This window comes from Thunnus thynnus, chromosome 1, assembly GCF_963924715.1.
Source record: "Thunnus thynnus chromosome 1, fThuThy2.1, whole genome shotgun sequence".
Lineage (NCBI taxonomy): Eukaryota > Metazoa > Chordata > Actinopteri > Scombriformes > Scombridae > Thunnus > Thunnus thynnus.
The window spans coordinates 1,848,657-1,920,745 of record NC_089517.1 but is presented as its reverse complement, the minus strand read 5'-3'; the positions used below and the strand labels follow the sequence as shown (position 1 = coordinate 1,920,745).

Below are 72,089 nucleotides of genomic sequence, written 5' to 3'. Positions count from 1 at the left end.
AAAACTAAATTTAATGTATAAACTGAGAAATAAGTTTTAAATATCAAGACTCATCTCACATTTAGTTGTTTAAATTTCATTCAGTTTTTTTGTTGTATGGTAATAATATGCAAAAATAAGATGGATGTACATAATAAATAATGTCTGCGATGTAGATGTAGCAATAATCCTGCTTTTCTCTTGTCTCGTTAACAACATGAGAGAATTTGCAATCAAATTTAAAGCCATAAAATCACGTTTGCATGTAAAAACACGTTTTTCTTCTTGTTCCTTCAGTTGGATGTTGTTCTCTTCTCTCTGCAGAATGATTTATGTGCAGAGTTTCATCTGCTGGAGGATAAAAGTTTCTGTTTCGTCACCTTAAATCTCAGTTTAACACATTTACCTGTGAGCACGATTTGTGTTGTGACATCACAACTAGTTTTGGAGCCAATCGTGTCCCAGTATGCAACTTACACAAGTGTGATGTGGAAACTTGAAGCCTGCAGAGCACAAACACTGAGAATGAATTAATTATTTACAGTGAAAGAGGAGACATCTGATGTCCAACAGGAAAACTTCTGACATGAAACATATTTGCATATTCATGGTGGAAGAAACATATCAGAGAATTATTCCAAGCAGATTATTTTTAAATGCTTTAACACATGTCTGGATGGGATCTTTAAGTATAAAACAAGATTAAATGTAGAAAATGTGTGTGTAATATTTTGCTGTGGTGTTTTAGGCTCCGTCTCCCGGCCACGTGGAGCCACCAGCAGCAGCAGCAGCAGCAGCAGCAGCAGCAGCAGCAGCAGCTTTGAACACAGTTTCCTGTCGTTGGACGGCCCCACCCACCACCTGCCACAGACAGGTAACATCTTAACCTGGATTTATACTGTGCTGTTCTGTAGCTGACTGCTGCTGAAGTGCCGGTTTGGTCTTTTCTGGCAAGAAGAAAAATATAGAATAACACCGGACTGATCCTTTGAAACAGGGATGGTAATATGGGTAATAAAAACTGTGCAGAAGACTCTGAAAACTGACCAGAAATGATGCAGATTTCTGTACTTTCACTCATGCAGACTGAAACTCTGCAGACCCCTGATTGTTTGGATAGTTCTGGACTTTCCCTGCAAATATTAAGTTAGATTCTACATTTTCTAATCACTGTGGATCCTTTTAACACCAACAAGAGCAGCACACTTCTCTGATTGAGTTCCTGTTTTTTCTCAGTCTGAATCCTGTACAGCAGTCTATTGTTTATTTCCTGCAGCAGCCCCGAGGAGCCTGTTAAAACTGGTTTTATACTGGAGGGGGGCGAAGTGTGTGTGTGAGTGTGTGTGTGTGTGTGTGTGTGTGTGTGTGTGTGTGTGTGCTCCTCCCTGATGGTTTTCATTCAGCAGGAAAATCCCCCTCGGATGGTTGCAGTCACATTTTCCATCAGTCTGCCTCAGTGCAGCGCTGCCACCTGCAGGCCGACTGAGGCAACTGCAGAATGTTTTTACACCACAAAGAGCTTTAAAGGACAAAGTCACAATTTTTCAAGTGTGTCTTAAACCAACAGTCAAGAGCGCGAATGAACATTAAAGCTGTTTATCTTGCTGTAATCATTCCTCCTGTTCATACTGACCATTAGAAGATCCCTTCATAACGACCTTACAATGGAAGTGATGGGGGACAAAATCCACAGTCCTCCTTCTGTGCGAAAATATTTAAAAGTTTATCTGAAGCTAATATGAAGCTTCAGCGTCCAAATGAGTCAAATCAAGTAGATATCTTTCAACGTTACAGTCTTTTTAGTGCCAAAGTCCCTCTTTTTGTTACTATACTTCCACCTGCAGCTCAACAGGGAAACACTGTCCGAGGAAACACAAAGAGGGAATTTGATGCTAAAAAGACTGTAAATGTGTCAGATATCCACTTGATATGACTAACTCAGACTGATGAAGATGAATAGAAGCTTCACACAGACTTTTAAATGACTGTGTGGACATTGAAAGCACATTTGAAGGATCTTTTAATATCCAGTATGAACAGGAGGAATGATTACAGCGAGGAAAACCTCTTTCACTGCTGTTTAAGACAGACTGGAAACATTGTGATATCATACAAAATGATAAAACTTTTGCTCCACAGGAAGGACTGTTAGTCTCTGAGAGGAAACAACAAAGAGCTGAAATAAACATGTTTCTCCTCCTCAGGGTTTGTCGTTTCGGGTGCGTTCGGTCAGCGTAGGAGAGCAGTGGCTGCAGCAGCAGAGCGCCCCCTGCAGGTCAGTATCTACAGAGGCTTAATGACATAATGCTGCATTCATGTCACATCAGAGCTGTCACATAATTAGTTTTTAAAATAGCATTCACATCAACATCCAAGTCATAATTACAACTCTGAAATGTGTTTGAAAAATTATAAACTTTATTTGTATAGAGCCTTTTAAATTAAGGGTGACAAACAAAACATTATTTTATCTTTCCATCTCTACAATCCATCCCACAGAAAGCTAATTTTGCTCATCTCTCTCTCTCTCTCTGTGTGTGTCAGGAGGATTCGTGGTGAAGCCAAGAAATGTCGCAAAGTCTACGGCATCGAGCACAGAGACCAGTGGTGCACGGCCTGCCGCTGGAAGAAAGCCTGCCAACGCTTCCTCGACTGAACAGAGCAGAGGAAGAAAGAAAGAGAAGAAGAGGAAGAAGAGGAGGAAACAGAAAGGAAGAGAGAAGGACTGTGAGTGAGGAGCTGGACCAAGACTCTCAGCTTCACCTGGTGGATGTTTTATACTTTCTTATATCTGAAACCAGAAATATTTCCTTTTTGTACTCTTTCTACATTTTGCTAGAAGTGTTTTTATTATTTTTATTCTAAATGTGTATTTTGTAGATGTTGTCATCTTAAAGAACCTGTGTCCTGGGGCAGCTATGTATGTGTATGTGACCTTTGACCCGGTCACCTGCTGACTTTGAAGCAGCTGAGTGAGCTTTAACGTCCCAGCCGACTCTCCTCAGCCTCTGTGTCAGGAGATATGTGTACTCTCTATATATATGTTTATCAGCAGATTCATATACATCTCAGTCGCCATGGAAACAGAGGGAGGAAGATGAGAGGGGGTTAGGGTTCACCCTGAATCTTAGTTCTCAGGTTCATGGATCAAAACGTTACGAGTCACCACTTCTACAGGATCCCAACATGGACAAAAAACACACCGACACGCACATTTTAGAAGTCGAGCACAGACAGAATGAGTTAAAGAAGAAACATCTGTGAAGTTCTTAAAACATTCGTCTCCTTTTCCTACTTCATGTAAAAAAAATCCAGACTTTGTGAATATTGTTCATATTGTTCAAAGTCATCTACAGTCTCGTTGGTGCTACTTCAGGCCGCTGATTAATCTGCATTTTGTACACTGAAGTGAGTCAGGAGCAGTTTCGGACTCTGACACACCAAACCGCCCCCGTTTTCAGGATTATCTCAGTTTTATAACAGCAGTTTTGTCCTTCAGCTCCAACTTTATGTGATTCAGTGTTTAGGAATTTGCATCTCTGAGATACATTTATAAAACTTACTAAAACTGATCCTTTATTCTCTAATCTTGTGGCTCTGGTCTTGTATTTAATCCTGATGACAAAAATTTAAGTTTTAAGACTGTAATATACTGTATTTTAGTTCATGTTGCAGTCACATGGTGCATATTCCTGTTGTGTTTTTTATCAGATTGCTTCACACACAGAAAAAACTGGAAAGTATTGTTTTTTCTGGGTGTCTGTAGCCACCTAGAACTTTAATCCAGGCTTTTAAAGATGTGTGTTGATCAGGGAGTTTCCAAATGAAAAACACTACCCTAGTGCATTATGGGAAATGTAGGATGTAATGTGTGACCCATACAGTCAGTATATCTGGACCGTTATAGTCCCCGGGCTTCATGGAGGGTCGACTATGAGTCACTGCAGATGTTCTCAGTTTTTTTTTTTTTTTACAAGACCGTTTGTTTTGTTGAATTAAAGTTTGTTTGATTATTTCAAAATGTTTTTTTTGGGAATTCAGACAGCAGCGGAGGGTTTGTGTATATCGGTATTATCCTCTTATTCTGCTCTCAGCTCCGTTACAGAGACTCAGGATGTAGATCTCTATGTAGTTAGCCATAATGTGCGTTCCAGGCAGCTACTTTCAGTGTTTACTTTTGTTGAGACTCAGAGACAAACATCGATGATTAATGTGAAATCATATTTATTTGGAGTCTTCATTTCTCTCGATCTCTATAACGGAGCTGAAGAGTGTTAGCGTGAACCGTAGAGCCACGACGGACACGTTTATATATCAGGTTGAAATAAACCGGGGTTAATTATTCCTTTAAGGGTTTCATACTTTCCTCCAGTTGTTGCTTTATTTTTTTTGTGAATTACTGGGCAGGTTTTCCTCCTCAGGTCCAAATAAAACAAGAAACACTAATAATAATAATAATAATAATAATACATTTTATTAATACAGCACTTTTAAATCGCACTCAAGCAGAAGAGACGCTCTGTTAAAAATAGTAAAACAAATGTGTCACACAACGGTTAACGTCCATGAGGAGAGTTCAGGAACAAATAAACAGCTGACAAATGCAAACAGTGACGAATCTTTACAGTCACAAGCCAACAGCTTCGGGAACCAATCATGTTAACTCTCTGTGGTGTGTTCAAGTGCAACTTTATGGGTGCAACATGTGACATTCAGCCCCACTAGATGTTGCACCGGAGCAGCAGCATCTCAGACTAAAACACATTTTGCTCTTTGACACATTGCTGTGCAGAAGTGAAGCCAAAGTATCTCGTTACCTGCTGTCCTGCTTGTGTGACATCATTTGGAGCAAGTCTGCGCCCCCTTTTTATATCAAATAACTAATTAAAAACAAACATCGGAAAAATGAGCAAACATCAGCGGGATAATAACAACCTAAAATGACAGAAACCAACTTTCGGATATTTTAGTTTGGCTCATGTCCCATCTGGTAACATGGAGGGGGCGGGACTTATGACCTATACTGTATCCAGCCACCAGGGGGCGATCCAGATGTTTTATTCTTTTGGGGAGCTGTCATGACGTCCATGTTTATATATACGCTGATCAAATATGGATCAAGATTCTGTTACTGCGTTGACTATTTATCACCTTTTCAGAAACATATTCTAGTGTTCACTGTTTCACTGTAATATGTGAAAGTTTGTGACCCGGCCGCCATGTTGAAAATGGCGGCGAGGAAGGACAGCAGGGACTCACATGCATGTAAGGCCAGACCGGCTATCAATACAAAAAACAGAGATGATCTGATTAGAACACACAGAGTGACTTTATTCTCTGCTCAGGACGCCATTACTCCACTATAGATGTTTGCTGACATCTAGTGGAGCTGAATGTCGTTTATTGGACCTTTAAGGTGCTGGTTGTTTGTGGTGGTGTCGGTTGGTGTGTGAGGGCTTTTTAACTTCTCCCACAAACACTGAACTCAGCAATAATCTGTTTTATTTGAAAGATGTGAATCATTTCATCACATCAGTGTCCAAAATCTTCAAATCTCTTGATTCTCACACTGCTCCTCTCGCTTTATTTCACCATCAGTCCTTTCTCCCAGGAGAAGTTTTATTATTTGGAAACAGAAGCCATTTCCACTCCTCTCTGTGGAAACCACATGCAGTATTGATCAAATTACAAATATATAATACAGAAAAACACAATGTTTTACACTGAATTACATATATTTTATTCTATCTTTCCTTCCTTGGTGTATATGTATTTATATACCAGACCCATATATGATATCTAATATCTTCCTGAAGCCTTTTAAACATTCAGATTTCAGACGTTAAATGTCGTTAAATAAATATTTGTTGCTTTAAACTGAGACAGAAATTCTCTATTTATATTCTGTATGTCCTGTTTGTATATGAGCAAAAGATTAAAAAAAAAAAAAAAAAAAAAAGTAAATGTTGATTGTTGTAATGATGTCATTTTTTTAAATGCACTCTTTTATACGAGGTGTGAAATCCTGATGTTGTTCTAATAAACTGGAAAAACTGATTCTTGGTTTGTTTACTGGTGACAGAGGCAACGTTACTGCTACAGATTCATTATTATGTTTAGATTAGAGCTGAAACTAATGATTATATTCATTATTGAGTAATCTGCCAATTTATCAATTAGTTGTTTGGTCCATAAAATGTCAGAAAATGTCAATCAGTGTTTCCCAAAACTCAACACGACGTCCTCAAATGTCTTGTTTTGTCCAAAACCCAAAAATATTCAGTTTACTGTCACAGAGACTAAAGAAACTAGAAAATATTCACATTTAAGAAGCTGAATCAGAGAATTTTCTTCTTAAAAATGACTAGAAACAACTAATCCATTATAAAAGTAGTTGCAGATTAATTTAATAGTTTGCAGCTAATCAATTAATTGACTAATTGTTAAAGTTTTGGCCACTTTAGATATTTAGTTTCTTCTCCATAATGCAGCAGCATCAGGAGGCGTCTGATCATCTGCAGCCATAAAGAAGCTCGACATCATGGAGTCAGTCTGGGATCAACATGAAGACACAGAAACAGCAGAAGAAGAAGACGCAGGAACAACCGACCTGCTGAGAACTGCTGCTGCTTTAAAGACGAAGCTGCTCACAACAAATATTTATTAAGTTTCTGCTGTTTAGTGAACTTTGTATTAACTTAACTGATAAATAAAAACTATTCATGACATTATTTATGAAAGCATCCTCACTTTACTCTTAGTGACTAAAACTTTTGCAAAATACTGTATAAAATGATGTTACTGTTGTAAAACATATATAACTTATAACTTCATATATGAAGCTTCCAAAAGTGCTTCTTTTATTTTCACAACAAATAAATCAAATCACCTTTGAAAACAAGAACTATAGAAACATATTTTACATTTTTCATCCACAAATTAAAACTAAACAAATGAACTAATGTCTGTTTCGATGTCAGTGTAATGTACAGACCCTGACCCCTGACCCCTGACCTTAAATGATTCTTCAAACTGCTTGTTTAGTTTAAACAAACAGATTCAGATCAAGTGCAGACATTCAGATAATATCCAGTTTTTACAGCTGAATATAAGTCGACTCGGAGCCTCCGTGTGTTTTAAATAAAGTTTTTTATTAAAGATGATCCAGCTCAATAATTACAGCAAACTGAACACAAACCTGTAAACTGATAATAAAAAAAAAAAAAACTGCTGCAGGTACAGTGACTGGTCCACTCTGACACACACACACACACACACACACACACACACACACACACACACACACACACACTCTCAGCTGTGACTCTGCTGTAATAAATTATATGTACAGTCCAGGTCCATCTGTGACTCCGTCTGACACCCAAAACACACAGAGAGACGTCACTCTGCAGCGTTGGAGCCCGAATCTACAGAGACAGAACAAAATAAACGAGTGTTATCAACGAGAAAACCAGACGGAGACAAAGCAACACAGACTGAAGGCAGAGTGATGGATCATTAATCAATGAGATCATTACAGGAACCATCAATACAAAAACACATCTGCACAAGTATGAACATGTTTTAACTTATCCTGATAAAAAGGAGCAAAAACTGGAAGAAAATGACTTAAAGAACTGGAGTTACTGGTCAGTTCAGACATTCAGAGGCTCAGACAGGCTGGGAGATCGATCAATTCAACTGATTAATTCGTCTAAGAGCTAAGTTAAGAGTCCAACAAGAATGAGACACAAATTAATTTAACTTTGAATACAGAAGTTTTTGGTTATTTATGAGGATTCTGGATGGGAAACGTTCGTTAATATAATCTGAACTTTCTGAACTGGAAACAGAACAAATTGTGTGTTTTCTGGGACTGAATGAGAAACTTTATGGACTCTCTCTTATTTAACTGAACTGACTGGAAAAACATGGATAGAAAATATGATGTCTGTTTTTTTATTATAGGTACTTTCTAGCAGGTGTTGAACTGCTCGGACTCTCGGTGAATTTAACGTCTACGAGAGGAAACTAAACTGAAAATGACTCCGACACTGATCTGAGATCTGTTTGTGTTTGTATCATCTCTGGTTGGGAGATTCAGAGTGACGAATCTGAAACTGAATATGAGGCTACAACTAACGATTATTTTCATTATTGTTTAATCTGTGGATTGTTTTCTCAATAAATTGATTCGTTGTTTGGTCTATTAAACGTCAGAAAATGGTGAAACATGTCAAGTCAGTGTTTCCCAAAGCACAAGACGACGTCCTCAAATGTCTTGTTTTGTCCACAACACAAAGATGTTCAGTTTACTGTCATAGACACTAAAGAAACCAGAAAATATTTACATTTAACGAGCTGGAAACAGAGAACGATTATTCCATTATGAAAATAGCTGCCGGTTAATTTTCTGCCCATCGACTCATCGTTGGAGATCATCTTACTGTCATGTACGACAGAAAAAAAGCTTCAAATCCTAAAATCTGAGAAGCTGCAACCAGCAAATTTGTGACATTTCTGCTTTAATGTTTTATATAATAATAGTTTCAGACATTCCTTGTCGTTAGTGACACCGGCGGACGTTAAGTGAGCTGCAGTCAGCTCACTTAACGTCGCTTACACTTCTAATGATAATATAAAAGATCTCTACGGTTGTGTTTTGCGCCGTGTTTCAGCAAAGCATCTCTCACTCTCAGACAGCCCCCCCCCCTCCCCAAAAAAATTAAAAATAAATATGTAAGAGTTGTTGAGAGCTGCTGTTTGTTTATAACCCAACAACAAAGGTATTAAAGGGTTATAAACACACCTGGATAAAAACTAGTAGAAGTTTTTATTTAAACACTTTTAAAGAGGTGTTGATTTATCTTCACGTCGGACCTCATTTATATGAATTACGATTCATATAAGAAGAAAATAACAGAAACACCTCTCAGTACAACCCAAACACTTCAACAGCAGCACAAACGTCACCCTCCAACCTGACCAGAAAATAAACCACCACCTCTTTAAAAAAGATCAAATAAAAACTGAACAAATACCTGCGATTTCATCGTCTTGCACAACATAAAATCAGGCGATCGTTGATGTCGACTCACTCTTTCCGTCACAGGCGACGATCTTCACCTTGTCGACCTTCACCAGGTCGGTGACCTCTCTGAACTCCACATCGTTCAGGACAAATGTCCACACGTTGTCACAGAACCTGTAGGTGTTCAGAGAACCCTGGAGGACAGAAAGAGAACAACAACCGGTGACGCACAGAACAGAGACACAGTCTGACACAACCTGAACATGTTGCAGAACATCCTGTCAGACAGTCAGTGTGTCGATGCCTCAGTCGATAAACTCCTGAGTCGACTGATGCATGTTGCCTTCATTAAACTACGTCATCATACATAAAATAACGCATCGTGACAGCATGACAGGCTTTAAACTTCTACACATTCTTATCTCTAAATGACCCAAATACATAAAACACATAACTGTGGTGGAAACAGAGATGATGCACAGGAAGTAGTAAAACCTGGTTTCTGTAAATCTGTGTATCCATGCAGCACATCATTAACCACATTTCTCTCCCACACTGATCTTATTTTGGAAGCGTGGCTCACTGATTTTAACTGTATTAAAGCCAGTTAATGGTTTCCATGTTCCCAGAGCTGTAAACTCCAGTCTGTGAGTATTACAAACCGCTGTGCAGTGGTTTTCCTGATCAGCCTTTAAATACAATTATCTGTTGCACCAGCTGTACTGCTGCATATTTCATTGTCTCCACAGCACTTTAAAACAACACGCCCACACCAACACTTTGCTTTTCTAGCAGATGCACAGCTGGCGTGTTTTCAGGGCGTACGGTCTGCGCGCTGTGTCAAATCTTGGGCTGCCTCTCTGCAGACGTCTGCATGGACCCTCACAGACATGAGCAGAAAGCATGAACTGACCAGACGTTGCTTTCTGACTTCTCCCCGTGGACTCACCCTAAAGTTGACTCTGTTGCGGACTCTGTTGGCGAGCGCCGTGTTGATGGCTTTATCGAACTGAAGGAGGACCTGGAGAGCCAGCTGAGGAGTGATCTGCTGAGTCTGAACACACACACGATTTAATTTAACATCTAACAGCAGGAACCTGACACACACACACACTCACAGTGTTGCAGAATTCATTAACATCGTTTTCAGAAAAGAAGGAAATCAGCATGAACATAGAATGATTATTTGATAATCGAAATAGTTGCAAATTAATCAATCATTAATCAATCGATTAACTGTTGCAGCTCTTCTCTACATGTCTTTTTATTTATTCAGAAAATTTATCTGCAAACATATTGATAATCGAATCATCGTTTTAATCATTTTTTAAGCAAGAATGCCAAAAAGTTTCTGGTTGCAGCCTCTCAAGTGTTACAATTTGAAGCTTTTACATGATGGTTAACTGAATATCTTTAGACAAAACATTTGTAAACGTCCCAGTGGCCTTTAAGAAGTTATAAAAGGCAGTTTTCACTGTTTTCTGAAATCTTACAGTCAATCAATTAGTGCTACTAGAGATCATTTCATAAGAATAAAGACCTCAAGGAGGCTGCACTTCAATCAATTCACTTTTTTTCCAAATGTTTTACTGAATTTTACTGACTTTGGAACTTTTTTTGCAACCTTATCACAAACAAAGGACGTAATTTTATATTGTCTAAGTTGCTTTTTCCTCAAAGAAATCATTAAGACATCAAAACATTGACTTATGTTAATATGTTGTACATGTTTGGTTATATTCGTTTGTACAGTTAAGTGATACTTGATGGTTTTTATGTCTTACATATAAAACAATAAAAACTGGACTAAACTGCGTGTCTTTCAGGGGGACCTCTGAGGATCTTGTGTCATTTCTAATTCAGCTTTTTGTTTATTTTATACTTCAATAATCACGGAGGTTATGAGATACATCACAACAAAACTCTGTAAAACAACACGGTCACGTATCTTATAATAAAAATATCAACATGAGGTCGCAAACATAAAGCTGACTGATGAAAACGTTAAATTCACTGGTTCATTTGTCACCATCAAATATCAGTTTAAACCAACTAACAGAACTAAACAGAACTTTTGTTAACGGTTTACCTACATGACCTCACGGCCAAAACGATGCTAACTACCTACAGTAGCTGATATCCACAGTTTTAAACACTACAGACGGAAAATAAACATGAGAATATTTCTGTTTACTTCAGACTGAAATCAGAGCTAAAAGCTAAAGTTAGCAGCTAACAGCCGACCAGCGTCTCTGACCGCCGCTGTTGTCGTTAGCGGGATGCTAAGCTAGGCTAACTGTGAGCTAGCAGCTGGTATCACCTGTATGAGCTCGTCCAGACTCTCCTGCAGGCTGTTTCCCAGAGTGGTGTTCCTGTACAGCTGATAAGCCATGATGGAAACCACCAGAGGAACAAATAACTGGTTACTGTAAAAAGCTATCCGACAAACACAAAGCTAACGGAGTCGCTTCCCTCTTCTTCTATTTCTTCTTTTTAGTTTTAAACGACGGTTGGCGACCAGCGTATCAGGTGCATTACCGCCACCTTCTGCTCCGGAGTGAGGACCAGAGATTAAATCCTACCAGCGGATCCCACCGGGCGCGTCTGCTTCGCGTCCCGGCTCCGACACGGTTTTTGTTCCGTCCTCCACACGGCGTCATTCATACACCACCGGCAGCGTTTCAGAAGCAAAGCGCTTTGACTGCGGTCAAGTGAGCCGCTGTTTGCAAAACCACTGAAAGCCAGCCGCCTTTTAAATTCAGTTGCCCTGCTCCTACAGTAATTACGGCAGCCTAGTCAAAGCCAGCGCCTTTATCTACCGTAATAACCTGATTTTATTAACTTGCTCAGATTTTATTGATTTGGTCATTTTTCCTTATTTTTGTGCTTCTTTTATGGATAATTAGGCTATGGAGTTAAATGGTTTATTTACTTGTCTGTTTAAATTGTGTTTATTGTTGATATATGATTGGCAGTCTGCACGGGATGTTTTGAAAATTGACCGGACGCAGCTCTGATGCAGCCTCCATCCAAAATAGACTAGATTTTTAGAAAAAGAATCGGAGCAGATTAAAGTGTTTCCTGGTTTATTCTCCTCTACTCACTGTAGAGCCGAGAGTACTGCCAGCACCTCCTCTGAGTAGACTCCCAGATCATTTGGAGTTCACTTTATTCTAACTGGAACTGAAAAAGCAGCCCCAGTTGTCTGATGTTCTGGATCTTTTCACCCATCTGTATATACTTGTATGTACTGGGAGTAGCTGCTTTCTTGAGCCCCATCAGGTACAAATCTGCGGTGTTGTGTGTGTCCATGGTTCAATCTCCGAAATAACTACTGTTGGGCTTGTCTTGATATTATTAACCCCCATATCCTCTGCATACACTTTGCCAGCCTTGGTCTTTGTCCTCTGCCTTGTTCCCAGCACTCCTGTATGACCACTTTTGTTTGGTGTTGCTCTTTATGCCCTTTGAGGTTAGCCCAGTAATTAGTCATTAACTGCTTCCTCTTAATATCTAGTGGCATCTCCCCTGCCAGGACTTGCAGGGCTGGGATGGGGGTTGACTTTACTGCTCCACAACACTGTCTAAGAGCTTGAGTTTATGAGGCTAATCACACCATCATAATCAAGCACAGACTAGATCATTTCCACATAGGTAAGTTTTTAATGAAGAGAAGTTTGCCCCCCCCATTCCACCCCACTTAGAAATCTTATGATATTGAAAACCTTCTGACATTTTCCAACTATTCAATTAATATGATCAGCCCATGTTAACTTTGAATCAAAAAGAATTCCTAATAATCTAAAAACATTCATCCTCTTCAATGCTCTTCCATACATCTGCAGGCTCGTTTCAGGGAGAAGTGGAGAACTCTTTGCAGTAAGTTGTGTTTGTTGATAGAGAAGAAAAGTAAATTAGAAGCACCTTCTGCTATCCTGTTTCAGCAGTGAATACGTAATAAAAATCATTCAGCATTCTGGAGTATTTTGAAGAAATAATATAGTTGAGTGAAAAACTGTTTCTTTTTTTTTTTTAGCGGCATGGTTGTTGATGGAGGAAAAAAAAAAAAAAAGAGAAAAAAGGAGAGAAAAAAGGAGAAAAAAATCCTTCTGTATGGCTCTCTGTTAACGTCCCTTCACCACGGCCGGCGAGGGAGGATGATCTTCCCGCCGAAGTCCCTTCTTTACAGCCGGTGACGGAGGAGAATCTCCCGGAGGATGAGCATCGTCCTCCCGCATCACCCAACGTAGTACTCCCTTCATCACAGCCGGTGACAGAGGAGGATCTTCCCGCTGAAGTCCCTTCTTTACAGTCGGTGTCGGAGGGGGAGGATCCCCCGGAGGATGAGCATCACCCTCCCGCATCACCCGACGTAGTACTCCCTTCTTTCCAGCCCCCGACGGAGACGGATCTCCCGGAGGAGCGTCATCCGCCGGCCTCACCCGACGCAGAACATCCCGGTTTTCAGCCCGAGACTGAGGACAACCGGCCGGGGAGCGTGCATCGTCTGAATGAATCGGGTAAGAGTTTGAAATCCGGCGGCTTACCACAGCTTCCTGTGACGTATTGGTAGACGATAAGAGGGGAGGGTTTAGGAGGATAATTTCCGGCAGGGGTGCGGTGTAAGCTAAAAAAAAAGACAGCGCCGTTTGTGGCTATGGGTAGTAATAACATTTTCAATACAGTGTATGACTTAAATGTTGATTTTTTTTTTTTTAATTTATATCTCCGATTGATAGATGACTCTGAGAGAAGAAGAGGAGGTGAAAGACTCATCAGACGTGTGAGGATGGTGGAACGGAGAAGAAAGTGGAATCAGGACCGTCGACGGCAAGCTGTAATTGGAAGAAAAAGCCTACAACACAGACGTTTGACTCTGACAAGAGAGCTTATTTCCTTCTGTCGGTATGTTATAGCGATGAAGTGAAATGATATAACTTTTTTTTTTGTTTTTGTTTTTTTTTTTTGTAAACTGTAGTAAGAGAGTATGGATGAAGAAATAGATTTAGAGACTTTTTTTAATCTTTGTCAACCCTCTGTTATACCATATGAATTAGAGACGACGGTTAGAGAATTAAATCAGACCCTAGGGACTTTAGAGCTAGAATTAGACGAAGTAGCGGTCGTAGGTGAGAACTTTACGGACGCTTTAACAGAGCTTGAACAAATTTGCCGTCAGGAAAACTATTTTCAACCCTTACACAGCGCTCTTTACTGCTTAAATCAGACCCCCTCCACTGACCCCGCACAGCAGAATGAATTGGAGGTACAATTGGAAGGTCAGGAAGACCCCTCAGAGCAACGAGGAGGAGGAGGGGGAAATCCGACTCATGAAGCTGAGTCGATTCCAGATCCCCCTCCCCCAGCTACCCCTCCTTCTCCTCTCCCTCCCACCCTTCCTTCTTCTCCCCCTGCCACCCCTCCAGATCAGAGAGATCCTGTAGACGCTATAAACGTTGAAACCATACGGCGTGACCGCTTCAATAATCTAGAGTTGAGAAGTCTTCTAAACTTTCCTCAGATTGGGCGGGTAATAGATTATGCTACATTTTACCGCGAAGTCATGAGAAGCCTTGAAAACCTGTTAGAGAGAGTGATCCCAGAGCTTAGACCTAATGATATGTTACAGTTGGAATTGATAGGTGAAAATGTGCAGAGACACACCTCAGTCAACTATCAAAATGACGACGAAGCGGTTATGGCGGCTTTTCAATCCTTAGTGGATCAATTAGTACAATCAAACGCAGCGATTATGGAAGATGGGGGGTTAGAATTAGTTGTGCAGGTGGTACATAATCACAGAGGGGGTGCCAAGAGAAAGTTGGAAAACACTTTAGACTGTGAAATCCTCTCCAAGAAAGCTCCACATCTGTATGTGACAAACAACTCGAACAACCAACTCTGTTTCGCCGTCAGTTTAGCTCATCTGATCGATTCTAATCTTACAGATAGCCAGGCTGTAAACTTTGGGAGAGAGTTACAACGTTTGGTTGGTTTAGACGAACATACCCCCGTCACCTTCAGCGACATATCCAAGTTTGAAAAGATTGTGAAGCGTAAAATCATGGTGTTGTACAGAGACGAGGGCCAGCGCCCCCTCTCTCGATTTGAGACGGACTCACCCCAATCAGACAAACCCCTGTATCTGTATCTGTCTCAGGAGCATTACTACGGTATTAAAAACATCAAAGGATTTACAGGGAGGAGATACATATGCAGTTACTGCCACATTGGATACAACAACCCTCACAAGCACACCTGTGCCGGTCACTGCTTGGTCTGCATCGATCCTACATGTAGTAAGGAAAAGAGAGAGCCCGTCTTTTGCAAAGATTGCAACAAAATGTGTCGCTCCCCCTCCTGTATGGTCAGGCATAAAAAGAGACGAATGAAAGATGGAAAACGAGTCAGCCTTTGTGATCTGCAGAAAAAATGCCCTAAATGCAAACTGTTTTACTGTATACCCACATCTACGGGCTTTAATAAGCACAAGTGTCCCCGGGCAAGATGTAAAATCTGCGGGGAAGCGCTACCCTCTGACTCTAAGGCAGCCGTCGAGAATCATCTCTGCTACATTCAGCCTCTCCCCCGCGATTCAGAACATACAGACAAATTAATCTTCTATGATTTTGAGACATTTGTTGATGATAGACACGTGCACGTCCCCTTCCTGGTATGCACAAAAACGTTAAAAGGGTTAGAGTGGATGGCCTATGGTCAGGACTGTGTCACAGCCTTTCTCATGCACTTCAGGAGACCCCTTTATAGGGGCTCTACATTCATAGCGCATAATTCCAGAGGATTTGACGGCTACCTGCTCCTTAATGGTATGGTAGAGTTAGGTTTACAACCCTCTATCATCATGCAGGGAAGCAAAGTCCTATGCTTCGAAGATCCAGATTTTAATCTGAAATACATAGACTCCCTATCCTTTCTCACCATGCGTCTCAGCGCTATGCCAAAAGCGCTGGGTTTCGATGATCAGACCAAGGGGTATTTTCCTCACAAGTTTAGCTCTGAGAAGCGACTAAACTACAAAGGGCCCTACCCCCCACCCAGTGATTATGGCATAGAGCGCATGACGGGCGGTGAGCAAGAAAAGTTCTACGGCTGGTATAAAGAGGCTAGTCGGAGGGTCTTTGATTTCAAAAAGCAGGCGATACATTACTGCAAAAATGACGTCGACATCCTCTCTACAGGCTGCATCAAATTTAGAGAGGAGTTTCTGAGTGAGACAGGCGTTGACCCTTTTAGCCGCATCACTATAGCCTCAGCTTGCATGAAGGTGTTTGTCACAAATTTTCTGCCTCCCCGTAGCTTAGCCATACCTTCGCCCGATAACTACAGGCACCAATGTAAAACTTACTCCAGAGCCAGCATTCAATGGTTAGAATGGGTTTCTTACACCCAGGGGGTTTTCATCCAACACGCTCTAAACAGAGGAGAGAAACAAATTGGCAAGTACTATGTAGATGGTTATGCAGAGGTGGGGGGTGTGAGGTACGCCTGGGAGTTTCAGGGATGCTTTTATCATGGGTGCCCGACCTGCTATGACCCTAGCGCTACTTGCCCAATGACAAACACTCCCTACGAGGAGCTACACCTGGCTACTGAGGAGAAAATACAGACGTTAAAGTCTGTTTACGGCGTACACACCTATGTCATGAGAGAGCACGAGTGGGTCGAGATGAAAAAATCACACCCCGGGGTAGTAAAGTTTCTCAAAACCTCTGATTTTCCCGAACCTCTCTCCCCCCGACAGGCTCTTTTTGGCGGTAGGACGAGTGCCTTCAGGTTAAGGTACACGGCGGGGGAGGACGAGCGTGTATTATACGCGGACGTCACTTCTCTGTACCCGTACGTCAACAGCGTCTATCCTTACCCTCTAGGTCATCCCGTCATTATCCACAGAGACTTTGATAACCCTGAAAACTACTACGGTCTAATCAGGGCAGTCGTATACCCACCTCGAGGGCTCTATTTACCCTTGTTACCCTACAAAACGTCTAAAGGTAAACTAGTGTTTACTCTCTGTCGCACCTGTGCAGAAATCAACAATCAGCAGGGCGCATGCAGACACGATGAGGAGGACAGGGCATTGACGGGGGTCTGGGTCACGGTTGAATTTAACAAGGCCCTTCAGCTAGGGTACAGAGTAGGTAAGATTACAGAGGTGTGGCACTTTGAGGAGCGTAGCGACACTATCTTCTCAGGCTATGTGCAGACCTTTTTGAAAGGCAAGCAGGAAGCTTCGGGGTATCCTCCCGAGGCCGTAGATCAGGAGAGCAGGGAAAAGTACATCAGGGAGTATCGTGATAATCAGGGTATCCAGCTGAACTTCGGTAAAATTGAGGTAAATCCTGCCAAGAGACAGATGTCAAAACTATGCCTAAACAGCCTCTGGGGAAAGTTTGCTCAGAAAAACAATTTGACTCAGACCACTCTGGTAAAGAGTGAGGAAGAATTTTTTGACCTAGTGTTTTCAGGAAAGTACGAGGTCAAATACTTCTCCTTTCTCAGCGACAAAACCGCTATGGTGCAATGGAACTACAGCAAGGGGTGTGTGGTACCTCCTAGTAAGGTAAATAATGTATTTATAGCCGCATTTACCACCGCATATGCCCGCTTGAAAATGTACGGTTACCTGGAGAGGTTGCAGGAGAGAGTTCTTTACACAGATACAGACAGCCTGGTTTATGTGGTGAAAGAGGGAGAGACTCCTCTGGAGCTGGGGGCCTATTTAGGTCAACTGACGGATGAGTTAGGGGGAGACAGCATACAAGAATTTGCCTCCGCAGGTCCAAAGAGCTACGCGTACCAAACCCGTCAAGAGAAAAAAACTGTGCTTCGTGCTAAGGGGATCACTCAGACTCAGGAGTGTTGTGACCGAATCAACTTTGATAGCGTTAAAGAGCTGGTGGAGGGCTACCTGGAGCGTTCGGAGGAGGGTGTCATTGACACCCCTCACCAACAAGTGGTACGCGATAAAAGGGGGTTTCTCTTGAGAAACCCCCTTTTATCACTTTTCTATAAAATATGTCAACCATTCAGTAACCATTCTCTCCATGATCTTACAAACATTCGATGTAAGGGTTGTTGGCCTATAATTAGAGGGCTTAGATGGATCTTTCTCAGGTTTTCTTATAGGAATTATTAGAGCCTCTTTCCAAGCCTTTGGCAGTGTTCCTCCTTCACGCACTATGGAGGTGTATTGCCTGATTTACAAATAGATCTTTTCATTTCATCTAAAGTGAATGAACAATTGATCGGTTGATCTACTCCTTTCCAATTCTCCTAAATGTTGTCTGTCAGTTATTTTTGTTCTTCTTCCTTCTTCAGTCAAATTTCCTGAACCACGTATTTGAACAAATGCTTACACCATAATTTCCGATTTGCCCCTGTCTGTAACTGCTACTTCACCTTCAGATTAAGGATGGATACTCCCATTCCTTTCTGTTACCCCTACATTCTCTTAATCATACTCCACACTTCTCCTATTGGAGTTGCTCTTCTAATCCCATGACAAAATCTTTGCCAACTTCCTCTCTTTGCTTGTCTTATTGTTCTCCTCACTACAGCCTTGGCTCTCTGGTATGCAACAAAATGGTCATAATTATGCATCCTATTTAAAAGTCTAAAGGCCCTGTTCCTGTATTTTGCAGCCCTACTACACTTGTCTTTCCACCACGGAGCTGCTTTCTTTATCATCTTCCCTCTACTTTTTGGAATTGACTGATGCTGCCTCAACCATTCTTCCAAAAAGACTCTCATTTAAGTTGTCAATATCCTGACTTTCATCAACTACTGCTACTCTTTCTTCATTGATTTCCTCAAACTTATCCCACTCCACCTTTTCAAACCACCATCCCCCTATTTGTGCTGATACCTGTACCCTTTCTGCCTTAATATCCACTGTTGTGTCAATTGGATAGTAATTACTCCCAGTGCAAGACTCTTCCCATAAATCCCAGTTACATTTCCCAGCCGAAGTATTAGTCACCAGTGTCAAGTCCAGTAAAGATTCCTGTCCTGTAAATGGGCTGCATTTATATAGTGCCTTTCTAGTCTTTCTAGTCAAAGTGCTTTACACTGCATGCCACATTCACCCATTCACACACACATTCATACACTGATGGCAGAGGCTGCCAGACAATGGCATCAGGAGTTTCTAATCATTCACACACACTGAGGGCACAGGCTTTGGGAGCAATGAGGGGCTAAGTATCTTGCCCAAGGACACTTCGGCATGCGGACTGGAGGAGCCGGGGATCGAACCAGAGATCCCTAAATTAGTGGACAACACGCTCTACCTCCTGAGCCACAGCTGTCCTGTGTGTACATGACAGCTATCATTCAGACATACCAACTCTTTTTCCTCAAAGAGAGCCTCTACTATTTGACCATTAAAGTCTAAGTGCCCCCCACCCCAGGGTGGTTCGGTCAAACGGCATGGGGTTTGTTTTGATGATGAGAGGAGAGACTGAAGAGCCTTGTAAATGAGAAGTTATTTTTGTTGACAAAGCTAGTTTTTCCTTCAGGAGAACTCCTGATGGACTCTTCGCAATTGTCTTTTAATCTCATCACAAGGTATGGACATTAAATTTACGAAGATAATGCAAAGAAATGACAGGAATTTTGCAAAATTGCGAGCTTGACCTGAACTACAAATCTCCTTTTTCCAACTTTACCCGATTAAGACATGGATTATTTTTTATTTGTTTTATGGAAAGGAAAATTGCGTGAAGGCATGAGGTAAGCTGACAACTAGTGATTTTAACATATGATGACTGATTGCAGAATTCATGGAGGCTAATTTTGGGTTAGCTAGATGTGGTGAACATATAACATTAAGTGCAATCCTTTACTCAGATCCTTCACTAAAGTAAAAGTACCAATACAGCAATGTAAAAATACTCCATTACAAATAAAAGTCCTGCTTGGTAAATCCTACGACAGTAAAAGTACATAAGTATTATGATCTTGATGTAGTTAAAGTATTGCAGTCAAAGTACATAAGTATTATTATGAGCTTGATGTAGTTAAAGTATTGCAGTAAAAGTACATAAGTATTATGATCTTGATGTAGTTAAAGTATTGCAGTCAAAGTGCATGAGTATTATGAGCTTGATGTAGTTAAAGTATTGCAGTAAAAGTAGTGGTTTGGTCCCTCTGACTGATATATTATTATATATGACATATAATATATAATATATAGTGGGGTACAAAAAGCTTTAAAAGGGGAGATCTTCACTGTCACAGAACACATGCTAAATTTATGAGCCAACATGTTTGCTTGTGCGTACAACTTTCAACACTGTCTGTAAATGTCCCTATCATCTGATAAATCATTGGTTATATACTGGCCCAAATATTTAACCTCATCACACTCATTAAGGGCAATGCCAGACAGGAAGAAATCAGGAAATACTAATTTTCTGTCTTCTCTACTTCTGACTATCATAATATTACTCTTCGTTGCATTATATTTGATGTCAAAATCTATACCATATTGTGAACATACCCTCAACAACTGCTGAAGACCAGCACTACATGGACCAAATCATCTGCGTACATAAGGTGGTTAATGAGAGAATTACCAACTATACACCCTGTTCCACATCTTTTCAACTGCAGTGACAGATCATCCATATAGATGTTAAAAAGGAAAGGAGACAAAATACTGCCTTGTTTAACTTCATTATTCACATGGAACGGAGAAGATACAGAATTTTCCCATCTAATTTGCATCGTCTGATGAGCGTGCCAAAAAAACAGGATTCTAACTAAAAATCTAGGAACACTTCTTTCATGTAATTTATTAAATAGTTTTTCATGATTTATATGGCCAAAGGCTTTAGAAGCATCAATAAAACATATAAAAAATGTGGAATTTTTGTATTTATCTAAACTCTCCTTAAAAGCAAAAATGCACATATCAGTGCCATGTTTATGTTTAAAGCCAAACTGGTTGTCAGAAGTCAGGATGTACTGTTCCAGCCTATTTAATAGAGTTCTCTCCAGCACTTTGGACAGAATACTGGCTAAGGCTATAGGCCTGTAATTCTCCGAGCTGTTTAGTTTACTAGCTTTATCTTTAATGACAGGCACTAGTATAACAGATAAAATAGAGTCAGGTAGAATACCATGGACTAATAACCCAGTAAAACAAATAGAAAGCAAAGGGTAGAGTTTTTTATGTTATCCATACCAGATGCCTTATTATCTCCTAGCTTCATGACAGCGTCTTGGACTTCTTGTGGGGTGACAATCACATCTCCATTATTGTCTATGTTGCCCACAATAAACGAGTTGCTTTTAACACAGTTGAACAGATCATAGTAATGTTTCTGCCACAACCAAGAATTTTTTTTCTGAGCCACTTACTCCGTCAATATTCAATAGTAGCGAAGTTTTACAATTATTCATTATTATGACTTCTTTCCAGAAATTTTTAGGACTATTATTTTGCAACTTCCTCGCAAGTGAGTCAGATCTCATTGTATTCTCATTCCTTTTAATAAATCGAAGGGCATATTTAAAATTTGCATTTGCACGTTTCTTATGTTCAAATAAGGGACCATGTTTATTTCTACCCAATTCTACCCACGCTTTAAAAGCCCTTCTAGCCTCAGCATGAAGCTCTTTTACATAGTCATTCCAACCTGGCTTAGCATGGTACACATTAGACTTATGTTTATAAAAAGGCCTGCTTGAGATAAGGAGAGACTCCACAATGGAATCATACATACAACATAACTCATTACTAAGTTGCGGATTCTTACAATTCATATCACAACAAACAGTTTAGATTTAGTCCACTTTAGTGGTTCCCAACCTATGGGTCCTACCCCTCAAAAGGGTCACCAGATAAATCTGAGGGGTGGTGAGATGATTAATGGGAGAGGAAAGCAGAAAAAACAAAGTTCTGATACACAAATCTGTTTTCAGTTTTTGGACTTTTTCTCTAATCTTTGATTTTTGCTGAAATATTGAATCATTTGAACATTCATTGAAATGAAAGCATGTGAGAAGTTTAGAGGGAAAAATCACTATTTGATGGAGCTGTTAACAACGCATAGACATCTGAAATGTGACCCCAACTACACACTGCTTTTAGTAAGATGTCAAAAGCCAAAAACGTTGGAAACCACCGGTTTCATCTTTAACAATGTGTTGTATTTTAAAAGCTTGTTATATTGTCCATTGTGTCTGTAAAGTGAGGACGCTTTCAAAGATAATGCCAATTTTTATTGATGATGGTGTGATAAAATACATGAGAGAACCATAAAAACACTCTGGGCTTCCACAGCTGGACAGATGTTATTTTATTAAAACATGAATAGAGCTGCATGCTGCTCATTGGATCCTGACAGTAACAACAGCAGAGTCAACTGAGACAAATCAATGAATCATGTAGAAGGAAAAATAAGTGAGTGTTTGAGTCTGAGACAGATCTGCTTCACAGTGCAGAGTGTGTGTGATGTTTGATTTCAGCAGCTGATCTTCAGTCAGATGGATGTACACAGGAGAGACTCTCCCTCCTACAGAGGACACAGAGATACTGAGGAACCAGACAAGACTCCAAACCCAGCATACAGAGGCTGAGTGAATGTGGTGTTGAAGGTGTAGAGGTGGTTCAGTGTTTCAGAGGAGACTCTGTAGAAGGACAAAGTGCCAGCAGGACAGTCCACATACACTGCTACTCTGTTAGAGACAGAGGAGGAAGAGGAGGAGGAGGAGGAGGAGGAGATGGATGTTGTTTTCTTATTGTGACAGACAGAGTAACGACCATCATCAGGGCAGTACAGACTCCAAGACTGATCATTCCATCCGAGCACACAGTCATAACTGCCCCCTTTCCTTCTGATTCCTCTGTAAGTCACTGATATATTAACTTTTCCTCTCCACTCGACCTCCCAGTAACAGCGACCAGTCAGGACATTTCCACACAGCAGCTGAGGCCACTCATCAAATCTGTCTGGATGGTCAGGATATGACTGATGCTTCTCCACACGTGTCACCTTCCTGTTGTTGTCAGACAGTTTGAGTTTTCTGTTTGTTGTGTTTGTGTCCAGTTCCAGTTCACAGGCATCTGATGGAGAGAACAAGACAAAATACAGCTGCAGTTTATCATCTGTTGATTAATTAACAATTTTAGTGTCAATCACTGAAATTAAACCATTCAAACTGAAACCATCTCCATGACAACTGAGACACTCCATCCACTGCTGAAGGCCATGAGATGTGACTGATGGCTTTTGAGATATAGAGTAAGTGGACTTTCTGAAGAGAATTTTTTTGCCAAATTCAAACTTAAACTTCATTCCAGCTGCGTCTGTTGTTTGTCTAAATGTCAATTCAACAGCTCAGTTGGAACACTAACAGTCAATATGACAGTGGAGATGTCAGTAATATTCATGTTCTTTTCAATGAAGTTTGGTGTAAAGTGAAGGTCTTTGCACATCTGTTTTCATCTCAAACTGTCATCTGCTAGAAACAGATTTTTGTCCAAATGTTCCAAACAGCTGAAGTCAGTATGAATGAATGAACTTTATCTGCAGGTGAGACATGACTGGCATTTTGGAGCAGGTAGCGCCACCATGTGGCCATTTATAAAACATTTCTCTTTTAACTCCTGAACTTTGACCAACAGATAGAAATTTCTGTTTCATGGACTCATTGGTTCAAGATAAATGTCAGTTTCGGCCAAAACAGATTTTGCATTATTTTTTAACATTTTTCACTTATTTTACATGTCATCCAGTTTTTATCCAAATTCTCATGAATCAAACTGAAAACACACGCACACTTCCTCAGACCAGGTTTCAGTCTCTGCAGTCCACCATAGTTCACCCTGGAAGAAGAGACAAAGTCACAATCAACTTCATGAACCTTCACTCATATCCACCATTAAAAATGAACCAGAGGCCTTCAGTTAGTCAGAGTGTCTGTCCATCTGTCCATACCTGAGAGTGTCCACCTTTCTGTCCATACCTGAAAGTGTCCAGTCTCCAATGTGGATCCTCCCGTCCAGCAGACAGCAGCTTCTCTCCTGAGCCACCTGGATGATTGTAGCTCAGCTCAAGTTCTCTCAGATGGGAAGGATTGGAGCTCAGAGCTGAGGCCAGAGAAGCACAGCCTTCCTCTGTGATCAGACATCCTGACAGACTGAACACAAACAACAGTTGCCCTAAGAGCTTAAAAACATTCTCAACTCAATAAACATTATTTTGTCCTTCAGGCCTTTATGTTTGTGGTGTGCGTTACACTCAGCACCCCCTACTGTATGCAGATACATGTTAGGTTAGAAGTATGAGAGAATATATTAAAAATGTAACATATTTTTCATTCCAATTATGTTCACTGTATGATTGCAGTAATTTAATTAGCAACCGTAGTGTCTTGAATCATATTTGTAATTTGATTTCATTCGGTGTTTAAACATTTAATTTGCAGTATTTTCCAAAAAAATGTTAAATGTAAAGGAAATCATGTGGAACATTTCCTGAGCAACAGATCTGCTCTGTATGTTCACCTGCATGTAGAGGACATGACAGTAATTCTGTGTTGTATATTTTGTTATTCTTTCCATTATACTAGATTCTCATGACTTTATGCACATTGAGTCGTCATTGAAGATTAAATAACAGAAACATATATCCTGACTCTCATGTTGGCAAGAAAGGAGTTTGACTTACTGTAAACTTGATATTACAACACTTCAACTCAGACAGTACACAAAGTCTTTTTAGTATCAAAAACTCTTCATGTAAATTAGAAACTGGAGGGAAGCCAAAACATACTTAAAATACATAGTAATAAAAATGACCTGAGAGTTTCCAGTCTGCAGTGTTGATTCTCCAGTCCAGCAGACAGCAGCTTCACTCCTGAATCTCGAAGGTCATTGTTACTCAGATCAAGCTCTCTCAGACTAGAGGACTGGGAGCTGAGAACTGAGGACAGAGCTGCACAGCTTCTCTCTGAGAGGTTACAGTCACTCAGCCTGAAGAAGTATCAGCAGAACAAAAGGTTATGATTTAGTAACAAACATTAATTTTCTTCCTTGAGAAAAGAATAAACTACATTTATCTGGATAGTTCTGTGTGCACGTACAGAGCTTTGCTGGAAGCTTTGACCACTGGAAGCAGCCTCAGAAGAGCCTCCTCTGAAGCAGAGTAATTCTTCAGGTCAAACACGTTCAGGTCCTTTTCTGATGACAGTAAGATAAAGACCAGAGCAGACCACTGAGCAGGAGACAGTTTATCTGTGGAGAGACTTCCTGATCTCAGGTACTGTTGGATTTTTTTCACTAGAGAATGATCATTCAGTTCATTCAGACAGTGGAACAGATTGATGCTTCTCTCGGCAGACAGATTCTCATTGATCTTCTTCCTGATGTACTTGACTGTTGTCAGATTGGTCTGTGAGCTACTTCCTGTCTGTGTCAGCAGACCTCGTAGGAGAGTCTGATTGGTCTGCAGTGAAAGACCCAGGAGAAAGCGGAGGAACAAGTCCAGGTGACCATTTGGACTCTTTAAGGCCTCGTCCACAGCACTCTGGTAAAAGCCTGTTGGTTCCGGTTTGTCTTTAAATAGTTTAGACCACCAGAATGTTGTTTGTTCTTCTGACAGCAGATTGACTCCAGAGTTGATGAATTTCAGATGGACATGAAGAGCAGCCAGAAACTCCTGAATGCTTAGATGGACGAAGCAGAACACCTTGTCCTGGTACAGCCCTCTCTCCTCTTTAAAGATCTGTGTGAACAGTCCTGAATACATTGAGGCTGCTCTGATATTGATGCCACACTCTTTCAGGTCTGATTCATAAAAGATCAGGTTGCCTTTCTGCAGCTGCTCAAAAGCCAATTTTCCGAGAGCCTCAATCATCTTCCTGCTCTTTTTATTCCAGTGTGGATCTGCCTCAGCTCCTCCATCATACTTGACGTTCTTCAGTTTGGACTGAAGCACCAGGAAGTGGATGTACATCTCAGTCAGGGTCTTGGGCAGCTCTCCTCCCTCTCTGCTTTTCAACACATCCTCCAGAACTGTAGCAGTGATCAAGCAGAAGACTGGGATGTGGCACATGATGTGGAGGCTTCGTGATGTCTTGATGTGGGAGATGATGCTGCTGGACTGCTTCTTATCTCTGAATCTCTTCCTGAAGTACTCCTCTTTCTGTGGGTCAGTGAACCCTCTGACCTCTGTCACCAAGTCGACACACCAATGAGGGATCTGATTGGCTGCTGTAGGCCGTGTGGTTATCCAGAGGCGAGCAGAAGGAAGCAGTGTCCCCTTGATTAGGTTTGTCAGCAGCACATCCACTGAGGTGGACTCTGTAACATCAGTCAGGGTCTCACTGTTGTGGAAGTCCAAAGGAAGTCGACACTCATCCAGACCGTCAAAGATGAACACAACCTGGAACTCTTCAAACCTGCAGATTCCTGCTTCTTTGGTTTCAGTAAAGAAGTGATGAACAAGTTCCACCAAGCTGTACTTTTTCTCTTTCAGCACATTCAGCTCTCTGAAAGTGAATGGAAATGTGAACTGTATGTCCTGGTTGGCCTTGTCTTCAGCCCAGTCCAGAGTGAACTTCTGTGTTAAGACTGTTTTCCCAATGCCAGCCACTCCCTTTGTCATTACTGTTCTGATTGGTTCATCTCTCCCAGGTGAGTCTTTAAAGATGTCTTCTTGTCTGATTGCTGTTTCTGGTCTGTCTGGTTTCCTGGATGCTGTTTCAATCTGTCTGACCTCATGTTCATCATTGACCTCTGTAGTCTCTCCCTCTGTGATGTAGAGCTCTGTGTAGATTTTATTCAGAAGGGTTGGGTTTCCTGCTTTAGCAATCCCCTCAAACACACACTGGAACTTCTTCTTCAGGTTAGACTTGTGTTTACGTTGACACTCTGCAGCAGGGGTTTCTGAATGAACAAACAACAAATTAAATCAGTGAGTGGCTCCTACAGAAAGTCTAGAATTCTGAACATGTAACTGTGTCTGTATAGTTTTTCCTCCATCAATTTTATTCAGCTCAGTGCATCAGTGGAGGACAACAGCCTCTGATCTGATACAGATGTGTGCAGCATATTTACAGTAGAATTTGAAATATAAACCTCTCCCACGATGCTTCAATTTCCTCTCCATCATGTTAAATCTTTTGAAATCCTCTTACTGCTCTGCAGACAGTCAGCCAGCTCCTCCTGCTTCATTTTCCTCAGGAAGTGCAGTGTGATCTTCAGAAATGCCTCTCTGCTGCACCTCATCTGCTCTTCCTCCTCACTGTTCAACACCTCCTCATCCTCACTCTGACTCTCTAAGCCTTCTGTGTAATCTGGACTCAGACCCCTCTGGACTCTCTTCAGCTCCTTCTTCACAAAAGTGACTATGTTCTCCTCCAGCAGCTGGAACAGAAAGATACACTGAACATTTAATTTAAACTGGTAAAACACAACATATGATTCATCTGTAAGTCTGAAGGCCTTCTGGTCTTAATAGAGCAGCATGGACACTGTTAGGACCTGAATGGTACTTTAGTATTTAATCTGTGGTTGATGGAGTTAATAGTAAAACGTGTGTTTGTGCAGGTACATGCCATAAAGATGGAGTCCAGGTGTGTTTTATTCTGTTGTGCAGACTGATCACTGGGAACTTGTGAGCTCTGCTGCTGAACTCTGTGGAGAAAACATTTAAGGACATTACTCAAATCTGCACACAGCTTATTAAAGATGTTCAGTCATGATGACAAAATGAACTCCTGTAAATGCTGGATACTGGATTTCAAGTTCTTACCTTCCATCAGCAGGTTCTCCAACTTTAAAAGTAATAGGAGGATCCATAGAGCCGTCACTCTTCATGGACATACAGCTGGGTTCAGGAGAGTCTGCTCTCTGCTGCTGCATCCTTATACAAATAAAACGGTGACATAATCATGCAGTTAAAATCAAAAAATGAGTGATTAATCATTAGTTTAAATCCCATATGATCTTTCAGAACTGAGAGACTGATGAGTCCAAATTTCTCCAGTGATGAAAAGAGGATGGCAGGCGACTTGGTCATGAGTCAACAGAAGAAGAAGGAAGTGAGGATGTTCCACAGGAATTCAATGGTTTAGTAACAATCTGTGCCAACCTCAGTAACTAAAGATGGAACTATAAACATCCCAGTTCATCCTTCAGATGGATGAACACAATGTCAAGGAGCTTTACTCTGTACAGACTCTGTTAGAGGAAGTAAAATGTGATCCATGCATCTTTTTAAAAACAGGCCCTGGTGCTTTATGTGTTTTCAGAGATCTTATGGCATCAGCTTCCTCTTTTTGTGTAATGTCTTCATCCATCCATTGTTTATTACCTTCTTTGAATTTTGTCAGAGTAAGATTTCCTGTAAATTATGAGAATAATCTCCTGTCCATTTCCCCATCTGATCCATACAGATCCTGATAATAATTTTCAAAACATTTCTGATTTGAATGGGGTCATTTAACATACTGCCCTCTTGATCTGTGAGAGAAAAAAAGAAAAAATCCTTTTTTCTTCTTTTTCTCCTTCTTGTTTTGTGTTGTTTGTTTGTTTATTTAGAAGAGAGGAGGGAGAAGAAGAAGAAAAAAAGGTATGAAAGCTGTGGACTGTGACTGCGGGGATGCCGTGGTCCTGCTTGATGCCCTCACTTGCTATTATTTCTGTAAATTAAAGAGTATGGTCTAGACCTGATCTATATGAAAAGTGCCCTGAGATAACTTTGTGATTTGGCGTTATATAAATAAAACTGAACTGAATTGAATTGAAATTAAACTGGATATAAACTGTGCCTATTGGAGCCAGTAGCCTACATGATTGTGAGCTACAAAGGGGTCTGGATTAGGTAAATTAATATTGTAATTATATCAATGTATTGTCTGTTAAAATGAATAAGATGAAATAAATAGAGTGAAAAAGAAAGGAGGTGGTGTGTTACATGTCAGTGCTGTTTGCTGTCCTGAGGGCAGCAAACACCTGCCAACACTGAATAAGAAGCTCTGTGAGAGAGGGGGCTGAGTCTTTTTGAGATGAAGATGTTCCTGTCAAACTGAAAAATTATCAGCTGTCCAATCACAGCTTGGAGGCAGCGCTATGGGTGGGGCTTATTAACACAAGCACAAGGTGAAGTCAAACATGACTGACAGCCTTTGACAATGAAACCACTTCCTGTGGGCTGAGGGACAGAACTACTGACTATGTTTAGTTCCATTTGTGAGACTGTTTGCAGTTTTAATGAGATGGATTGTGCTACATGAAAGATCAGACAAGACAACAAACACTGAAATGTAACACACATTTTCACTTTATTCTCTGTGCTGATTTGATTTTAATGTGGCCTGAGAAACCTTCATTGTCTCTTTACCAAAGGTTTTTCAGTTAATTATGACACAGCAAACACTTACATGAAAAGGAAACACATATACATAACATGCATTGTATCTCATTTTCTTTCTTTCTCTCTTTGATTTGTTTTTAATGATCCATTTTAGAATTTTTCTCATCTTCCATAAATGAAAAACATTGTACACCTTGATGTCACTGCTGAAACAATATACTGATTCCTCTTTTCAGGAGAGTCAGATCATATCAAATTTCACTTTAAGTTCTTACCTTCCATTTTCAGGTTGTCCAACTTTAAAGTAAATAGGATGACCCATAGAGCGGTCACTCTTCATGGACACACAGCTGGGTTCAGGAGAGTCTGTCCTCTGCTGCTGTATTCTAATACAAATAAAACAGTGACAAAAGCATTCAGTTAAAAGCAAAAAAGAGGGATAAATCATTAGTTTAAACCCCAGAATTAAATATAAATCTTTCAGAACAGAGAGACTGATAAGTTCAAATTCCTCCAGTGATGAAAAGAGGATGGCAGGCGACTTGGTCATGAGTCAACAGAGGAAGAAGGAAGTGAGGATGTTCCACAGGAATCCCATGGTTTAGTAACAATCTGTGCCAATCTCAGTAACTAAAGATGGAACTATAAACATCCCAGTTCATCCTTCAGATGGATGAACACAATGTCAAGGAGCTTTACTCTGTACAGACTCTGTTAGAGGAAGTAAAATGTGATCCACGCATCTTTTTAAAAACAGGCCCTGGTACTTTATGTGTTGTCAGAGATCTTATGGCATCAGCTTCCTCTTTTTCTGTAATGTCTTCATCCATCAATTGTTTAGTATCTTCTTTGAATTTTGTCAGAGTAAGAGTTCCTGTAAATTATGAGAATAATCTCCTGTCCATTTCCCCATCTGATCCATACAGATCCTGATAATAATTTTCAAAACATTTCTGAATTGAATGCGGTCATTTAACATACTGCCCTCTTGATCTGTGAGAGAAAAAGGGAAAAAATCATTTTTTCTTCTTTTTCTCCTTCTTGTTTTGTGTTGTTTGTTTGTTTATTTAGAAGAGAGGAGGGGGAAGAAGAAGAAAAAGAAGAAAAAAAGGTATGAAAGGTGTGGACTGTGACTACGGGGTCCTGCTTGATGCCCTCGCCTGCTATTATTATTATTATTATGAGTCATATCTCTATTGTTATTATCATTGTTAATGTTATTATTGTTGTTTATTATGCTTCTCTGTGTGTCTCTCCCCCCTCTCTCCCTCCCTCTTTCCCTCTCAACCCAACTGGTCAAGGTAGATGGCCGCCTACCTAGAGCCCGGTTCTGCTTGAGGTTTCTTCCCGTTAAGGGGGAGTTTTTCCTCGCTGCTGTCACCAAGTGCTGCTCATGGAGGAATGTTTGGTCTCTATAAATTAAAGAGTATGGTCTAGACCTGATCTATATGAAAAGTGCCCTGAGATAACTTCTGTTGTGATTTGGCGTTATATAAATAAAACTGAACTGAAATTAAACTTGGTATTAACTGTGCCTATTGGAGCCAGTACATGAGGGTGAGCTACAAAGGGGTCTGGATTAGGTGGATTAATATTGTAATTATATCAATGTATTGTCTGTCAAATTGAATAAAATGAAATAAATAAAGTGAAAAAGAAAAAATAAATCAAACCACAGAGAACAAAGTGAGGAGGTGTGTTACATGTCAGTGTTGTCCTGCAGAGGGCAGCAAACACCTGCCAACACTAAATAAGAAGCGCTGTGAGAGAGGGAGCTGAGTCTTTTTGAGATGAAGATGTTCCTGTCAAACTGAAAAATAATCAACTGTTCAATCACAGCTTGGAGGTAGCGCCATGGGCGGAGCTTATTAACACAAGCACAAGGTGAAGTCAAACATGATTGACAGTCTTTGACAATGAAACAGTTTCCTGTGGGCTGAGGGACAGAACTACTGACTGTATGTTTAGTTCCATTTGTGAGACTGTTTGCAGTTTTAATGAGATGGATTGTGCTACATGAAAGAACAGACAAGACAACAAAAACTGAAATGTAACACACATTTTCACTTTGTTTTCTGTGCTGATTTGATTTTAATGTACCAAAGGTTTTTCAGTTAATTATGACACAGTAAACACATGAAAAAGAAACACATATACATAACGTGTATTGTATCTCATTTTCTTTCTTTCTTTCTTTCTTTCTTTCTTTCTTTCTTCGATTTGTCTTTAATGATCCCTTTTAGAATTTTTCTCATCTTCCATAAATGAATAACATTCTTGTGTCTAACAATCCTTTCTGTCAATTATAATTCTGTTCACTCAGTTTATCAATCCTGAGATCAATATTCTGACCTTTGCTCAGCAGGGTCCATCTTTGAAGTTAGCTCAAGACACACATACAAGTTAGCTGCTGGTCTAATTACTGGATGTGATGTTTTCAAAGTTACACACATATGTTGATATAATGACTGTGTTGCTGTCTTATAACACTGAACTCTTTGACATGTAACTGTTGCACAGGTGTACACCTTGATGTCACTGCTGAAACAATGTCCTGACTCCTCTTCTCAGGAGAGTCAGATCATAACAAACTTCGCTTTTAAATTCTTACCTTCCATCATCAGGTTGCCCAACTTTAAAGTTAACAGGATGACCCATAGAGCGGTCACTCTTCATGGACACACAGCTGGGTTCAGGAGAGTCTGCTCTCTGCTGCTGCATTCTGATACAAATAAAACAGTGACAAAAGCATGAAGTTAAAAGCAAAAAGAGGGATTAATTATTAGTTTAAATCTCAGAATTAAATAGATATCTTTCAGAACAGAGAGACTGATGAGTTCAAATTCCTCAAGTGATGAAAAGAGGATGGCAGGCGACTTGGTCATGAGTCAACAGAAGAAGAAGGAAGTGAGGATGTACCACAGGAGTTCTATGGTTTAGTGACAATCTGTACCAACCTCGGTAACTAAAGATGGAACTGTAAACATCTCAGTGCATCCTTCAGATGGATGAACACAAGCAGCTTTTACTCTGTACAGACTCTGTTAGAGGAGGTACAATGTGATCCATATATCTTTTTAAAAACTGTCCTTGATGCTCTATGTGTTTTCAGAGATCTCATGGCATGAGCTACGTCTTTTTGTGTAATGTCTTCATCCATACATTATTTATTACTTTCTTTGAATTTTGTCAGAGTAAGATTTCCTGTAAATTATGAGAATAATCTCCTGTCCATTTCCCATCTGATCCATACAGATCCTGATAATAATTTTCAAAACATTTCTGAATTGAATGCGGTCATTTAACATACTGCCCTCTTGATCTGTGAGAGAAAAGCACAAGGACAAGGTGAAGTCAAACATGATTGACAGTCTTTGACAATGAAACAGTTTCCTGTGGGCTGAGGGACAGAACTACTGACTGTATGTTTAGTTCCATTTGTGAGACTGTTTGCAGTTTTAATGAGATGGATTGTGCTGCATGAATAAAAAGACAAGACAACAAACACTGAAATGTAAAACACCTTTTCACTTTGTTTTCTATGTTCTGATTTGATTTTAACGTGGCCTGAGAAACCTTCATTGTCTCTTTACCAAAGGTTTTTCACTTAGTTATGACAGTAAACACTTACATGAAAAGGAAACACGTATACATAACGTGCATTGTATCTCATTTCTTTTCTTTCTTTGATTTTTCTTTAAGGAGCCATTTTAGAATTTTTGCATATGTTACACACACATATTGATATAGTGACCATGTTGGTGTCTTATAACAATGAACTCTTTGACATGTGACTGTTTCACAGGTGTACACCTTGATGTCACTGCTGAAACAATATATTGATTCCTCTTCTCAGTAGAGTCAGATCATAACAAACTTCACTTTTAAATTCTTACCTTCCATCAGCAGGTTGTCCAACTTTAAAGTTAACAGGATGACCCATAGAGCGGTCACTCTTCATGGACACACAGCTGGGTTCAGGAGAGTCTGTTCTCTGCTGCTGCATCCTGATACAAACAAACAATTAACAAATCAAAGAGTTGAAAAAGATGAATTTCGACCAGACTGTCAGCAGCTGAAGTTTTAGAAGAATGAAATTAAGAAGAATGAAAATCAGTAAGAAGACAGTGGATGAGTAATATTCTCCTGTTCATCAAAATGTCATCTGATGAAAGATGCGGTCTCATCTTAATTGATTAGTCGACTAATCATTTAGGTCTTTGTTAACTCAGAAAGTCAGTAGTTCACTCTGAATTATTCTGAGCTCTTATTCAGTAGTTGAGTGTCAGATGTGACAGTGAGTGTGAATAATGATGGTAGAGTGATGTGAGGGGAGAACAGTGATGGACAGTTAGAGATCCTCATCTCACCTCTGAGCTTTGGTCTGGCTGTCATGTTCCCCACACAGAGAGCTTTTAGAGGGAGGGACTCCCTCCTCTCTGTCCTCACACTGATCCATAGCAGAGAAACAGCTGCTGGGAGAGCTGCACTCAGTCATTCATCTCTCTAACATGTCACAAATACTGTAGAAAACAGTGGAGCAGCAGCTCTTCCCATCAGACACACTGACCAGGTCCATCTGAGGACTCTGCAGCCTCTGGGACAGTTCACAACATGGACAGCAAAAGAGCTTTAAGTCAAACCAAGTCTGTTTCAGTGTTGGAAGATGGTTGTGTTTTGGATTAAAATGCACCACAGCTAAATCTTTCAGTCTTCAGTCTTCTTTCAATCTTTCAGAACAGAGTGACTGATGAGTTCAAATTCCTCCAGTGATGAAAGGAGGATGGCAAGCAACTTGGTCATGAGTCAACAGAAGAAGTCCAACCGGTTCTGACATGCCATGCATTTTTCACTGATCATATGAGCTCAGGTTACAATCAAAGTGCTGCTGGTTCAACCTGAGAACCACTGACAGTAATACAAGGAAATCATTCTCAAATTGCTCTCCTTTAACTCATAAAGAAACAATTTATCAAGAATCAAAATCTTTTGTAAAACCTGGAGGATTAAATAAATATTGTGAAACAGACAATCATCATCCAGAAACATTTCGACTGTCCAGTCAAACAGTGATTCAACACAATGTGATCAAAGTGATCATGTTCATCAGACATTTACAGATTTCTGTGGTAGGATTCTCACCTGCTGAAGTCACTTCAGGTCAATTTACAGACACTTTCCACCTTCATGTGTCGAGGAAACATCAGGAGAGAAGAAGCTGCTCATTCTCCCTCGTCAGTCCTGGTGTCTGTGTGCATTTGATCTGAGGACGTTGTCACATACTCATAACTTCAGAGTCCACGTCTAAAAAAACTTCAAAGTGATGTCAAAACCAGTCTAACCTGTGGCAGAAACTCAGTCAGTGTCAGAGATATCGCACATCACATGATGTAGTTCTACTAACTGTCCACTAGATGGTGCCAACTGAACATCTAATGAGCTAAAGATCAGCTCAGCATCATCAGCTGCTGTTAGTATCTCTGACCAACAACAACACTCTGTGTCAGACAAATATTTCTGTTCTCTGTATCTCTTCCACATTAATTCATTAAATTCAAACAGAATCTGCAGCTGATGAGAAAGGTCTCTCTAAATTCTTTGGCAGCAGCCTACAGAAGGTCTCTGATCTCTTCAGTCCATATTCTACCTCCCAACCCCTCAGATCCTCTGATTAGTTACTCCTCTCTCTTCCATGTTCTGAGTCAAATCTAAAGGTAACAGAGCTTTTTCCATTGCTGCTCCCAGATGATACATTTCTCAGAGTAAACATTTCCAGAACCAAAGATATGGTTATTGACTTCCAAAAAAAGGACAAAGGGTAGAACTTGTAGAGAGCTACAGGTACATTGACGCTGATGTGACGAAGGCTTTTCTGTAGAGGTTAAACATTTTGACCTTCTCACTGATCTGTTGTTATGGGAATTTAAATGTATGAAACGGGAATCAATTAGGAAACACTGTCAAGGCAGCAAGTAAAAGCGACGTTCTCTGTGAGAGACATTTATAACACAAAGGCTGAGTCCATCCTGTCAAATCCAGACCGTCCTGCCCTCTGACAGAGATTCAGCTTTCTAAAAGTGAGGTGCAACAGGTTCAAGTTTCCATTTATCTCCTGTGCAATAAATGCTCTTAATTGTAACACATTGTAAACTGTCTCTTTGTACCTAACACAGCTCAACACTTTATTATTTCTCATCTTTATTCTTCTTCTTGTTTTCTTTGCTTTTAACATCCATGCTTTATTTTGGTCTGAACTGGATGTATAGTAGCATCACTTTTAATGTCTTTTATAGTCTTATTATGTTTTTATTGTGTTTATATTTTCATGGTTTTGGAGGAACCGCTGTTATTAGTCTTTCTAAGTCTGTACTTAAGTATAGTACTTGAGTAAATGTACTTAGTTACTTTCCACCACTGCAGACTTTGGATACACACACAATACTTGTTATTAGATCAGTTCATTGTTGGTTTAATTGTTGGTTTAATTGTTGATAATCACCAGAATTATCTTTCCACATCATAACAGTATGAAAAAAAATCAAAAGAAGCAGAATATTTATGTTTTAATTAAATTTAGCTGATAATACTTATGTACTTTTACTTGAGTAGGATTTTAACTGCAGGACTTTTACTTGTAATGGAGTATTTTTACATTGTTGTTTAACTGAAGAAAAGGATCTGAGTACTTCTTCCACCACGTGAAGACTCTCCTTTTCACAACTATGTTTCTGTTTGTTACAGTCATTTATGTACTTAATTTATGTTTTAATTAGTTAATTGTGTTTTAAATTGTGTGGTTTATTTAAAGATTATTTTAAATAAGGTGTCTTTATGTGTACGAAGGTGACAAACCTCCTCTCAGACTGTTGAAGCGGCTCGTTGCTGCTGCTGTAAGCGTTTCTGTGATGGATGACGTCGCTGAGCGTTGTGAACGGCTGTTTGCTAATGAACAGATCTGTTTAGCCAGCCGCTCCTCTGACCTCTGACCCCGCTCAGCCTCCACGCTGAAGGCAAACAGCAGCTCAGCGCTCGGTAAATATGGACGAGCAGGGAAAACACAATTATTGGGAGGAGTGTCGGCTCAACAGAAAGGGAAATGATTAAAAATGATGCAGGAATTTGGAGCCACGGAGGAAGAAAAAGTGATAAGAACAGGAAGGACTGATGATGATGGATGCACCAAACAGGAAGTGCTTTCTTTACTTAATGAGAGCAAAAAGAAGAAAATATAATTTTTCCTTCCTTCTCTCCTTCCTTTGTTCTTTCCTTCCTTTGTTTTTTTACTTCCTTCTTTTCTTTACTTTCTCCTCCTTTTCTTCCTTTATTCCTTGTTTCTTCTGTCTTTCCTTTCTTTCTCTGTCCATCCTTCTTTTTTTTACTTTTCTCCTTTCCTTCTTCCCGTCTTCCTTAATCTGGATCTGCAGATTATCTTCTGACTAGATGGATTTTTGAGGCCCACAATCAACATTAAATTTCTTAAAATAAACATAAAATAAAAACATTTTGCTTCATGATCCCTTAAATCTGATAACTCAAGAAAAGTGACCCAGATATGTACTGAGTCGGACTTTTTCCAGTTTTCCAGCTTTTCCATTAGGTGTGAAGTTGAATCAGAATATGGTATTTAGAAAAGTACAAATAATGGATTTTTACAAATATTTATTTCATACAAATATTTTAGAAATAATTTGTTTTCAGGAAGAAAAAAAGTCAAATAACAGCGTACAGGTCGGATACATACTCTCCCCTGCTCCACTGTGCTACACATACTGTACGCCGATACCAATATATCTGTGAGACATCTTTCTATAATATTCACACATGAAACTACAGTAGACTTAATGTTATGGAAAGATTGTTATGGTTAATAAAAAGTTGAACATTTGCAGGTCTGTGACAGGATGTGGACTCTGTGACAGTTAAGAATCATTTAAAATTCTTACATTTTTCAGAAAAGATCATTTAATTCCTGTCACAGTTATGCTATTGCATCCCTTTTTCATATAATTTCATCATCACAGTCCTCTCCCTCACTCTATACAAACGAGTGAAGACGAGAATTCTACGAATTTTGGCTCGTTCACGTTGTAAGCTAGCTACTCAAGACTTCTCGGTCTCGTTGTAGTGTCCGATTGTTGTTCTGTAATTGTTTGAATTTAAGCTAATCATTGTCTATGATTTTATATGTTTAAAAGGTGTTTCAGAGATGTTTATTTCATCACTTTAAGAAGTCAGCTCACGTGTCAGCTAAATTAAAAAGATATTTAATCAGTAACAGTCCATACTGTGCTCTGGCTAGAAAGATAATTTACATAATTTAGAAAAACATAAAAGAATAACCTAGCTGTAGAATCTGTGGACTGTGTTCATAATAAAAAATGTGATTAAGTTTCACTGTTTTAATACAGACGAGAGCTGTGTTCTTGTCTCTTCATCTCCCTTCACTTTTTCCTGTTTCAGGGCACAAAAAACACGTCCATCCTCTGTATCCATAGTTTCCTCCTCACTATATAAAAGGAAACTACTTCCTGCATTGACACTGAACATTAGCACTGGATGTGAACTGTGTAATATGGAGGCAAATCTTGATACTGAGCTGGTATTTACATTTAGTTTCCACTACAAACGGCAGGTTTTGATCCACACTAAACTGTTCAAGGAGGATGAGGATGTAATGACTGAAGTTAAAGAGTTTTATCTTTGAATCTGAAAAGACATTTTTTCTTTCATCTTCTTTTCTTCTTTTTGTTTCCTAGATTTTATGACAACATGAATCATGTTCTCTGCTGTCATTTTTCTCTCTCTCTCTGCTTCTCAGTGCTCATCACACCCGAAAGAGGAAGTCTCTGAAAACGACACTTTTAACTCCTGCAAGACGTTCATACAAAAGAAAACACCGCTCTGTTATTAAATCTGAGGCAGTGAAATAAACGTGTGTGTCGGCTCAGTGAAACGATGGAGCAGCGGCCGTTTGACAGACAGATATTTGCTGACGTATAACCCGGCCAGTCAGAGGTCATTACCCTGCTGACTGATGGGAAACACTTTGGTTTCCTTCCTGTCGCGGATCAGAGTGAAGCAGGACGGACACAAAACATTTCAGATGGTGTTTATGCTGCGATCATGTCATGTGGGAAAGATTCTCATGTTTAATGTTTAACTTGTAAGCGTTCACATCATCAGACAACTCCGTGAGGGTTAAACATACTGCGCATTGACAACATATACGACCCGGTCGCCAGAAGAAAACGCTGGCATTGAATATATACGTTTCAACACGTGAAATAGGTATCATATCAACATTTCTACAAATGCAGCATATTAACATTTTTACCCGTTAAATAATGATGTTTTATGATATGACAACGCTGTGGTTAAGGTCTGGTTAGGTTTAGACACAAAGACCACTTGGTTAGGGTTAGGGGAAAGATCATGATTTGGGTTAAAAAAAATAAATTAAATAAAGTAAAAGCGGCCGATGTCTCACTAAAAAAAGCCGGTTTTCTCGCCAGAAAAACGGCTGCAAATGTCCTGACATCTCGCTAAAAACACCCACTTTTGTCGGTTGAAACGGGAGGCGGACATTGGTTTCGGTTTCGAGGTGGTCTCGAACCGTGTTCTCTGCTGATTTCCAACCATCCACCTGCCCCTCCTCCTCCTATATAGGAAAGATCAACTCCTATAGCTCACATGTGAACTACATCACTTTAGAAATGTTGAGATGATACGTTTTGTTGAAATGTTAATATGCTACGTATTTCACGTGTTTAAATGTAGATATTCAACGTTTCTGTGGTTTGCAGTAACGTACAATACCAACGTTTTATTCTGGCGACCAGGCTGCAACATAACTATCTATTTAATTTGTGTTTAATCTCCTTGAAAGTTGGACTTTGGCTGGTGTTAGACGTCTGTGTATGAAACGTAGAGAGACTTTCCTCCCAAGAAAAACGACACAACAGGTTGTAACGTCGGTCGCCCAAAAACAACCTATAGTTATGTTTCAGAGACAGTTGCCATCTAGCCAACTGTGATTTTAGGTGCCAGTGAAAACAGACATATTTAAATAACCACTGCAGGGACTGTGATAGGTGGAAATAGAAAACATAATGCACATGGAATAGAAAGTAGCTGCTTGTTAGTGGTTGTAATATCAGCTTTAGCTGCTGTGGCTGGTCAGCATGGCACCTTTAGTTTAATGCTGTATTATAAAATGTAAAAACAGCGACCTGGCCTTGAGTACAAACATTATGATAGATGCTAACATAAGTTTTGGAATTCTATTATGATTTTTCTGTGCACAAGCTGAAACAACATCTGTATTTACACATTTTGATCACCTGTCATTCATTAAGGTTCACTATGTCATGGCCACTCCAGCCAAAACGTCCGGATACGCTGCTGCATCTAGCGGCCGTAGTAACTGTGAGGCGGAGCGGTGCTGCAGCTCAGATGACGTTTATATATGTGGACAGATTTCCATATTCAGAGGAGGAGGCTGGACGGAGGCTTTAACCCAACAGTAATAGCAGGAGTGCTGATACATTGTTGTTTATTTACATAAGTTGTACAACGTAGAACGTCTGACATCACTCTTGCTGTATTGATGGAGTCGGCGCTGTGGAAACGGATGTTAAACTGAGTTTATCAAGACATCAGGTCGACATGGAAGAATTTTAGAGATAAATGTCTGTGTTCAGCTTTTAACAGATAAATGTTATCAGTCAGCATCTGTCAGTCAGCTGTTTAAATGTTGCCGATGTGTTGAGTAAAGTAAAGTGGATTTTTTTTCTCTTTTGATGAAGCTAGGCTAACATTCCCCCCCCGCTCCCAGTCTTTGTGCTAAGCTAAGCTAAACATGTCCTGGACACACAGACATGAAACTGAAACACTCTGGAGTAAATATTCACACTTCAGGTTGTACTACAAGACAAAAGAGTGTTTTGATGCTGCGTCACATGATCAGCTGTTGCATTATTTCTGCAGCAGGTTTGGTTACATAACACACACACACACACACACACACACACACACAGCTCACACAAATCATGAGGCATTGACATTTTCTAAATCTCCAAATTAAATCCGCAAACAAATAATTACTCGAGTCAATGAGAACAATTAATTGCGTGCGGCCTCTGAGGACTGAATCTGCATATTGAATGAGCTCATTAACATAACGGCGAGAGATGAGCGGAGCTGCAGGAGCTGCACGTGTTTAGTCTCGTATCACTCGGCTGTTTAACCTCCTGCACACTGACACACACAAAAATACTCAACAACTAAATACTCAACTATTAACCTAATTTATTAAAAAAGAATCCAAACATATAAAACATCCGTCCTACCTGTGAAGTCTGGATAGTTTTAGTGGCAGAAACACAGAAGTTTGTTTGCTTTTATTTGCATTTTAAATTTGTAAAAGCTCAAACATCTACAAAACTAATTATGGCTGAGGTGTGAAAGTTGTGATGGAAATAAATATTTCCCAGAGATCAGCTGACAGAGGTAAATACTCTGGTAAACCTGCAGGATCTTATTACATGATGGTTTAAAGGAAAAATCCAGCATGTGAACATATACGTATTTAAATATTAAATACTGTTCTGCCTACAGTTACAATAACATGAGAAATACATTTTTATTGATTATGTTTTTTTTTCAGGTTTGGTTCAAGTTAGTTAAAGATGCTGCTGTGGCTTCAATGTTCATAAACATGTTGAGCTTCAAGTCACTTTTTTTCTGTATTAAACAGAGACCAGGATCAGGAAACACGTTCATACTGCTGTAGTTTCTACCAGCAGATGTTGTTCTGTAAGATTGGATTTGGGGGAAAAAACAGCTACGTTGTCTGTGAACATTTCTCATAAGTTGAGTTTTAACATTTTTGCAACTGGCAAAATAAGTTAATTAACAGCATTTTAGGCCAATTCATGATTCTGTGGACTCGCATGTGGTTCTGTACATTTTTCTGGGGGGTCTGCAGACACAGACGCATGTTACGCTGGATCGCAGTTAAAAAACTCAAGGCCAAACTTCTCGTTGAAAAAAATAAGGAGTCTGAATACTGAGCAGCAAAAATGCACTTTAATGCCAGGCAGAGCAAATACAGCGTTCATATACAGACCAACCAAATGCTCCGAGTTTTCACAACTCAGGGCGTTGTGTCTGAAATACCCTCGGGTCGGCATACTAGTGTCCATCCTCTTTGTTCTTTGGCCAATTACACCATCATCATTTCTTTACATCACCTGTTGTTGGCCCAAAATCTCTAAAATAGGTTTTGGCCTGAACTGGTCATATCTGGCATGACCAGTTCCATCCAGTTATGCTCTTTTAATTTATTAGTAACTGCTAAGGATCATATTACATCATCACTGCCAGATCTTCCCCTGGCTCTATTTTTTTTTTATTTCTTGATCCTCCTCAGAGATTATTTTTTAAAAAATATGAAGTTTAATGCACACACATTCAAAGTGAAGTTTAACATAAACATGCCCTCTAGTTTATCTGGTGCAGATTCTTTTAACATTATGTCATTGATTGTATGTGGTCTGTGAGGTTATATATTTATTATAATGACAATTTAACACACTACTACTTATTACTTATGAGATGCAAAATGGAAAAGATCCTAATGGCAAAGAGTGGTCATGACAGGTGTCATGAGTCTTTACACCACAAGCACCAGTAAACATGACTTTCCATAGTTGTAACAGGAAAACAGTACAAACATACAGACGAGACAGACATTCCTGTTTGCACATGTGCAGTTGACGCGCTTGCTACGCATCCAGTCACAAAGTTTGGGCTGCACGTGGACATTCGCAGAGGAGCTGTGTGGACCCTCAATAATTACGTCATGAGGACCAACATGGACCCTCGCAGCCACGGGAAGCATGAATTGGCCTTTTCTCATTAAAAAGAGAAAATGTAATTCAGCAGCATTACTTTTGTAGCAAAATGTATTTGCTGTTGCAGTTTAGTCGTGAATAAACATAATTTCTAGGAGACAGGAAATATGCTCCGATAAAAACCAGGATAGTGTGGTATGTAAAGACCTGATCCAGGTTTCGGAACATCTGGATACCAGGATACAAGCGTGCATGTAAACAAACTCATTAGCTTTTGAATCAGCTTCACTCATGTTTCTACACATGTAACTGTGACCTGAAACACAGGACGGACTTCAAACTGCAAGAAACACAACATGAGCTTTACAGCCAGCCGAGTGTCGGACAGAACAAACAGCATCCTGGTGATTTAGATATTGTTCAAGCTTTACTGACAGAGGAGGTGAAAATGAAAATCTCTCCTCTTTGGTCTTCACTGCGACGCTCGTTGTCCCTAAACCTGCTGAATAATTAGAAACGACTGATATGTGTGTGTGAGTTCAGATGTTTTCCACCTCGTTGCGTCTTCATCCGAACACTGAATGTGTGTTTGCTGACAGAAACCTCCAATATTTCCTCAGATGAAGACAAACAGACTGTAGTCTGTGTAATTTTAGTGGATTACTCCTTTAATCATGTGGCTCTCTGATCTCACAGAACAAACATCGACACTCTAATTAGTGGCTTTAGTGTTAATTAGCCGACGGTAATCTGAAGTCAAACACACTGAACTGTGTTTCTGTTTGAAGTTACAGTTCTGTCTGTTCATCCAGCAGGTGAGTCAAATCTCAGGATCTGGAACTATTTCCTGACGAACGTACCACGTATCCATCCGCCATCATCCGCCGGGTGCTTCTGCGCAGCGTCTCCGACTAGAGAGCAGGTGTCCAAAAAAAAAATTAATTACTGCAATCCAGCTTTGTTAAAATGTGCCGGTTAATAAAAGCCAAGACATAATTAAATTTGCAGCCGAGTGACCTTGAGAGTTAAAACATAAAAACATGATGGATGGAAGGAACACACACACACACACACACACACACTCACACTGTCTTTAAGTTATTGTACTGAATTATATTATTACTTATGATTGTTTTTCATATTTACCATATTGGCACGAATATAAGACGACTGTTTGTGTTCCCACACAGCATCAGAAACACAATAATCAAGAAACATTAAACTCAGTGAAATATTGAGACAATAGTGCGACTCAGTGTGACAGCTGTCAATCAAACCCACACGGCAGACATCAAATTTACTATACGTCTTCAAATCTTATTAACGGAGCAATAATTTCCAAAATGACCACCAGCACACTTATTAGCACTGACTAAGTATTTCTCTGGAGAGAAGTTGATGCTTTTTTTTTTGAACCATCTAGCGGCCGTCGTGGTGCTTTAAGGTTCTTCAGACTCGAGGCATGAAGCTGCTGCTCGGTGTCGACACAGCCAGACTGTTTTACACTACTGAGGCCTCTCTCAGACGTTCACCTCTTTATATTAATCCAACATCAGTTTAACATGTTGGTCTCATGTCTGAATTTGAGTCACTTTTTTTGGTAAAAGTCGAGTCGGTCTTCTCTGTCAGATGAACATAAAGACCACAGCAGCTCGAACATGTTTCACTGTGACACGTTTATTGTCTCGGTCTTCATCTCTGATGCACAAATAAAACATAATATCGCTATGAAAGAGATTCTTCTCACATCAGATCAGTTCATAAAAACCCGTTTTCCTCTCAAAAGAGGTTAAAAACCCTTCAAACAACCACTATAACAACTGTCATTCAATGCTGGTGCATGTTGGACTTTATAAAACCTGTAAAGGTGAGTTCAGACAGCGTGACTTTGACCACTGGACTGTTTGTGTTTATTCACAGCTGATGTACCGTCAGTACATCAGCAGCAACATACAAGTTTAAACATTTTAAACTCATGTGAACACGTCTTCGTGTCCATTCGTGCAACTCTGGACGAATCCGCAGCTACTTGCATCTTTGCATCTTTGCATTGACCTCGTATGTAATCACACCACATCTAGAATTCACTTCACGTTCTGTCTGAACATTAACAACGTTAGAAGATGAAACTGATGTGAAACTTTAACAGCAAAATAAGCCTGAAAGAGAATCAACTGTCTTCTTCCTCCTGATCAAGAGGTTTTTAACTGACTGCTGCTCTTCCTGTAAACATCCCATCATGTCTGGAACATTAACATCAGAGTCTCCTTTGTCTGAATGGTGAAAAGCATCACTTTAACAGCTGCATGAAGCCAGCGATGTTAATGTTCTTATATCTGAAAAGGGTTTAGGTCACTTAATACAGTTTATCTTCCTTCATGTCTGTTTGCTGGTTTGGTGGAAATGAAGAAAACTGATCTTCAGGATGGATCAGAGTGATGGTGAAGAACAACCTGACGCACCAGATGGATGTTAAACAGAACCATCTGAGAAGTCGTCCTTGGAAACTGTTCAGAAAAGGACGGGCACTTTCAAAAACTACTATGCAGGTGATTGGTTGAACCACCTGTCTGTCATCGTCTTACCTGTCGAGACAGCTGGATTCTCGAGATTACGCAAGAGTCCTCAAAGGACACTGATTGGTGGTTCAGACACAAGACGCTATATACTGTCTGCAGACATTACTGCAGGTAAACATGCTGCTGCTTTCATTAGGTCCTATTCTGATTGGCTGAGGGTGAAGGTGGGGGCCACACCTCCAGCCAATCAGAGCAGGTGCTCATTAATCATGTGGATTTTATGTAAATACCTTCGTAAACAGCCTGCTGGAGGACAGGAAAGAAATCTAAATGACTTTTGGTGAATAAAATGGACTCAGTGTTTATAAAAATGGGTCAAAAAAGGCCAAAATACCAGATCTTTAATATCTGACGTCTGTCTGCAGTAAAGATCTTCACAGACTGACTGACAGCTTCAGGTATCAGTTTAACATCAGTAATTAAACAGTTTAATGTGTTTTCCGCAGCGTTTTCAGTCTCCTGTCATCAGTCTGACGTGATGAATCAGTAAATATTCTCTCAGGTTTAAAGGACACAGCGACTGTATTTCTCTGCTGTCATCGCCGTGGTCACCTAACAAACCGCAGCAAATTACATATTAACTTTCTTTTCCGCTACGCTCGCCTTTTGTCTCCGTAATTGCACGGACTTCACCGCACAGTCACAGACTTCCTCTTTAAAGATAACCGGTGTTGTAAGTCATTTTCTTCTATACATGACACGACCGACCTCCTCTCAAAGTATTTTATGAAAGTAATCAGACGCATCAATCACGGCGAGGCGGCGAGGCCTGCGCTCATCCTCTCTGTTTGGAGTTAAATGGCCCTAAAGACTAATGAAAGAGCAGACTGAGCTTTACTCCTGCAGTCTGAGGGATTAATCTCCTCTGTCACTGCTCAGTCAGTGTTGAGCAGATAGAGCCATCATTCAGCTCAAAATTAAATCGCTATTTCAACTTATAACCCATTTGCAAGAAAGGTTACCCAGCTGAAAGCAATAAATTCTGCCAGTTTTAACAGCGAGCTCCAAACAAGGAAAAATGTTATAATATTCCTTTAATATTCTTAGAATCAGTGGAGGAAGACGTCAGCGATCCTTTACTGCAGTACTGCAGTTTAAAAATACTCAAGTACAAGTAAAAACTTACTAAATATTGATCTTTCTGGATCTTGTTGCTGGAGTTCACTGAGTTGTCGTAGAATTACAGATGTTGCACCTTTAATTTCAACATCATAAATCTGTCAAAAGCAGAACACACAAACATCAAACACATGTTGTAAAAATCAGCAGAAGCTGCTCTTTACAAAGATGTGAAAACACACAAGATGCTCCTCATAACTTCAGATCTGCAGCAGATTCATGATCAGCACATTTTTCTTCGGTGAGAGTTTTTACAGCTGCGTCCGCGATCCGTGTGTGAACCATGTGACTGTTTTATTCCCCCGAAATATGACATCACAACTTAATATCCATCAGCAAGTCAACTGATCAAATAAACAAAAATGTTTGTTTTGTTTTTCAGTACATATTTTGACATGTCGGTGAATGACTCACCGAACGTCGCTGCAGCCTCGTCGATGTTATTAATGTCAGCTGTTGCAGTGAATAAAACACGTCACTACAGATACTGAATTTATCCAGAATTAACAAGAAAGTTCAGTTGTCTGTTTTGTCTGTTTTGTCAACACTGTAATATTTTACCGACCGTTAGCTGTGCAGGAGAACGTGAGAGAGTTTGAAGCTTTTGTTCACAGACTTGTACCTTCGACTTGTTATTGAAGAACCAGATATTTTCTGACACAGTTGTTCATCTTTTGTTCTGGTGATTCAACCCAGAGAGTTTCATGCCATGAAAGAGAGAACTGAGTCACCTGAAGCTCAGGATGAATCTGCAGACCGGACAGATCACATGTAAAGATTGTTTCCACCGGCTGTCAGTCAGCGAGGAGCACAAACCTACAGCTGAGTAATCACACAGACAACACACTGAACCTCTGCTCAGTGAGGTCTGGACATCTGAAGGATGACAAACAATTATTGCATGTTCTTCCTCCAAACAAACATGGATGCAATCAGCTGTTTGTACTGTTTATATGCAGCGTGATTTATGCTGAAAAGGCAAAAAAGAGACGTGTGTAATTGGAGTTTGAGTTAACGAAGCTAACGTCAGGTTCTTTTCCTCAGTTTCTGTGACACCACAAACCTTCTTCTTCTTCTCTTTATTTACCGGTACGTCTCCCTCGGTCACCAGTCTGAGTCACAGATATCAAAAATATAACAGAGCTGCTCTGATTCGCTCCCATCAGCCGTCACCAACAACTCAGATTCACAATCAGCTCAGCAGTCGTTATGTGTCCACGACTTAACAGTGTTTAGATTTTTTTCATCTATTCTTAAGAAAAACTCATTTTCAAACATTTTAAATGCAGCTGACTGCTTTTACCAACTTACCTGTGATAGTAAATCACTCACGCTCACTCCGACTGTCCGTTCACACAAACACACAAACACACACATCACACAAACACACAAACACACACATCACACAAACACACACATTCCTCTCAGTTAACTCACATAAACACTCATCATGTCTCTCTAACAGTCAGCTGTCTGATTTGAAACCTGCTCTTTATTTAAATGGCTCTCAGGTAAATATCATCTGCAGTCAGAGTGTGATGATGGCGGCGGCGGCGGCGGCGGCCTCAGTCACGCCTGTCGTGTTGAGCGAGTGCTCTCATTGAACTGTGGGCTGCAGCGGCAGACATGTCATCAGCCTCAGACTATCTGTCTTTATCTAAAGCTCGGCTCATCTTTCATCGAGCGGCGGCTCCCGAACAGAGGAGAAGCTCCGGAGGGAGACTGAGCAACGGCCCGCCGGGATCAGACTCGTCTGAGGAGGAACAGGAAACATCTGATTGGTCGCTAACTGCGGACCAACTGAAGGCTGATCGTGGAGGTTTCACAAGGTCTCAAACGTTAGATCCGATATGAAACACCTGCCCTGATCTGATGTGCATAAAGGCATTTTCAAAATAAACAGAGTCTATAATCAATAACTCATCACGCAGCTCAGACAGGATTAATATGACGACAGCATCACATTCATCCATCAACCAGTGGCAACACTTGTCTACACATTATAAAAAGACATTTAAATACAGTTCAAACAGTTAACTAGAAAATAAAAAACAGAGCAGAATAAAACAGGAGAATAAAAGTTTACAGTGCAGCGAGATATGAATCAAAAGCTCTGAATTTGATTAAATAAAAAGGTAAACAGAGAAGTTTTCAGCTTTGAGAGTCAGAGCAGTTTTCTGGGAAGAGATCATAAGAGGAAACAGATCGTCTTCTCCAGCCGAGTGCTCGGACTTTAAAAAAGCAGAACAAAGTCTGTAAAAAAGGCAGCACCTCATGTTACGACCCAGAGGCCGTATAGTGAACATTTTCTGTGTATTATGTGCTTAAACTCACTTTGTGTGTTTGTGGATCAGCTCTGTGTTTAATGGGCTGCAGGTGAGCTTCTCTGATTGGCTGAGGGAATGATTGTGTAGGTTTTTCCAGAGAGCTGATTGGTCCCGGCCTAAGAGCTTGTGGTTTAAAGGCCGCCCCCCCCCCCCGGCTCCTGCAGACTCTCCTCCCTCCACTTCCAACATGTTGTGTAAAATGTCCTAAATAACTTTGCAAATACATTATATATAACAAAATGTTCTATATAACAGTTGATCCATGTGATCCAATAAAAAGATCATTTCATAAAACAAATATTAATAGTTGAGCTTGTTTACAGTTGAAGCCGTTTACAGATGTTTCTTTTTGTCTTTATTTCTTCATATACTTGCAATTAGACATGTTGCAGGTTATGAGCTGGTACAGATGTTGAGCTGGTTATGTGTATATTGGGCATTTCCTATTAGTTTCTGTTTCTGTGAATGAATGAAAGTGTGTCACGTATTCATGTAGGTGTAAGTGTGGCAAAGAGAACGTGCAGGTGTAAGCTAGGAGGGAAAAATAAAGAAATAAAATAAAAAGAACGTTTGGAAAAGTAAATATATATGTGCTCATACACTCACATATGTGTATCACCAATAATGATGCTAACGGCTAGCTGCAGTACCACAGTCGTCCACTGGGGCTCTGACACAGTCAATCATACATGAATGAGTTTAACTCATTACTGACATCAGACAGAAGTGAAACTAAACACAAGACTAACAAGGTAAACACGCTGAGAGTGTCGGGCTGTGTGTGTGTGTGTGTGTGTGTGTGTGTGTGTGTTGATGGATGGACGGACGCAGCACTGAACGATCTGTTCACTAACACGAGGCGACACAATAATCTGCTCGTTTGTCGGCTTAACTGGAACGCCAATACTGTATCGACTGAAGTGTCAGCCACACCGAGGCCTTCATTAACCTGCCATCTGTCTGCTGCGCGCGCACACACACACACACACACACACACACACACACACACACACACAGACACACACACACACACACACACACACACACACACACACACACAGGCTGAGTGTGTGTGAGATGAAGACACTTGATCTCAGGATCTATCTGAAGCTGATCTCAGTGTTTTTCTGACCTGAACAGAGAAAAAGTCAAACTTTTTAAAAAGAAATAGTAATGTAATATCCGGTTTTAGCGGCCTTTAACAGACATAATTTCCCAGAAGCCCTCACACCATTGTAGGTTAAAGGTCAGCAGTCTGAGGCCGGTCTAGTGGGGAAGACTCTTGAAAGACCGCTACCCATGTTTCCTGCCAGCTGACCACTACTGGCTGTTACAGATCAGACTGTGGGTTTCATGATGTTTTAAGAGTTTTTATTTAAAAAGGCTATTATGGGATGTCCTGGTGGCCTCATGGTTCTGGCACATACTGTCTAATTTACCGGGGGACCCACATTGCATGCCACACACCCCTCCCCTCCCCTGCCCCCCGTCTCGCTACACTGACCCCCAAATAAAGGCAAAATGCTTAAAAATTTTTTTAAAAAGGCTATTATTGGCAAATTTTAATAGAGAACCAAAGTCATGATGTCACTTCCTGTCTTGCCTCTGTTCCATTAGCTTCTGTAACTCAACCAAGCGGTAACCTCTGCGGCTGTAAAATGAAGCCAAAAACTGCAGTTCCTTGAACGACCACTTGAGGCTCTAAAAGTGAGTCAATCCCCATAGACCCCCATGTTAAAATGCCCAACTTTACAGCAGAAATAAACATGTTTACAGCCTGGTACAAACAACGGTTTTGGTCTCTGTAGCTAATTTCCTCTTTCATGACAACTGTACGGGGGGTGAATTTTTTTATAACTCACCCGTTTAAGTTTTATTAAACCGTAAAGTTCTGCATAATGAAGGACATGGCTGCTTTGAGTGACAGGTCCGCCAGCCGCTAGGTGGCTTGTTTCAGCCATTCGGCCCGCCTCTTTGCCCATTTCTGATTGGCTGGGAGTTAGGCAGCGTCACGCGCTGCCAAGATGGCGACGGCCGGAGCGGCTCGCTTTGAGCTTCAAAACCGCTCTTCAGAAACCAACGAGTGACGTCACGGTAACTACGTCCATATTTTCATACAGTCTATGGTCGGCCCCCCTGCCTCCTGTTCAGACAGATGTCCAGACGACCTGTACGGTTCTGTATGGTTTGTATTTTCTAATTTTTATGCAACATCATCACTCAGCACTACGTCACATGTTTCGTTGCTCTGACTGGTTGAAGGTCTCTCCAGTTGGCATCTTGGTCTGCGCTCATTAACGTCCCTTAGAAACTGAAAATGAACTGAGAGGTTCCAGACTGATTGGTCTGGTGATGTCAGGCTGGTTCAGTTCAGCTTCTGATTGAACTCCAGTTCTTTCAGTCTCCCTTTCCCTTCATCTCTGTACGTTCATCAAGCAGATCCATGAAGCGCCAACTTTTCACTCAAGTTGAAACATTTTCAACTCATGTGGACACGTGTTTGCATCTAGTTACGTCTTAACCATTGACTTTATATGCAATCGCGCCACCTCTAAGATTTGCTTTGCGTTCTGTCTGAACACACAGTAAAACAACTTGACATCCTATCCAGCAGTTGCTTAAGTTATAAAAGTTACGTTATGTAAAGTTATCGTTCAGTGCAGGCTGAAGCCCTGGCCTTTGACTTGCAGGGAGCGTTTTTACATACATCAAGTTTTGGATCTTTGACCATGTTTAACATCTGACATCAGAACAGGAAATAAATAACAGAAAACAACATACAGCAGAATATGTCCCCTTTAACGTTAAATAAGCAACAGTGCTGCTAGCTAACCAGCTAACGTTAGCCCTGAGTTTAAAACCTTTTCGCTAACATTTTCTTCTTCATTATTGTTGTTAATACAGTGTTAATAAGTTATTCAGTTATAGTTGTAGATACTGATTACTGATTGGCAGTTTGATCATAAACATAGAAGCCAAAGCAGATAATTACTGCTAACAGCAGTGTTAACCGAGTTATCCAGATCAGAATATTGACGATTAGACGAGTCTGGATGTTTTGGTTGTTCGAAGCTGCTTAAAATTGATCTGGATCTGTTGTCATGGCAACAAGTCTTGAAGCCCAAACCTGCTGTAGTGCAGCTTATTGACAGTCAGCTGATCAGGATCAAGACGTTTTAGGGTAAAAAACAAACATGGACTCACTTTCAGATTCTCAGATTTATAATGAAAGAACATTGATGTAATTATGATTTTAGATGAGAACATGCAGGTTATTGATCAATCATTATGATCTGTTTTGTTGTAATTATCACAATAACATTTTATAATGAAGAGTTACCTTCACTCCCATGTGATCAAATATACAACTAAAATGTTTGCACACTAAAAAAAGAACCAGTTCAAATTTAGTTTGAGATACTCTGAGCAAAAAGACATAAAGTAAAAGATTCTGACTGTTAAACGACCAATGGATCCAGAACTTATGGTGATTCATTTGACATTTGAATGGGATTTGTCACATGACCACGTTCTTATTTGATATATTGCAGAACTTATTTGCTGAAACATGTTTACACAGATAAAACTGCTTTAGGAACATCCCTCAAATCAATCCTCAAACTGCCTTCCAACAACCAAATTATCTGGATGTGAGTTAACAGGATTATTTTAGCCTGATAACAGCACGTTAGCCTGAGTTAGTTCAGACATATTTGAAGAACGGGGCCCTGGTTTGGTGTGATGCAGCGGCGTCACAGACTCGTCTTCAGGGATCTGTCATCCCGTCGCACCAGAATAATGAAGAACTTCCTCCCAGTCCGATTTAACCACCACAGGGCCCTTTGGTCCCACGCTCCCTGAACACATCAGAGCAGTAATGCTGGCAGATCGTGTCGCTAACTGCTCGGGACCATTTGAATGGCCTCCTCTCTCCCGGCTCTGCACACAGCTTGTTAAATCCCACTTTGTCGTCCTCTGACAGTTAAAAAAGTGACGAATGGCCATTATTATGGAAAGAAGGTTACTTTTATACACGGCTCGCGGCGCTGAGGGGGGGCGACGCCGGCTGCTCCATCACTGTCAGAGAAACTAATGATAAGATATCATAAGACACAGGACGGCCATGTTAAGATGGAGTGGCCTCCCGCCGCGCCTTCATCAGCCGCCGTCTGTCTGCGCTCAACATTCATCTTGATTCTGCATGGACTCGCACTTATTTTGCTTTACACCTGCAAAAAAATACATCAAACACTCCCGAGCTTCTGTAGATTTATAAGAGGAAGAATCTGCTCGCACATCTCTAATGAATAATGATGATAAAAGTGTCGTTTTGACTCTTTATTTCTGCACAACTTCACTGTCCTGTAAGTGGAGGAGCTGCTGTGCGCTCGCAGATCAAACAGAGGTGGATTGATGAGCGGCGTCCGAACACCGTCGTCATATTACAGCACAAATATAACGTTAAATCAAACAGTTTCAATCCAAGACAAATACAAAGAATCATAGAGATAAACTGCAGGAAATTTCACTGACAGCAGAAATGTTTCTGTCTGTATTAACAGAACAAGTTCAGCTTTAACTTCTTTGGTTTCTTTGACCTGATTTGTCAAAATTGCATTAAACAATTAAAAACACAAACAGAAATTTCAGTATCTTATTTTGCACCACAGCTTCTCCTTCCAGCCAGTTTAAAGGACCAGTTCCCTCAAATGACTAAAAAGAAACATTTACTTCTAGTGCTGTCTCTCCATGTAGATACTGGTTTTGGTTTGGTTTGATTTTTATTATTAATTTTATTATTTTTTTTTATTATTTTTTAAGTATCTCATTCTCTGCCAAATGCATCAGATTTCAGTTGGTTCCCAGCAGAGTTTGCACCAAAATATCCAAGACTGCAACTGGTACCAGACTCTGATCTGTGGTTTACAGCTGAATTCAAACTAACAATTACTTTGTTCAAATTAATTAAAACTCAGCCTGTATACCGTGACGTGGCTCAGACATAATTCGCTGTGACTGTCATCAGCGTAGACGGCAGCGATGTCCATCCGTCAGAGGTCAGAGAGTAGGGAGGCACGATATTGGATTTTTTGCCGATATCCAATATGCAGATATTTCCAACTCATTGTGGCCGATGCCGATACCGATATATGCACATATTTTTTTCCAGCTGGCTGAGGAGACTATTATACATGCAATCATAGATTGTACTAAGTATGATCAAGAAAGACAATATATGAAGGAAGAACTGAGGAAGACTGGAGTTCAGGAGTTCAGCGTTAAAACTTTAATGAACCTGCCAAGTGGGAGCAGCAGTAGAGTTTTCATTGAGTTTATTAGACAGACAGGATTAATGTGTAGGATTTAATCTCTGGTCCACACTCCGGAGCAGAAGGTTGCCAAAAGGCAACAAATCGGCCTCATAATTGGCAGAAAATGTTTATTTCGGCTGATGTCGATATTTCATTTAAGAGCTTATATCAGCTGATACCGATGATGTGCCGATAATATCATGCATCCCTACAGAGAGCATCTTATCAGTAGATTCAGTATAGTCTAGTCAATTTACACAGTAAGTTTAGAATTTAAACAAGTCATTAGAGTTTGAATGTTTAAATTTGCCCCACATTCGAGCCCTGCTGTTGTCTCAGGGTGAACTGTGGTATTTTCACTGTGGGAGAGATTCAGCATTAGAGATACCTGCAGCAGCAACATGTCTCTTTTTTTGTATTTATTTTATTCTTGATGGTTTGTGGAAATAAAAAAAATAAGACGTCAACCATCAAACTCTGGTCCCGGTCGACGCGATCAGACATCGAGCTCCACTGAGACACTAAAAGACCAAAAGCTTGAAGAGAAATTTTGTAAAGTTTTAATCAGAGTGAAGCAGACGAGGCTGATAAGCTGTTAGTCCGGGGAGCCGTGCTGCATTCAGGGTCCGTTAAAAAAAACAAAAAAACCTCCCTGATGGATGGATTAGAGGCTCAGATTGTTTTCCTGCTGCAGTTTCCATTGAAGTTCCCTCTGAATTAATTGAAACTGTGTGCCGGTTAAGCCCTGGAAAAACACTTTCAAACACGGAGTCCCGTAGTTTTTGCCGGACGAACCCCGAGATTCCCAAATCTGTGACAGCAGAGAGGTTTGGTGATGTGTTTGAAGAGGATTTTGATTTAATTACCACCACTCGCATACAGGCAGCAGACAGAGCTGTGCTGCTTTTAAGTCAAAGTTAATATCAAAACAAAATCACACTCTAATCTTTTCATTATTGAATTCTTATTTATCATCAGGCAGCTTTTATTTGTTTAATCACCAACGATGGAAATGAAGTTCGGCTGTAAATATATGCAGAGAGGAAGAAAATAAAACCTCATGTTCTTTGACTTTAAAAAAAAAAAAAGAACCAATAAGAGTTAACAGAAAGTATACAAGTAGACAGAGACTGAGCTGGATCTACTGTTCATTCAAACACAAACAGAACAGTTGAAATGTGCCGAGTGACAAAACTCACCGATAAGTTATAGCAAGCAAAGTTTATTTATAGAGCACCTTTCACAAACACCGGTCACAAAGTGCTTCACAGTCAAAGAAATAAAATCAAATGCAATCAGAATAAATAAAAACAAAGATATCAGATAAAATAGACAAATTAAGATATAAAATAGCACATACTACCCAAATGCCTGTCTGAACAAATGGGGTTTTAGCTGCTTTTTTAAAGAATCTACAGTATCCAAGGACCTTAAGCTTGTTGGAAGACTATTTCAAAGCTTAGGGGCTGCCGACTGGAAAGCATGATCCCCCCAGGTCCTAAAATGTGTACGAGGTCCACTTAGAAAACCCTGGGTGGAGGATCTAAGAGCTCGACTAGTGGTGCAGGGGTGCAGAAGATCACTAATGTGGAGCCACGTAGGGCTCTATAAGTGAGCACCAAAATTTAGAATGAATTCTAAAATGTACTGGAAACCAGTGCAGTGAGGTTAAACAAGGAGCTATATGTGACTGTGCTGGATCGTGTTAAAAGCCTCGCAGCGGCGTTTTGGACAGTTTGTAAGCAGTGTACGGAAGATTTATTAAGGCAGGTTAAAAGAGAGTTACAGTAGTCCAAACATGATGAAATAAAAGCATGTATTAACATGTATTAACCACAGTTTGTTTATGTTTCTCAGGTGAAAGATGATTTAGCGAGTTAGCGTCTTACACGCGCTTCATGTGTCTTAACTTATAAATACATAACTAAATGATACAGTCAGTTAAACGCTTCAAATTTATGTTATTTATACTTTTACCTCGAGTCATTTGACAACAAACCTGAGAGTCTGAAGTCATACTAGCAGCTCTGTGAGGCTGTACTGGAGCTAAATGCTAACATCTGCATGCTCACAATGATAATGCTAGCATGTTTATGTTTAGCAGGTATAATGTTTACCATGTTTGGCTTTTGCTAACATTTGCTAATTAGCACTAAACACAAAGCACAACTGAGGCTGATGGGATTGTCGTTCGTTTTGCATGAATTTACAGTGTAGTACAAAGTCCAGAGGTTGTGATCTGTAGCACAACAAGCTAGCGAAGCTGTAAACAGAACTTTGTTCTCGCACATGCTCAGTGGCCTCTGCCTTACACAGAACTACTCTCCAGAGACTGAAAACATGATGCTGTTATTAGTCTTTGGAGCCGTTTCTAAACAAACTAATGTGACCAAACTCTTCATGATGAAGGAACATGTGACCCAGTGCAGCGGTGTGACTCACTGACGTGGTTTTAATCAGATATATCAGCTTTGATACAAACACAATACTTGTTAGTAGATCAGTTCATTGTTGGTTTGGATCCAAACATGAAGATTTAAGACAGATTTCACTCCTGAGCTCCATGAGCTTCAACTTTTAACTATTTTTAGTATCAATAAACTACAGACTTGTGTATTTATTTATAAGATTGTATTTCAGCACCCACTGCTACGTCAGACTTTTCATTCCCTCTTTATTTCTGTCACGGTGCAGCACTGATCTGAAGCTGTGAGGTGTTTTTACTCTTTGGGAACTTTTTGTGAAAGGGAACGAAACATGAAGCCTCATATGGCGGTTTTAGAGGCGTCGATTGTACTAATGATCACATCCCATGAAAGTTCAGCTCATCATCAACAGGTGACCTTCATCAGGCTGAAACGAGCCATTTACGACGAGTTCAGGGAGTTAAGAAAGTTTGTTGAAACCTCACAGAGAAAAGTCAGAGAATTTTAGGATAAAAATACAAAAATGTCCTCACATGAGGCCCGACGTCACTGCAGGTTTCATTATAAGCTGCATCATATCATATTTATGACGCAGCTTGTGTTAATGTGAGCTGTACTGACAGCAGTCCAACCCTTCTGTATTCATCACTACCAACAGGTTCAAGCATTTACCAAATAATATTATTTTGAATCACCTGCAGTTTGTTCTTAAATGTAGCTGTTAAACCACTGAACCATCAGAACGTTTCCAATCCTCAGTGTTTTTATTTCATGTGATTCTGTCTCTAGTTTCTTCGTATCAGCTTTAAGCTTCCTGTCTCTCCTCTGAACGTTTCTTCAATTTAAATTCATGTACAGCTGAATAAATGTCGGTTAAAGTGTGTTTATGTGAATGTAAAGTACAAAAAAAATAAAAGGATAAAACACTGGAGCCCTCACGGTGTCTGTTCGCCACGGTAACCGATGGCAACGGATGAGAGTCTAATAGCATCTCTTTACAAGCCGCTCTGACTCAAAGCCGAACGCTTGTGCTGTGTAAAGACCATTATTTCCTTTTGTCCTGCACTGTATTCTGTCTTTATTATTGCATAACAGAGGAGTAAATACAACAGATTCATCCTCTCTAATGACTTCCTCGCCGGCCACCGTTCCCTCGACACGCCGCTCTGGTTTGATGAATGCGGCGCGGCGCGGCGAGTCCGAGCTGAAGCACCGGTGGGGGGGGTGGGGGGGTGGGGGGGGACGGGACGGAGGAATGTGACAGAAAGACCAAAACAACAACAGCAAGAAACCAAAAAAGGTTGTGGAGAGATCACAGGAGAATTGAACAAGGAGCATCTTGTGTATGAGAAACATTAAGAATGTAATGTGCTATCAGTCTCTGAGCTGCCAGCCGGCTTCCTCTGGGCTCGGCTGATAATAGAGCGAACACGCCGCCGCCGATAAGGGCCCTCGACACGCCGCCGCCCCTAATACCAACCGCACCCGCCGCTCCTCGGACAAAAATTGACATCGTCTGGAGAGCAAAGCAATCAGCGGCTCCGGTATTACCGAGCATTTATGTCTGAGCCGATCCCCAGCACAGCAAATCTTGACCTTAAAGAAGCCTGTTATTCCATTTTTCTTTCAGACAACTCAGTAACTCCCTGTAAGAGCGGCGCCCGGCGGGGATTTCCTGCAGGTTATGTGTGGGTTTAATTCACTGATTCACCAATCTGTTTCCTCCTAATGCCGCCGAGGACGAGTGCTTCACAACAGCAGCAGAAACACAGAAAGAAAATATGAGCAAAAGTCTCTGACATGTTGATATACGATCCTGCAGAGCTGCAAAGCTTCTGTTTTTCAGAGTAAATACTCAGAGATCAGCCACAGCTGCACAGGTAAATGTAACAAAGGTGAGTAAACTGAACTGTTGGATCAGCACCGACACAAAACCAGAAACACTTTATCAGCTGTGAGAGGCCGTCGATCCTCCGCGGCGTGACGAGGAAACAGACAGACGAGACAGAGCAGCAGGAAGGATTTTTATCCAAAACACAAACATGTAGAAACACAGGAACCTGAATGAGCTTCTTTTAAAAGCTACATATAGTTTCCTTCAATATAAGAGCTACAACCATCGCAGACTGTAGTGCATTAAAATATATCTGCAGCACATATTTCTGCTCACTAAAGTGATTAAAAACGATACATTCAGGTACTTATAGTGAAGACATAGATGGATTTTTGTGAGGGCGCGAGGCCGCGGAGTCCCAGTGAGTAGAAATATGCACCCGATGACGTTTATAATGTTAACATATTTTATAAAGTTGCAGTCAGACTTACTGAGCAGAGATGAAGTGAAGCCGAGCTGCAGCTGCAGAGAGCTGAAGTCAAACCAGAACTTCTGGATTCTGCTCCAGAAATAAGAAAGTCTCATTTAAAATCTCATTAATATTTGTAACTCTGCTAATAAGTGAAAAATCCAGCCTCCTTTCTCAACACTATGTCGGCATGTCTACGTGGTTTTCCCGCAAGCTAAACGTCAGGGCGGGACAGAGGGTGGACGGAGGATGGCGGTGAGTTCAGACATGTCAGAGACAGACGTCTTTACACAGTTCAGATTACAGCTGCACATGCAGGAGAGAGTACGGCGGAGTTTTATCGATATGACTTGTAGTTTGTTCTGTGCTCACAAAGTAAAGTTTGAGAATATAGAAAGTAAACTCCAGAAACATGCTGCATTTTTTTCTCCACATAGAACGATGAAAGAAACGCTGGATGAGAGATCGTGTTGAGATAAAGACAGGAAGTGATGTCATGACTTCTAGAATCAGACGGTGTTGAACATTGTTCTTGTTTATTCCTCTAATTTGAACAAAAGCTTATTAGCCAAGTTTCCATCCAAATGTAGCTCAAATTTTAAGCTAATTTCCAGAAAATCATCAAAAGAAAATGCAGAAAATGTTTGCTGGATCTCCTGTTGTGTGGACATCAGCAGATAAACAGTCGCTGCCGTTAAACTGCTGCAGAAGAAGAAGAAGTGGAAACGAGATGACGTCATTAAAAGAGCAGCAGTCAAAGCTCAAACATTTATTATAACATCCAAGTTATAATAAATGTTTGTATTGTAAGATTTCAGCTGTTTAAATGTGTATTTGAACTGTTTGTGCGACTGTCCTGACAACACACAGGTAGTCACCACATCCCAGAGCTCCCAGTACAACCTGCAGTTTTCCACCAGGAACGACTGTGATGATCAGACACTAAACCAGCAGCTGACTGTGTTCAGACTCTCTGAGTCTAATTAATCAGCTGTCGTCTGATAAATGACTCCAGAAGAGACGACTAATAGAAAAGAAAACAGAAGAGTAAATGTTTTTCTAGAATGGCTTTCAACTACTTTATATACAGTTAGCTAGTTTAGTCCAGTGGTTCCCAACCTAGGGGTCGGGCCCCTCCAAAGGGTCAGCAGATAAATCTGAGGGGTGGTGAGATGATTAATGGGAGAGGAAAGAAGAAAAAACAAAGTTCTGATACACAAATCTGTTTTCAGTTTTTGGACTTTTTCTCTAATCTTTGATTTTTGCTGAAATATTGGATCATTTGAACATTTATTGAAATGAAAGCATGTGAGAAGTTTAGAGGGAAAAATCACTATTTGGTGGAGCTGTTAACAACTCATAGACATGTGAAATGTGACCCCGACTACACACTGCTTTTTGTAAGACGTCAAAAGTGTCTCTGCCGTCTTTGTTTTTAAAGGATAACTTCAGACAGCACCGACATGCTGGACGTATCTCATATTATCTTCAGATAAACTTTAAAATGATTTTTTTGCATATCGAGGGCTGTGGATTAAAACTCCTCACAGTCAGCGTGAACAGCAGGAAGACCAGCAACTGTTTTAATGATCAGGCTGATGTTTCCTTCTTCTATTCCTGGTTTATGTCTCTGTTTCTCCTTTTCTTCCTTCTTCTGTCCTCAATCCTTTCCTTGTGCTCTTCTTCTTTCCCTCATTCTTCCCTTTCTTTACTTCCTCTTCCCCTCTTGTCTCCGTACGTCTTCATTCTTTCCTTGTTGTTATTTTTTTTTCTTCTTCGGGTGTTTTTAATGAGAATCTCTCTATCTGGAGATAGAAGGTTTTCACACCTGAACTCTTCTTCTTCTTCTCGACCTCCTGACCTCTGCTCTCTTCTGAGACGTGTTCAGAGAAGAAGTCGTCGTGTTGCGTGTCTGATGTTTTCCTCCGGTGGCGTTTTTTAGGGGGGCGGGGGGGGCATCCTGGGATCCGCCCGTCAGTAAATACCCTCCGGGGTCGACCCGAGTGCTGAGGTAACGGCATCATTTCAGCCATTAAAGCTGCGACTCGGCCTTCGTTTCCTCCTCCAGCCTCCTTCTGGGGAAACGGCGAGCAGTTTAAGTGATTTCTCTCTGAAGCGTCCCCATAAGTGCAGCAAATATCCTCTTTAAAGCTGTGAATTGTAAAACATTGATGCTCTGTGATGTCTCGTTTTTTTTTTTAAAAAAAGCTCAGCGATCACCGCTCGCCAACCGAGGAGATGTGCTAATTAAATTGCTACTTTTTACAAGTCTTACTCAATAAATCTGAATAAATTAACAAGGCATTACTAAGGCTGCTACATTAAATTTGCATAGTGCATTTAATGAATATGCAACCGCGAGTGGAAAGGTCTGCCACTGTGAACCCCGTCGAATTAGCATAACTACTTCCAGCATGTTTCTTAAATAATGCTCTCATTTGCACATCACTGAGTTGGCTAATTCTGGTTTCGGCGAGGGCGGCCTCGTAATTAAAGAATCCCACTTTAATTTTTAATTAAGTTTATGTTACATCAATCCTGACAGTAATGAGGGGGACGTGGAAACAAAAAGGCTGCTAATAATTAAATTCACAAACCAGTTTGAGGGATAATAACTCCTGAGGAGGAATTACATGACTAATTATTAATTAAATATTCATAGTATCATGCAGCAGAGGTGGCGGCGGGCGGTGGCGGCGGCGGCTCGGCTGTAAGCAGCCGCCTTGACGCCGGCGGAGCTCAGATGCCAAACGGCTTTTATCTGTTAAGGACTTGAGAGGCTCATAACGGCGCTCCAGACTGTCATTAATTATAATGACCCCTAAAACAAAAACAGGGCTGTAATTGGTCGTCGTCTGTGGCGATGTGATGTCAGCGACGGACCGCGGATTGTGTTAAAGGAGGTTTTACATCAGAAATCATCTGATTCTGTCATTTAGTCTGTTTAAGATATAAAAAAAAGTCAGATAATGTTGTGAAATCTTTCTGAAGCGTCTTTTTCTGTTTGATTAATTAACTGATTAACTCGTTATTTAAAGATTCCTACAACAGGAGGAACTGAACAGATGAGTCAGGAGACGCATCACATGTGGGAAATGAACATATTAGATCTGGTGAATCATGTATTGATGATGTACATTACTAAAAGTTTTCTCCATTTCTCTGTCACTGATCTTTATTTCTCTCGTTTTCACTGCTGTTTAATTTTTCAGTTTCAGTTCTGACACAAAGCTTTCATCTGTACTGATCAGTGAATATTATAATTAAATATAAGTTTTATTGTAAGTTTTGCCTTTGAGGTCACATTTTGTGTTTTCAGTTTATTTATTTATTTTTTTTGTTTGGTTCTTATGACACAAATTTAATCCCACAGTTGTATCTTCATCTCAGGCTGCATGAAGTAAAATAGATGAGAACTGCAACGATCAGTCATTTACTTGGCAACTATTGAAATTAATTGTCAACTAATTTGATAATCGATTCATTAATACTGAATCATTTTTAAAGAAATTAAAAATGTGAATATTTTCTGGTTTGTTTACTCTCTGTGACAGTAAACTGAACATCTTTGTGTTGTGGACAAAACAAGACATTTGAGGACGTCGTCTTTGGAAACATTGATCCACATTTTACTTTTTATGGACCAAACAACTTATTGATTAATCGTGAAAATATTCAACAGATTAGTCGATAATGGAAATAATCATTTATCAGCAGCCCTAAAATAGATTTGATCTCAAACATACAAGGAGAATTTACACGACACACTTTACGGTTAATTTAACTCATTTTTGTTCAGAATGAGAAGCTAACAGCATCGTCTGTGTAAAGAAATCTGCTGGAAATAATAAAAATGTTCAACTATCAAATCAAACGTTTACCGTCAGTTTTTTATAACGACGTTTGTAGCTAACTTTAGCATTGTAACGTTAGCAAAGTGTGGAAACAAACCGTCACGTTTTTATTAGTTAAAAATACTGTTTTTTCATTTATATGATGTGTGTTTTGAAGACAGTATGAGTTTAGACACATAATTCACTAACAACTATAAGATATATTAACAATTCATCTGTTTCACGTGTTTTTATAGCGCTAACGTAAACGTTAGCTTCTCCAACAGGCTAATATCACCTGAACCTTACGTAACATCAACCAGTATACCAGTACTATTCAGTATAATCATCACATTAGAGAACATGTTAACGGCTAATGAATACTGTGAAATGGCAGAAAGTTAAATTTAGACTCATGTAATGGAAAATAGAAATGCTTAAATTTAAATGCCGAAATTATAATAAAATGTGTGATGAAAAACAAAAAAACCATATGTAAGAAAAAATGGAATAAATAAGAAAACTGGGAAAATACCAACCGCAGCTGCAGTGGATGTTTCCTCTCATTGACCACAGGAGGCACTAACGGTTTCTGGCTTGTATAATATTAATTATATAATTATATACTTTTAACATGGTACGTCGTTGACTTTCTCAGCTGAAACCTTCAGAGGATAAACGTGATCTTCTGCTGCATTTGATTTGAAAGCAGAAGAGTTTGCAGAGACAGCAGAGTAATAACCAACTAAAAGCCTGTCAGACAGCTGCGTGTGGATGAAGTTATGGGTTAGTGTGACCTCTGACCCCCCCGTTCAACAGCGGTGGATTAATGAAGCGTCTCTCAGGAGGTCGTGACCTCCGGCTGAGTTTGTCACTCTGCAGTTTACTCTCAGAACTTCCTGTTTCAACACGCCTGGAACCTGGAGGTCAGCGCCGTCAGGACGGCTGGTTTTCAGTCAACGCTGTGTCAAAGTTCATCAAAGTTGAGCTTGACATGAATAATTAAACAGATTTCACTCTCTTCTAGCTTTGTTTCCCACCTGCCACCAGTATGTTTTACACAACCACAGGACACTGGTTAAGCAAATAACAGGAGAGCTGTCTGTCTGTAGCCTGGCTGTTCATCTTAGTTTGCCGCGTATCTTAAAAGTTTGGAAATTCTTGTGGACTTGCTCTCTACCAGCGGTACCTGCAGCAGTTGTCAGGTTGTAGTGACAGATGAGTTGAGACTGTATGTCATGTGTGGATTGTGTTTCATAGATTTGGCAACTTGGGAAACATCAGACAGTCATACAAAACTTACGGATCCGTGTGTATGACTGATATTCATAATAAAGGTTGAGGGCGATGCAATTAACGGGAGAAACAACATAACAGGAGCGCAGCAGGAGAGAGAGGATGAAAATACGAGAGAAACCCGGGAGAAACGGGAGTGTTGGCAGGTCTGGCTGAGCAGGTAGCAGCTACGAGACGCTGAGAGTGAAGCAGAACAGTAAAAGTTGCAGCCGGACGGATAAACAATTAAAAAAACCTGCAGAACGCCACTTCAACTGCTGTTACTGATGGAGAGTGTGTTTGTCTGAATGTAGCTTCAGAGAGATAAAGTCATGGCTGATTCTACTTTTGTAAACTGACGACAAAAACGACAATGTGTCCAAAAACTGGAGAATCAGCCTTTTCATTATCAAGTAATCTGCTGATTCATTTTTCAATTGTTTTGTCTGTAAAATGTCAAAAATTAGTGAAAAATGTTTCCCACAGCCTGAGATGACGTCTTTAAATGTCTTGTTCTGTCCGACTAACAGACCAACAAAGAAAAGCATTATATCATCACATCTGAGGAGCTGGAACTGGCAAATATTTGGCATTTTTACAGCTAACTGTGTCTGTTTGGTGCTGAGCAGGTAGTGTTCAGCGGCTTTTTACAGATTTTTCTCTGAAAACGACGCTATGAGACGCTGAGAGTGAACCAGGACAGTAAAGTTGCAGCCGGACAGATAAACAATGAGCTGAAACTCACTATAAAGCTCCGTAAAGCTGAGAGGAGCTGCAGAGTCTCTGATAATTCTCTGTAGGTTCATCAATACGAGACACAACCACCACATTACACACTGACACATCATGCATGAAGAACCTTTATGAACAGATTTGTTTTTGAAGCAACTATAACTAACTTTTCTGCTCACTAGATGATGTTTATCTTTTTGGTTTAAGCAGTACTGTTCAGGATTCAGTCTGGTTGCTGTATCAGATGTTCATTTCATCATTTAGTAAATGTCTAAAATGTTGAATAAAGCACCTTTAAGTGCCACAGGATTTAAGAAAGTTTGTGGTCTTCACAAATGTTCTCAGTCTTACGGTACGAACAACAGTTCAGAGTCATCGTACGAGTCACGAACAGTCTGACTGTTCACAAGGTGAGAAACACTGTTTCACTTATAATAAGAAGATCATCTCAATGAATTTGGAGTTTAAATATGAGAATTAAAATTAGAGCTTCACTGATTAATCACTTAATTGATTAAAAGAAAATTAATCAGCTATTTTGATAATTGATTCATCATTTTTTTTAAGCAAAAATGCCAAATATTTTATTATCTTTAGTATTTTATGATTCCAACTTGACAGTTTGCTTCATATTTGACGATAAATTTGATATATTAAAGCTATAATATGTAATTATTCTGCATTAAATGTCTAAAAGCAACTAGACCTGTGTTATATATTTTGACTTTATATTATCCCAAATGTTTGCAACAGTTTTCAAACCAGAGAAATCTGTAACGTTCATCAAGGTAACGATCTGTTTAATTTGGTCACCTGTCAGTGGCGTCATAGCAGAGAGTAAACACACACAAGATCTCATCTTGTGCTTCAGCGTTGTGGTCGTCCACCAGAAGGTGTCATAAATTGACTTTTTATCAAGTTTTAAGCCACATTTTTCTGAAAATTTTTTTAGATCTTGGTTGCTTTTACTAATATTTTAACTGGTTGAAGGATTTTAGTCATCAGACGTCTGGATCTTACGTTGATCAGAGAAACGAGCAGAGCAAACGTTAGCAGCAGCTCAGCTAGCGGCTCCTCTGGACATCCTGTAATTATTCCTCCTGTTCCTACTGGCTGTTAAAAGATCCTCTTCAAATGTGTTTTCAGTAGTCTGATTTAAACAGAGATACTGCTGTAAAGATCTCTCATTACGAACTGAACCAAACTAAGTCAGCGTAATGTCGCCCCCGTCTGTGATTTTATAGAGCGTGCTGGCGTTCTGGAATCAGCGGCAGCATCATCGTCTACTGCACAGGTGTCAAACTCTGGCCCGCGGCCCAAATTTTGACCGCAGTGTAATTATATTTTGCCCGCGAGGCGATACCAAATGACTATTAGAGCTGGCCCGCCGGTATTATACAGCGCACGTACCGCTAATACTACAAATCCCAGAATGCTCTGCTGGTGTTTTGGCGTGTCAATCAGGACAGGACCCATAAACACCCTCTCCTCTGTTGACAGTAGTCATAGCGACCTCATGCTACCACTGGCACCATGCTAGCCCTCCCAAAAACTGTCTGTTTACATATGTAAAAGACAGACCTGTTTGTCTGTATGTGGAGCCAACGTGGCTATAACCAACATTAGACGACACTATGAAACGAAACGCCACAACAAGTACAAAGACCTGGACATGACTCAAAGGAGCCAGAAAGTAGAAGAGAAGAAAAGAAGTTTGGTAGCTGTAAAGTCTAGTTTTATTGTGGCAGCAGATATCAGCAAAATCAGCCCGGCCCTTCAATGAGGGAGAGTGTAAAAGAAAACTGAATAACAGGTTATCATTTGATGTATTTCTTCAATATATCATACATGTATCATACATGTATGATATATTGTATGTATCATACATGTTTCAGACAGTGTTTAAGTTCAGTTTAGTGTTAGTTTGTGTTTCACACATGTTCTAAATTCTTCTGTGCCATGTCTATTCTAAACTTAGTTCTTTGCTGTGTAAGATGAGGCAGTTGTGTGTTTAACAGTTAAGTTTATTCTGTTATACCTTTACCTGAGCCAGTGATGAGATAAACTGTAGTTATGTAGATGTTTATGTGTAAAACTGATAAGCTTTAGAGAATAGTGTGGTTTGTCCTTAATTTAATATAGTAGTGATGTTACTTGGTGCATGCTTATGTACTGTCATATATGGTCGTGTAGAAAGACTGTTCCTAGGTTAGCTGAACTTTTGACTTATGTTTCTATCTGAGGGTTGCTGACCTGTAAGGTTAGTAAACAGATGTCTGAAATTCTGTACGAGTAGTATTTAAGGGACTGGTTAAGTGCCAACCTTTCAGACAAAGAGAAGATAGCTAGGTGGTATCTTTGTCTCCAGAACTATGATGCATTATACTTCTGATTGTATTATTTGATTACACTATTTCATAACCTGACAATGCTCTCTTTGTGTGTTTATTGAGTGATCAGCAATTTCCCATTACAAGAGTTTGTGAAAAAGTGCATGATGAAAGTTTGTGACCTCGTGTGCCGAGAGGAAAAGCAAGCGTTATATTACTATATGACCAGCTGATGGAAAAGGGAAAAGGTTTTAAATTTTGGCCCACTGTATATTTGAGTTCGACACCCCTGATCTACTGTGACATAACATACGCAGCGACTTTGCTTTCTAAACAATAATGACTGAATGTTGAGGTGTTTTTGCTCGCTGTGCACATTTATATCACTCTTCTATGCTGCAGGTTAGCTGCTGTTTCTTTATAGTAACAAACACTTTGGCAGTAAACAGACTAATGTTGAACAATATTTAAGGATTCACATGCCAGACAGTTTTTGGCATTTTTACTTTAAAAAACACTTAAATGATTAATTAATTCAAATGGTTGCAGATGAATTTTCTGTAAATAAAAATATGTGTTGTCAGGTGTCGGGAGTTCGATGCTGAGAGGCGTCAGATGCTCGGCGGTCCAATCAGAGCGGACCTCCTCTGCCATTTTCAGAAGTTAATTTCGGAGGTAATGAGTGCTGAGCTCCCGCTAATTCACCAGCACGCTCTGAAATCCACAGTCTGCAGCAGGAGGAGGAGGAGGAGGAGGAGGAGGAGGAGGAGGAGGCCTTTTCTCATTACAGACTTGTGAAACATTCTCATCGCTCGTGTATTTAATTGAGCTGCAGAAATGCAATATCAGGAGGACTTGGGGATAAATAAGGAGCGTTCCCATTGGTCCCACTGAGGAGCTATTGATGTTCCATAAATCCCAGTCCGGAGAAATTTAATTGAGTTATACCACGCTGAATTACCTTGCATCTAAATGGCATCCAGGTCCGGGCAAATGGAATAATTAGGCCAAAATGTTATGGAGTGTTATCCCGGGTGATGCAAGGCTGCTGATATTCGTGGATGTTCACTCGATTGGCTGCATTTAGAAAAGAAACATCAGATAGCGACGCTGAGCAGGGAGCAGTTAGAGTCAAGACGGCAGATACCAGACGCATTCACATCTGATCAATTACAAATATTACAAATATTACAAATATTACAACTTCTTAATAGAGTTTGAGGCGTTAACGTCTCCTGATTTCAGTTGGATTTCTTCCAGATGTTTTGCAGCAAAACAGCAAATGAACTAAAGTCTCGTTCTTGACTTTAAGAACAATCAGTGACAGTTCAGTCTGACAAAGGGTCCATTTAGTTCTGGAGCTTTCAGTCGTATCTTACAGCCTTTCTCAGTAGACTTTTGGCATTTGTGAATTATTATTCATAAAAGATAATTCTGTATGTTTCTTCTTGTCAACAAATCTTCATGTTTGGATCCAAACCAACAATGAATTGATCTACTAACCAGCGTTGTGTTTGTATCAAAGCTGATATATCTGATTAAAAACACATCAGTGAGTCACACCGCTGCACTGGGTCACACTGGTTCCTTCATCATGAAGAGTTTGGTCACATTAGTTTGTTTAGAAACTAATAACAGCATCATGTTTTCAGTCTCTGGAGAGTAGTTCTGTGTAATGCAGACGCTACTGAGCATGTGTTCTGTTTACAGCAACCCTCTCTGAGAAATTATTAACAATGACATTGTGTTATCAAACGTTATCTCTGCCTGGATGATGTTCACAGTAATGAAGCTACATGTGTATGTGTCTCTGCAGTGGGGGGGGGGGGCTACAAGCTGCAGGACTCTGACAGCAGAGACCCGGGTTCACATCCTGAGTCCTTTGTGTGTTCAGGTTTGGGACCAGGATCTTTGTCTGACCTGAACCAAGCGCTGCCAGAGTCTGAACACAAGCAGGAACAGTTTAAAGCTGCAAGATCAGATATTTTATTTGGATATATTCACACTTGGTATGTTTGTGAACATTTCACTCATATATTGAGGATCATCATTTTTGCAACTTGCCACATACTTTTTTCTCAGTATGTTGATGAAAACATGATTCAGCAGCATTACCTTTCTAGCAAAAAACATGTGCTATTGCAATTTAGTCATATATGAGCATAATTTCTAGGAGACATTTTGGTTTACAGAGCTTTGTTAGCTTGTTTTGCTACATATCACAATGTCTTTGTACAAAGCTGGTAACGACATTAATAAATGGAAATGGGAAACATTCCACTACAGCACCGGTACGTCAAAATGTTACTTACTTATAGTTTGTTTACGTAGCCTCCGGAGCCGGAGGAAGCTTCCTGAAGCTGACCAATCAGAACAGAGTGGGCTCATCAGGAGGCGGGGCCTTAAAGAGACAGGAGCTAAAACGGCCTGTTTCAGACAGAGGCTGAACTGAGGGGCTGCATAAAGGACCAGTGGAAGATAAATAAGGAGTTTTTCTGTCTCTCTCTGTGTGCTGGCAGCCCGCTGCAGTAATAATCTGTCAGAGTGGCTCTTAACGAGTGCTGACGCTTCATTCGCCGCTCTTCACAGACGCTAATCGCCTCGCTAATTAGCAGCTCTCCTGAAGGCCGCCTCTCGTTTACTAATCAGCCTCCAATTAGCTTAATCAGCGGTTTAATTGGAGTAATCGCCTCCTGAACAGAGAGCCACTCGAGCGTGAGAACGATCAGAGCCGCGGACCTGCTGAACCTGGAAACCCTGCTGGGAGCTGAAGCAGCGATCCTCGGAGCCTTTGAGCTCCGCTGAGAGGTTTGATTCCTGAAGCAGTGAAGCACAGAAACAACAAATCTCCTGGTTTCAGTGTTTGACCTTTGACTCTGTGTTTTATTTAATTTATTCAAATATATGCAAGTAGTGTTTTATATTCCAAATATATCGAGGTAACGTGTCTACAAGGCTGCAGTGTTCAGAAGTGTTTTATGTGGTTTTGATGTCTGTTAAGTTTCTGCAGGGATTTCCCTCTGCAGGTTCCTGATGAAGACCATGCAGGGAGCTGAAAGTGGATTTCTGTTTGGATTAAATCACAAACAGTCTGCAGAAGTGGTGTGTTTGGAGACAGCAGGAGGTAAATCACAGACTGCTATTGAAGACACGCAGGAGGTCAGGAGTGTGTGTGTTTAACCTTTGACCTTTCCTCTCAGTGTTTACTTGTCCAGCTTGAGGTGGAGTTGTCTGTCAACATGAGGAGTAAAGAAGCACTTTAATGTAGGATCCGTTATTTTATTTCAAATTGATGAGCTGAAGCAAAGAGCCTGAAGAACAAAAACTTACAGTCCAAATACTTCCTGTCTGGAAAACTACTCCGTGTAATGATCTCTGCTGTCATCAAGCCGCTTCACATCTGCACATGTGATGTTATGCACAATGTGTACTTGTGAAAAGCTGATCAGAAACCAGGTTAAACATACATGGCAGAGAAATCAGCGTCCTCCAGGATAAATGAACATTGAGGGGTGTGCATGTATCTCTCCATTCAGACGACTCGATACGTAAATAGATAAATCGTCGGCGATCTGATACAGAAATTAGATAAATTTGTAATGATGCTGTGATACAAAACTGATTCTATTCAGCTGCGATTAGGAATTTATGTTTTTAGCTTTTTGTGACTAAAATGAACAATAAATGATTTCTTATTTGAAATACTAAAATCATAAATACTCCAGAAAAGTATGTCTTCAGCCACAGTAACTGTAGTAGTGATACACTGGATCTAAACGCTGCTGACTGTGTTGCTGGTTACCTCAGTCTCTGAGTCAGTGCCAGTTAGAGGTCAGTTGGAAGTAGCGTTAGCTGCTAATGCTAACGCTACTCACCGTGTGTTGAAGTTCCTTCCAGTAACTCTTCTGTCAGCGCTCACATCGCCTTCATAAATTAATAGCAAGATGCGGCAGCTACGATCAGTTTTCAAGTAAATTTTTTTGTTTATTATCCTTTCAGACGTTCCTTTTGTGTCCGTGATGATTGTCAGACAAACAAAACATCAATAAAAAGACATTACAGTTAAAGACAGACATCAAACAGCACAGCGCTCCATAATATCAGGCAGTATAACGTCCCATCACAACATATTTTGTGCAGATCCGGGTCGTCGGTGGTTGTTTATTGATATGGAGTTGAATCTCTAATGACATTTATTAATGACTGTAACCTGATTACTGCAGGAACTTTATTTAATCCTTCTGTGATCTGCTGCACATGACGGACACTTAAAGACAACTGGGAACACATCATGTATGTGTAAACAGAACTGGACAAGATGGCGTCCCATTTTCCAATTATAATTGTTGTAATCTCACATCTGATGTTTGATCTGAGGCCCAAAGTAGCTCAATCCAGCTCAGTGTGTCTGAACATGTAGAAAACCTTCTGATGTTCTGAGAAACTTCCTGTCTGAGTGGGCAGCAGGTCTGACTGGGAGGAGGAGGAGGAGGAGGAAGAGGAGGTGGAGGAGGTGTTGGCGTGCTGGTCGGTAACGGCCATGACACATTCATTGGCACCCATTCATTTGTTTCATAATAAGGGTCCTGGCTAACCGGCGGCGGCGTCATTAATCCGTCACAAATCGGAGCCTCGGCGGCGCTCGATGATGTCAGCAGTGGAGGAATATTTAGATTTGTAAGCGTGCAGAGGAAAACACACACGCAGGTTAATTAGTTTGCATCATGGTGCGTTGGTTACCAACGGTTACCAACAAGCTGACACGGTGGAAAAACAACAAACCGAGACAAGACTGTAAATATAGATTTTTAACTTTTATTATTTCTTCTCTTACATTTTAAAATGATTAGTTTCATCACACGAAGCGGCAGCAGTGAAAGTGACGGATATCAGACGGGATTAGATGATGTTTTTATTTCTCTGCACGGTTCAAAGACAAATTAAACATCAGACGAAGTTAAAACACAACACAGTGGCTGCTGGCGGCAGCATGTTGCTTCAGGTACAGGTGAGAAGATGAAATATGATCATATATGATACATATATTATATTTATACTCAGAGACAGGGTTTTATAACGATGGTTGCAGTTATTTTATCTTCCGTCCTCATGGTCGGGAGGTCAACTTTAGACACAGAACACTCAGTGGTTCGTCCGTTAACCTTTAACACTGAACTGTGTTAACAAGGCAGGTGTCATAATCCAGTAAAATTAAACTTAGTGAGATATTGTGACAATAATCTGACTCAGAGTGAGTCCCGGAGCCGCAGAGAGCAGCAGGCGACACAACGAAACCATGATTGACTCAGTATTTCTAGAGAGAAGTTGAGTCAGTCGGAGCAGTGAGCAGCCGTCAGTGACTCACCCGCCCAACTGTCACCAGCCAAGTTGCATTGTGGGTAATGTAGGCACCAGGGACCGTATTCATAAAGACTTTCTCCTACTGACGAAACTCTTATAATTGTGACGTTTTCTAAGAATTTCCCCTCACAGTTAAGACCAGATCCTGGTAAAGATAAAAGTTATTCACAAAGTATCTGAGTCCTTAAAAGAGATGAAACACTGTTAGGAGGAGGGAGGAAGACTTTGAAGAGGATGAAGAGTTTCTCAAGCAGAGGAGAAATATCCTGCAAACACAGAA

The 72,089-nt window shown here is 40.3% G+C and overlaps 3 protein-coding genes and 1 long non-coding RNA gene across 6 annotated transcripts in view; 1 reads left to right on the top strand and 3 right to left on the bottom strand.

Moving 5' to 3' along the window:
- LOC137181996 (zinc finger protein 395-like) overlaps window positions 1-6,036 on the top strand; it is a 12,811-nt gene extending 6,775 nt beyond the window's left edge. For both annotated transcript variants that reach the window (XM_067588251.1, XM_067588330.1), the window contains exons 8-10: window positions 728-853; window positions 2,184-2,254; window positions 2,524-6,036. In XM_067588251.1, coding sequence (XP_067444352.1) covers window positions 728-853; window positions 2,184-2,254; window positions 2,524-2,635 — 309 coding nt within the window. In that variant the 3' untranslated portion in view covers window positions 2,636-6,036. The remainder of the gene's footprint in view (window positions 1-727; window positions 854-2,183; window positions 2,255-2,523) is intronic.
- A 1,073-nt stretch (window positions 6,037-7,109) lies between these two features.
- Window positions 7,110-11,719, bottom strand: gtf2a2 (general transcription factor IIA, 2). 2 transcript variants are annotated; one of them, XM_067588121.1, is made up of 4 exons: window positions 11,331-11,719; window positions 9,960-10,064; window positions 9,078-9,204; window positions 7,110-7,406 (listed from the first exon to the last, which is right to left on the bottom strand). In XM_067588121.1, exons 1-4 carry the CDS (start codon window positions 11,400-11,402, stop codon window positions 7,381-7,383), a joined length of 330 nt encoding a protein of 109 aa, XP_067444222.1. In that variant the 5' UTR covers window positions 11,403-11,719; the 3' UTR covers window positions 7,110-7,380. The 2 variants fall into 2 exon arrangements, with proteins under 2 accessions (XP_067444222.1, XP_067444136.1); XM_067588035.1 differs by having other exon boundaries at window positions 9,021-9,204; window positions 11,331-11,712.
- A 10,541-nt stretch (window positions 11,720-22,260) lies between these two features.
- LOC137188820 (NLR family CARD domain-containing protein 3-like) lies at window positions 22,261-27,802 on the bottom strand. The gene is made up of 7 exons (XM_067598402.1): window positions 27,796-27,802; window positions 27,179-27,493; window positions 25,124-26,927; window positions 24,840-25,013; window positions 24,005-24,178; window positions 23,818-23,864; window positions 22,261-23,102 (listed from the first exon to the last, which is right to left on the bottom strand). Exons 1-7 carry the CDS (start codon window positions 27,800-27,802, stop codon window positions 22,552-22,554), a joined length of 3,072 nt encoding a protein of 1,023 aa, XP_067454503.1. The 3' UTR covers window positions 22,261-22,551.
- A 5,451-nt stretch (window positions 27,803-33,253) lies between these two features.
- On the bottom strand, window positions 33,254-35,350 carry LOC137181850 (uncharacterized). Its single transcript, XR_010928199.1, has 3 exons — window positions 34,501-35,350; window positions 33,729-33,830; window positions 33,254-33,365 (listed from the first exon to the last, which is right to left on the bottom strand). It is a non-coding gene; the product is annotated as an uncharacterized lncRNA (long non-coding RNA).
- Between the last annotated feature and the right edge of the window lie 36,739 nt (window positions 35,351-72,089).

Excerpts from the sequence above, each read along its gene's own strand:
- LOC137188820 (XM_067598402.1), bottom strand. Across the intron at positions 26,928-27,178 it reads GGCTGACTGTCTGCAGAGCA|AAACCCCTGCTGCAGAGTGT; the intron begins GTAAGAGGATTT and ends TTGTTCATTCAG. Across the intron at positions 24,179-24,839 it reads TGCAGACTGGAAACTCTCAG|TCTGTCAGGATGTCTGATCA; the intron begins GTCATTTTTATT and ends GTTTGTGTTCAG.
- gtf2a2 (XM_067588121.1), bottom strand. The coding sequence starts at position 11,402 with ATGGCTTATCAGCTGTACAGGAACACCACTCTGGGAAACAGCCTGCAG. Across the intron at positions 10,065-11,330 it reads GTCTGGACGAGCTCATACAG|ACTCAGCAGATCACTCCTCA; the intron begins GTGATACCAGCT and ends GTGTGTGTTCAG. Across the intron at positions 7,407-9,077 it reads CGTCGCCTGTGACGGAAAGA|ATTCGGGCTCCAACGCTGCA; the intron begins GTGAGTCGACAT and ends CTGTCTCTGTAG.